At 44.8% G+C, this 61464-nt stretch overlaps 2 protein-coding genes across 2 annotated transcripts; one reads left to right on the top strand and one right to left on the bottom strand.

The window, feature by feature from the left end:
• Positions 1-763: 763 nt before the first annotated feature.
• Positions 764-4666, bottom strand: LOC146181882 (uncharacterized). The gene is made up of 2 exons (XM_084576891.1): positions 3777-4666; positions 764-1176 (listed from the first exon to the last, which is right to left on the bottom strand). Exon 1 carries the CDS (start codon positions 4562-4564, stop codon positions 3800-3802), a length of 765 nt encoding a protein of 254 aa, XP_084433017.1. The 5' UTR covers positions 4565-4666; the 3' UTR covers positions 764-1176; positions 3777-3799.
• Positions 4667-10735: 6069 nt separating this feature from the next.
• On the top strand, positions 10736-32754 carry LOC146181881 (pleckstrin homology domain-containing family J member 1-like). Its single transcript, XM_084576890.1, has 7 exons — positions 10736-10978; positions 12124-12209; positions 12687-12765; positions 14586-14676; positions 17905-17968; positions 22625-22721; positions 27485-32754. Exons 1-7 carry the CDS (start codon positions 10885-10887, stop codon positions 27514-27516), a joined length of 543 nt encoding a protein of 180 aa, XP_084433016.1. The 5' UTR covers positions 10736-10884; the 3' UTR covers positions 27517-32754.
• The last annotated feature ends 28710 nt before the right edge of the window (positions 32755-61464 follow it).

Genomic DNA, 61464 nt, shown 5'->3' with positions numbered 1-61464 from the left:
GTCTTCATTTTCGCTTAGCCGTTTAGATACGGTCTCTACCTTTATCCCTTCAAGTGGACATTGGTTTCTTTTCTCAACCTGCCTGTGGCAGGTATAGAGAGGAAAACGCCTTAAATACTACCTATTATGGTTAGCAGGCGCAATATTCCCGCAAACTTCGACACCGCTGACAGGTTTCGCCTTCGTTGCACCAACAATGCTGTAGTATTAAAAGGCTTGCACTTTATGCTGAAAGCTGATATGGATACTAAAATGGTGAGCTACAAATATGCCTATACCAGCTATCGGTATTGATTAAATCTAGCCATTATAGTTTCGTTAACCAAGTTACTACTTAACGTGATTCCCCTGTTTTGTTTTGTTTTTACGTCTGTCAATATTGGTATTTGTCGAAAACATCAAGTTGCATGACAAACCACACGTTTAAAATTAGTGGTGGATTTTCCACAAACACCTGGTATATACCCGCGTAGTCTTTCGAATATTGGCGTCCTGTGTTTTATGCGCAGGTCAAATTGAAGCCAAACTCTACTGATAAATCGAACGGAAAGTTTAATCATGCATACATTCATTATCACCAACCATCGTAAACCAAACAATATACCCTGCTATATACATTGATGCCCTCCAGTTCCTCCAAGTATAGAGGGAAGAAGGAAGAGCCAACTGTTCGAAGAAAGAGAACGGCTCCTTCAAACGAGGCGGTCGAACACCGCATTTCCCACAGGTATTAGAGAGATTTAGCACACCGTGATCCGCGCATGTCTAGATCACTTTCATGCCGATAGATGGCGCCACATACTTGATGTCAGCACATTGACCTGGCGCATCGGAACCAATCAGCTTGTGTGCCCCGCCCACGAGCGGTAGAGTGTCACGGTGACGGATCGCGGATCACGGTATGCTAAATCTCTCTATTAACGCACGTCACAACACACAGTCGACGCTGGGTATTGGAAATGTCGCTTTGGACAACACTGCACTTTGCCACAGCAAGCCAAACCAATGTGGCAGCTTGTAAGGAGAAGTATAGTACACGCAGTTGCCTCCTGGAGTGGAAACACCGCCGAGGTTTTCAGTCGCCATGCCGTTCCTCGAAAAACCTCGCGATGCTAGCCGCCGTCGACGCAGGAGTAGGTGTCATGCAATTGCTTCGGATCGGCATGAGCATAGAGCCTGGAAGAGTATTGAAACAAACAATATAATCTCTACATTGCGATCCTCTTAAGATATGAACAGAAAGTCAGTTTGTCGGTGGCAGGACAAACATATATAGTTTTCTCTTTTTCGTCTGCTGCGTTTCAATCATCGGGCGCAAAAACAGTTACAGTGTCATTGCAACAATATTCTATAATTTCTTGCTCGTGTTTTTTATGTTTAGACTAAAACTACGAATACTGCAGTCATGGTAACCGAGCGCGAAAAAGACGAACACGCAGAGAAGGCAGGCCGAGGAGATGACGGACGGAGAAGAAGAAAAAGACGGACAGAGAAGAAGAATAAAAAGAAGACGGGCAGAGACGAAGAAGAAAAAGACGGGCAGAGAAGAAGAATAAAAAGAAGACGGGCAGAGAAGAAGAAGAAGAGAAAGAAAAGGAGAGGAAAGAAGAAGAAAAAAAGAAGTCTGCTCTGCGTGTTCGTCTTTTTCGCGCACGGTTGCCACGAATATCTACCAACTAGCCCAACTTCTCGCATTATCTACAAAAACTGACATGGAGGCGCACCAGTAACTATAAAGACAGCTATCATTTTGGGAAACCAATTGGAAAGCTGCTCGAAATGCTCTAGTCATTTTGTTTAAGAATTCTTGAACGCATATAGGATCATGTGGGAGCCCATCTGTGCCCTTAAGCTAGACAGCAATGATTTAAAAAAATATTTGTAAGAGGCATGAGCACTATAATGGGCATGTGATATGACGAGAGTATATATTGGGTAACATTCCTGCGAAAAAAGAGTAACGACACGAAAGAAGCCATAATTCCGGCCCAAACAAGTATTTCTCTATTGTCGATGCATCCCCGTCCCGCCAACTTAGTACTCAAAGGCCTTCCTACGCGACTTTCAGACACCATCACACCTCGTATAGCGATGCAAGACCTTGACTCTAATACGGGATATACATTGCACTCCAAATCTGCGTGCCCCCTCCCCTCTACATGCTCCTGTACTTTGCTCGGTAAATAAATAGCACTGACACTGTTGTGTAATTAAAATGAAAAAATTCTAGGGGCACTCTACGTTACGAAATTATAGGCGAAGCTAGCACTTGTAAAAAAAAAAAAAAGGAGAGTCCCTACTTGCAGTACACAGTAGAATCATGGGTCACACAGAGCATAATTCGGCAACAGGGCTGTAAGTTGAGCTGGTTTGCATACGTTAATCTTCAAGGATACAAAGCGAATTTTGGTGCCGAACACGAGAAAACTACATGACTCAGCGCTGTGTCTTGGCTTTTCTTGTGTTCTGTCTCGAAGATAGCCGTTCTATTAATTCAGCTAGGTATAACTATATTCTTCGTTCGATTACGTGGGTTAAATGTATACGGTTTCACTTCTCAAAGCGACTAAAGGCTATGAGAGACGCCGTAGTGGAGGGCTCCGGAAATTTGAACCACCTGGGGTACTTTAACGTGCACTGAAATGCACAGCACTTGGGCGCCTTGCTTTTGGCCCCCATCGAAAAGCGGCCGCCACGGCCAGGATTCGATCACGCGTCCGAGGATTCACTTGTCAAGCGCTGTAACCACTGAGCTACCGCGACGGGGCCTTGCTTGGATCACGATTCCGTTCTTGATAAACGAAATGTAAACGAAAAGCTACGTTCTTATTCAACATTCAACCGAATTCGAGTCACGACAGCATCTGTAGCGTGTGGTTGCCTGATGCACGCACATACCTATGCGCACCATCCCGAAGTGAAACTTGCGGGTACTCAAACGTATATTTTAAGTGATTCCTTTGTAATGTAGTGGCCTTTGTTCAAGCAACAAGAAGCACTGTTCCAGCCACAGCAGGCCCCTAACGTTATATATTTTCTTCCTATAGCTCAAATTTAAACCATACAAAAAGCCAGCTCAGCTCGTGCGTGCGTTCATTCCAGTTTGTAGAGTGGTTCCAGCACCACTTCATCCAAGATGGCCCAGCTGGCAGCAGGTACGAGTCAAATGGTAACATCATTCGGCAATTTCTCTTCCGGAATCTGCACCTACGTCACAGCGGCCGCCATTTCGTGGTGCATGCAGTGCGGCTAAAGGCTGCAGGCATATCTAATCGCGTTATCACTGCTTGTTTGAGCTGGCTAAGGCTGAACTCTGGACTACAAAATGGGTTCCCATGATGATGTCAGAATTGAGTACCTCCTACTATAGTGTACTAGAATACTACTCCTACCGCCTGCAGAACGATGCCGCTGATAACGCAGTCACCAGACCGGCATGAGCTAGCGATTGCAGCACCACCGCTTCGCAGTGGCACTCCCTGTGCCCACAATTGGCATGGCCTAGGAAATTTTTACAAAGACTGTACAGGCACAAAACGACGAAAGTGGAAGCGCCAATACGCACCATTACGTGTGAACTCTTCGCCAAAGGCGCATAGAACATAACACACTGCAAGTTAGCAAAGTCAGCTAAAACGCGAGTATCAAGAAATTTGTGAATGTTGCAGGATATGCTGTCGTTTAACTCTGTTTATATGCATACTGCATACCATAACTTATTTCACACTATAAAAACCTTTTGTTGCATAGCAATTGTTATCTAAATGCGCACTCACCTGGTAAAATATACCGGGTTTTCTTATTTCCGGCGGTTCCACCGGGTCCAGGCCGCCGCGCTGAGCTCCGCAACGGCTACCAGCGCTCCCAGCAGATTTGACGCGCAAAGAAGAACGTCACCAGCGAGCGCCCCGTACGCCGTCCACAGCCCGCAAGCCGCCAGGGCCCACACCGCGAGCTCGGGCAACGGGCCCGACCTGACTCGAGCCAGCGGCGAAGCGTTGCAAGCCACCGTGTAGATCGAGGCCAGCCGTCCCAGCCAGGCGACGGTCATCATCGGCGCTGTGACTTGAAGCGCTGCCAGCGCCCCCAGCAGCATCCAGCCGGGTCCCCATTCGCTGGCGTACGCGCGGTGCACCAGAACGTTAAATAGCAACAACGGCAGTCCCCACGCGTTTACCCACACCACAGCAGGCTCGAGCACGGCGCGACCGTAGAGAAGCCAGGCATGACAGCACATGGCACCCGCGGCCAGGGGCGCGAACGCGATGCCGGCCGAGCTGGCGCGCCGGTGGACGCGCCAGGCGAGCGACAGGCCGCCGACGAAGCTGGCGAGCGTGACGACGCCAGCCACTCGGCCGACCCATTCCTGTGCGCTGCTCATCGTCGTGTGTGACGCCGTCAACTGTTGAAGCAGCGTGTCGGCGTTATCGACGATTACGACGTCAACGATGCCGGAGGCAGCGAGTGTCGTCCGCTGGCCATTAGCGGGCGCCCACAAGGTCGACCCGCCAGGAGAGAGCGAGAGCGACCGTGGAAACAGTGGGATCGCTTCGGCCAACAACATTGAAACCGGGTCCCGGGGGCTGCAGGGAAGGGGCTGCGACACCGTGTTTTTCTTTTTGCTTACGGACTCCGGCCGCTTCGCGGTGTACAGCAGTGCGCGCTGCTCGGCTAGATCGCTCGCGCAGGGAAATAAAGTTCGGTTAACCTGAAGAATGGCGAGAACCGATCAATTTACGATCGGAGCAAAGCACGGCCACCTGTTAAAGGCCCCATCATCAACAATGACGCCGTGGATTTGTAATCGTTTATAGCGTTCTGTAGCAGACGAGCTCAGCAGCGAAACCGATAAAGCCACGTGATTGGGTTTCTGCTCCGTCGTCTGCTCCAAAAACGACCTGGTCACCGCGAGCTCTCCGTTTTAACGAAAAATTCTGAGATATATTTTTATTTGGAGCGACTTCATGCAAGTTTTTGTAGCATCGGATTGCCATATCATTTTTGTTTTTGATGGTTGAGCATTTTTTGCCGACTTCCGAAACCTCGGTCTACAAGGTCTACGCACAGCGCAAGTGGTCAAGTAGGGCCATCTGGCAATCGTTTCAGAAGTCTCTAGTACCTAATTTGTAGTCATCATCATCGTGGCCAACTTGAGTGTGCTTCCGAAATTCGGTGTCACACCGTCACACGCTGTAACTTAACTGGGGTGTCATCTCAAGCCTGTCATTCTGAATTCGTCACCAATAGGGAACAGAGGCGCGAAATTCAAAAGTTTCTCAGCGGGCTCATTCAAGAATTATCTCACTCTGACCGAAATCTGTTACAGATTGACACAAAGCGTGTCATAATTTCTACGATACACCTGGATTTCTGAAAGCAGGTTTCCTACTCACGCATATTAGAAAAAAAAAAAAAGAGTTAGAGAACGTTCATCTTGGCTTGGTACAACTTGAATTCTGCAAGAATGATCATTCAGTTGGGAAACATAAAAGGGCTGTTTAAAATAAATTTCTGAATAACGCCTCTTTTTGATTAAATATGAAGTACAATAAATTAGTTTTAGCTTTCTGCTACGAGAAGCAAGAAGCTCCCATTGCAACTCTTTCTTTCGGTGCTGTACAGCTATCTTTTCTCCCGTGCCTACACAAATCGAACCTTACGGCTGTTCACGCTGCTGTTTATGAATTTTATTAATTTGTCAATTAATGGCTGCTACACAAGGTCACATATACGGGGCAGGTGTATTCCATTTTAACACAGGGTACGTAGGAGAACACTTTTCTCTAAGTCGGCCAGCATCTAAGATTTCCTTGAGCGAAATTCAACAACCTGCTAGGTTTACCAACCACGTAGTCCAAATTTGCACGCCATGAACAGTGATGAAGTAGTGTAACACATAAGCATATGTAATAACCCCCTCTGACTTTCCAAATTATTATTTACGGGATATTAGTTGAGCAGGAATCTTCTTTTTTATTTATTTATTTTTTGTAAAACACAGATATTTACGCACGCTTCACTGTTTTCAAACATTGCTGCCATCTTTAGTTTTTTTTTCTGCACGAAAAACAGACATGTACTTGAAAAAAAAAAAAGGATTATTAAATGGAATGTTATTATTATACATTAAAAACAAGAGTGGTTCCAGGGCCGATTCTTGCGGTACTCCGGATGACACTTTTCATTCATTTTGCTTTAGTTGTGTCCAAGTTAACACCTTTAGTTTATTGACAAGGAGTGGCTGTGACACGACGCGAAAAGGATAATCTGTTAAAACGAAACGGGTTCGGGATGTAGTACAAGATGAACATCTGGTAGTATCAGAGCAGCGCTTTATTAAACAGACTGATATGCCATCAAACCCGCACGCTGGATTCGTTATTTCTCCGATAGGTTTTCGGACCTTTGTTACACTTGTTTCACGTGGCTGCATCAATGGTGCATTACGTGTGCCTGCTGTTGCACTCAAGAATTATTTGAAAGTAATTACTGATACACCTTTGTCTTCTCAGTGTCATATTTCTGGCCACTAATGGTGGCGTATATTTCAGACGAATCTGATATTCATTGCGTTAATGTAGTGCAAGAAAAAATTAAGATTTATTTTTCATTTAAGGGGCAACTCTATTTTTTTTTTTATGTTCAGAGGTCGAAAAAAATTCAATTATATATTCTCCATGATGTTCCAATGTCCCACGATGAATTTCTCACCTGAAGGCGGCATAGTTCTCTCGCAATTTAATTATCAAGATAAGTACCACGTGACGTGATCCATATTTCTACAGGCCACCCTAGGCTGATGACGTCATGGACTAGTGTGCACGGGGAGCATAGTATTCGAAAGCGGTTTCGCGCCATCCGAGCGTGCTTATTACAGTTTAGTTTCCTGCCTTCAGCTTGATGTGACTTATACGCCGGAGTGATGATTGACAGGAACGTTTTGCTCTGCTGTGCGATTCATAAATTCCTCAGCGGCGACAGTGGGCGGAGATAAATTTACTAGAGGCAACAACCTTCGCGACAGGCAGTTAAAAGCCTTCCACCGCCTCAACAACTAGCAAGAATTCCACGTGCGCTAAAACATACTGAGGGCTCTTGGGGTTCCTTTAGGCGAGCATTTCTGAGAACACCGTGTTATAAGAAATACACGCGCTCGAAATGGAGTAACAGCAAGAAAAAAAAAAAAAAAAGAAAGAAACAATGGCGCAATATCAGTGCTGTGTTGGCAATGGCGAGCCCAACATAGGATTAATGCACTGCCAGTACAGTACCAATATTGGGCCGACGGTTTGTACGATTTTAACAGGTCGCCTGTACCTTGGCAGACGACGCGACCAGTCAGAGACTCCGTTGTCTCTCGAGGCAGTGGTTCGTAAATGAAAGGAAACTAAGCCGGATGAAGTCGATCCGTTCCCCGAATCGCTTTCTGAAGACCGATTGGTCTCTCGGAAGCTGATTTCTGCGCTTTCAAACGTATCGACAAAAGCTCATAGCGAGACACCGGGTTGTTCTGATATCCGAGGTACTTACCTGCTGTTTTACCCGCGCAGCTTGACGTGAACCAACCTATGACATCACAGCCGATGTTATGCCAGTCTGTGTAGTTTCGGTTTCTCACTTCAATCTTTCCCTGGCGTATACTGGTTGTTTTCTAAAAAATACATATTACACACAATAAATCGGGTTCATAGAAATATAAAATCAGCCATTAACTTTGCTGATGGCCTGATGGACTCAACATTGTTGTAATCGATGCTTAGTCACGATGACCTTAATTAAGGCATGCATAAGCAAACAAGAAAATTAGCCAAACGGAATCTTTTGTCATTAGGAGGGGCGACCGATTCTTAACCATTTAACGGCATAAAATATTGCGGTATTTTGCACTATAAGTTCGTGAACAGCTTCAGTTCCTCTATATATTTTCATTTCACCATATACTACAGGTCTATCGAGTGCCCATGTATATATAAGCAGCCATTCGATTGATTATCTAAAGAGAGCGCAGTCATTATTGACAAAGGATAATAAATTAAAAGCAGGAGTTGTGGCTTCCAATTTAAAGACAAAACACTGATAAAAGTAATCCGAATTTATATCTTCGAGCACTTTTTTTTTTTTTTGTTTCCCGAGAAGGCTCAGTATTTCTGTCGCGTAGGTCTGAACTATATAGCTGACTCTTCATTTGCAGTCACGTGCTTTGCCATAAACCAGTTTGACCCGTTAAAAATTTGGACAGAGAGCTCTCGGAGTAAAATTAAGCGTGCTTGAACGAGGAACGTGTTGAGGCAATGGTATCTTAAAAATTTAATACGCTGAACGCGAGTTTTGAGGTATCGATCGGCAGGCATCGTTGCCGATCAGGTGTCCGCACTGCGGGCGGCAATGAACTGTTCAACAACGGAAAAAGAATGCCTCGCCATTTTTGGGGCTGCGGCGAAGTTGCTCTTTCAAAATGGTCACTAACCACTACTACTCGTATTGGTTGGCCAACCTTCGTGATCCATCAGGGCGCCTTGCGCAGCCGAACCTTCGCCCGCCGGAATGAGACCTCGCTATCGTCTTTATGTCTGACGTAAGCATGAAGGCGCCAACACGCTCTCTCGTGCACAGTTCGAGCTTGATGTGTCCGGCACAGACGACGCTGGCAACTTCCTCGGTGCCGTCGATTATTATTTCTTCAATCAGCAGTGCGCCGATCCAGAGTTGCGACCCCTCATCGTCTATATGGAAGGTCAGCCAGCCACCAGACATAAATGTTTCTCTCGGGGCCACCCGTCGTTTTTCTTGAAAAACGGCGTGCTCTAACTTTATTCTCTGATCCGAGAGCTTACCTCCTCTTCTATGAGAGGAAATAATTTATATGCGTGCCACTATCCGAAACAGCTTCTGGCCACTTGAGTTACTCTCGCACGCTTGCAAGAATACGACAGATGGTCTTATACTGACCCAACCTTGCCAGTGTTGTTAAACGCTGTGTTCAGAGCGGTCGGCAAATCAGCGCCGGATTAAGGTCCAGTCATTCAAGCCTACAGGCCTTCTCAAACCCATTGCACCACACAGCGCACCGTTCAATGAAGTCGACATGGACCTTCTCGGCCCTAGATTTCCCTGTGTCCTCAGGTGGCAACCATTGGATAATCATCGCCATAGTCCATCTCATTCGCTAAGCACCTTGTGGTACAGCATCTGAGGTTTATTCCTTGCTTTATGTACCAGATCGTCCTGATCGGCACGGAGCCCGGACTCCGTTATTACAAATCGAGGGGCTGCCTTTATTTGTCAAACGATGGCCGAGATTTTTCAACAATTAATGTCCAACACAGGACTTGGGATGATATCCTACCATGTGTAACATTTGTACAATACGGTAATCCAAGAGAAGACACGTTTCACGTCGTTTTGCCTCCGTTACTTCGGGGAAGTTGAGACAAACTTACACACTATGCGTCCTTGTGAACCCAGCCTACTTTCTTCCGACGCCGCCCAGTTTGCTCAAGTTATCTAGCGAGCAAGACGGCATGTGTCCACACTGCACAGTATACAGCGCAAAGATTCGCGCCAGTTTGCCACAGGCAAGCATGCAGCTACAACCCCGGAGACTTGCTCTGGGTCTGGACTCCTGTTAAACTCAGAGGCCTGTCGAAAGAGCTCACATGTCGCTATTAAGATCCCTATAAAACCTTGTGACGCATATATATCAGTGACGTCAACTACGATGTGCTCCCGGACAGCACAGAGCAGAAATATCGTCGGCTACCGCCTCCGGGGAGGATCCGTGTGATACGCACGAAGCCGTATTTTGCGTAAATTACATCTTTGACCTTCATCATGGGCGCGATTATGATCACGTTTGCATGTGAGTGCTCCCCTTATATATGAAAGGAGGAATTTTTCAGGGTGCACTCGGACGAAGAATTTGATGTTGGCAACTACGAACCCGCAGAAGACGCTGTCAACTGTGACTGAGTATTGCTACCGGCTGCCGGATCCTGCCAATTCATTTTTGATCACTAACACTGTGAAAACATATACAGCGTCAGACATCGCTGGCTGTCGCTTGGTTAAGTTGGTTGCATATAAGGGCACGTTGAAGAACCTCAGGTGGTATAATTTGTTTTGAAATTGCCTCACTTCGGGACACAAATCGTGCAGTTTACAATTTGCTGTGCTCTAAGAATTTCCTCCTCGCGGGGATAATCAAACATAATGAGAAAATTAACCGAGTCGCACGCATTGGCTCTCAGTTGGAACGTAAGAAGAAGTATGAAAGAGACACTGAAAAAGGCACTGAAAAAAAGGGTAGAGGGGGAGCCTCAGTTCGCAAGCCGAGCCAATGTTTCGACAAGTTGACTTGTATTCGTTGACTTGTAAAAGTTGTAAAACAGCGCTAGAAACACGGACAGATAGATATAAAGACAAACACACATTGCGTTTGTATTTCTATCAGTCCGTGTTTCGCTGTTTTAACATAATGTCCAACCAACTCGCCCAACAAGCCACTTTGCTTGAGTTCAAATCAGCGCGGTAAAAATGCAGTTAACCCGTCACGATTGGCGGAGACAGTTGCTGTCTCGTAACTAAGATTTCTTCCCATCCTATTTAGTTACCAAAACTCAATAATAATAATAAGTGTATAATAATAAAATGCAAGTTTCAAATTTTTTTGTTTGTGCATAGGTGTATTATAACATGGTTGTTAGCGTCGTCATCATCGTCATCATTCGCAGCGAAAAGCAAATATGGCGATGTGCAGCAGTGAGCGAACGTCGTACAGGGAGTCCATTCCGTAGGTGGTCATGTAAGCGCTGCGCACTATGCTTTTCTTCAGTGTTGAACGGCCGTGTTTCCCGTGAGGTTCTGCCCGTGAGACACGCAGCAACCATGCGGTTCAATGAGAAAGAGATGGCAACGGTCGCCGCAGGAGCTGCCGACAAAGAAGGGCGTCTGAACCACCGGAACCTTTCCTTCCGAGAAGGTGCGATTGCACGGCTGGTAAAATTTTAAACCTGTGCTATAACACTTTAACTTTTTTTCACAGTAACAGGTAAGGTTCCTTCTCCCTCCCAAGTTCTTTGCAATTCGTTTTGACTCATTTTCGCTCGCTGGTGTATCCCAGTCTTTACTGTCATATTCAGAAAACAACGAGTGTTCTACAGCTGTGGCAGCCTGTTTTCGGCCTGACAGACAGGTCGTTGTAGTGGCGTTTTCTTATTTTTGCTTTGTAGCGTCTGACATGTGTCAGGAAAGACTAAGGCCTTTTTAGTTTTTCGTCCTGGGTTCCGTTACTAGCTCCAGGTAGCCGACGGCGGAAACTGTGTGTCGAAGCGCTGTGACGGATCGTTGTATCTTCTTTGGTTGCTTGTGAAATGCGAGAAGTCTTTGAAAACGAAAACGCGAGACCTTGAAAGTGGAGGTTTCTGTAAACAGTTTTCATAAGAACGCAAAAACCACATCACGAACGTCACAATTGAGACCGCTTTCGCGTGCTATTCATCCACTTATTCTTCATTGAAAAGGCTCGAGTGAAGGGGCTGGCTTCGACACTATTATCGCCTCCGCTTCAAAACACCGGCCCCGCGGCTGTTTTTCCACCGTCCCCGCCGCCGATCGAACAGACGCTGCGTTTCAGTGACATTTGATGCTGTTACCACAATTTCCGCCAATATGTTTCGAAAATCCGAGCCAAGTGAATTTCGTATGCGCTGGAAACATTTGCATGGTGTTGCTGTGTATACAAATCTAAGCCGAGTTTCGCGCGAAAAGTAACGGACGTATAGGGGCATCTTCCGGGACAGTTTCCTACACTAATAAATTTAGCATCAAGAAAGCGTTTATCGGAACAGTTATCTCAAGTAAACTACGTGGTCTTGAATTTTACACACGGTAGCCTCTGACCGTTTGCCGTATTTTGCTAGAATTGGGCACAGAAGTGTTTGTCGTGCCATAGATAACATTGGCTGCTACTTGGTTACTGAAAGATAGGTGTTACACGTGGAAGGGGGTCTCTGCACAAGGTAGCATTGTTTAGCTGCCTATGCTGATTTTTTACTACTGTAGTTCACTTTGTGGTGCTGCTTGTCTTTGTCCATTTTGCAATGTATGCACTTCTTTCCCCTGCAGTGTTCAAAGAACGGTGGTTCAAGTTGAAAGGGAACCTGCTATTCTACTTTCGGTTGAATGAGTATGGAGGAGTGTTTGAAAAAGAAGTAAGCATACTGCTGCTCCTCTCATTGCATGCAGAGCTTCAGAATTTGTGAATGCGTTCCACCTTTAAAGTTTTGCTTTGTATCATTCCACCTGGTATGATGGTATCCTATAAATCCTTTGCATTTGCACAGCTTCGAGTGCATACGAAGTCACAACAACACATTGTCTGTTCTGCCATCTCTAAGGCTGCATAGGTTTTGAGGAAAATTCGGTGAACCTGGCCTAATGGCACTGATTTCCAGCCCTTCTAGAACACTGTTCATTGCCTTTCATTAAATGGCTCCACTCTTGGATACTTTGGAGAGAAGGAGACTTGAAATGTCTATAAAAGCAAAAATTCTGTGTAGTGTAGTGAACAGAGTTAAATTTAAAATTACATTGCTTTTCTTTTTCTTAAAAATTCATCAGTGGCATGCACTAACCAGTGGCAGTTGCTTGCAGCATTTTGTTCACTGAATTCGGTATTCCTTTTCCAGCCTGTTGGTTTATTTGTCATCGAATGCTGCAGGGTTCAGCATGAACCAAGCGTTCACTACGCATTTGCATTTTCTATAGGTAGGTAAAGTTACGTGCTACAGTTTTGTTTTCGTGCTAATAGCGATGCTCTTGTATTGATAACATCAAAGCCTAATTTGCATGATGTGCGGTGCATAATAGATTCCAAGAAGAAACCGTTTTTGTCGGGTACTTTGGTGGCAGTGTTTTTAAACATTAGATGTCATTGATGTGCCACGCCTTGGGTTCTTTGTAACGCTTTTTAGTCTTGGAACTGTTACACATGCTACAAAAGCTTGTGTGCAAGGGAGAGGGTTACTACCGGTAGGCAGGAAGCTCAGAATTGAGCAGACATGCTCTGACGATAAGTTTTCTTTCCAATTTAATGATACATTGAAAACTATCATTGCTAAGTACTTCTCACACAGGAATATTATAGCAGGTAGACTGAGACCATACAGAGTAATTATTAGACTTTCACAGAGGCTGACTATGTTCTCTTATACAACAGGATTTGCTTTTACCACTTTGCATAGAATTATTAATCTAGAGGACAGGCATTAAAATAACTTAATTAAACAACAGCCTACAATAAGAAGTAAGATTTTGATTGCTATCGATTAGCACTGATCATTTAGTGTGCAGGCTTTTTAACATATAGGCTGAGGAACCTTTCTATATATCTTAGTTTTGGCTTGGCAAGCTTACATTTAGAGACACTTGCATTGTTTTTCACGAGTATATTCTTCTAGGAGTTTAATTTTTCAAAATAGATAGCCCTGTTAAAGTGTACAAGTTGTTGAACAGTCGAGAACTTCGAAAACAGGAAGGTTAGCTGAGGTGAAAAGGCTTAGGTCATTGTCTGTATCAGCATAAAAATGAGTAATTACCATTGTATAAGATTATTAGAATGATTTGCATCAGTGGCTTTTGAGTGTATATATTGAGAATGTGCTCATAAGGTGCTGAACCAGTTCAGTAAGGGCAAGACACTGTTCGTTTATGAACCAAACACTAAAATGACCCTTGCTTTTTTCCCTGCCTTAAAACCATATTGCTGAAGGCACCATTTTTCTCATTGCTTAGTGTTCTACAAGATTGTGGAGCAGGCCTTTTTACATTTATTGAATTTAAAGCAGTTGTTAGCAGTGTTAGGACCTTTAGTTTTGTCGGTATGGTAACTTGGTGGCAAAACTGGTAAAGTACGCAGGCACAGTTAGGAACATCCCAAAAGCTACACTTCACAAAAAGTGGCTTTTCGAAATTAAGGCCTCTTGTTCGTTTGAAAGGTATGAAAATACAGTTGCCTGTTCTCTGTTGGGTCATTATTACACTGCTTTGCACTGAAAAACTTCACAGCTTCCCTCTTTAACTTATAGCAGACATTTTTAAAGCTGAAATTTCAACCAAAATGGTCTTTAATAAAGCCCATACCGGCATCTTGTGGTTTAAATAAAATGTGTATTGGACTGGCCGTACTGATGGCAGACTGGACAGAGTGCCACAAAATACGTGACGAGCTAGGCTCATCAGAAGCCAGGAATAACAACTGCCTTGTACGAGCCTGGCTTGTCGATGTCCGCTAGGGGCCCAATAGAGCCTTGACACATTTCTAAGCAAAATTACAAAGCATGTGGAAGAAGAGAGGCTGTATCAGAACATGCAAATAATGTGTGACAGGAAAGTCATGCCGTTATTTAAATTTACATACATACAATGCTCTTTATGCTCGTAGACAGTTCTGGGTTATTGCTGACATGTTAGTAGGTTTGAGATTGGTTGAAAGTGTTGTCATGTTTAGATGCCTTTATTCTAGGAGGATATTGTGTACAATGACCTTTCTATGCCCTTTTTTTTCACTGGCCTCCTTCTCCTTCTAGCATTTTCTGATGACGCAGATCGGAAGCATCTGTTTACCTGCACGACGCAGAAACATTGCGATGAATGGGTCAGCTGTTTGCAACAGGCCAGGTGATTATTTCATGTAAATCCCAAACAAGTCGAGCCAAACTTTTCATTCTGTGGTTTCAGAATGGTATTGTTTTCCTAGTACTACAGCATGAGTAGCCAAAAAAAGAGATTTCAGAATGGTTACGAGCGTCTAAGGGAGAAGTTTTTGTGTCAGAGCACAGAACATTTATATAGTATTTCAGCCTAAATTACTAGGCTCCCGTCTGATGTCCAAGTGCATATGATGCTGCATATGTTGCCTTGTGCTCCATACCCGTCATGCACAGACTTGCTGCCTTCCTCACACATGGCTGCAGCTCGTCACAGAAGCGTCGTGGTGCACCACCAGCTTTGCTGAATGAGCCACTGCTGCTGACTCTCCTCTAAAAACGTAAATGTGCCGCGTGGTTATGAGTGTGCAGCTTCGTGGTGGGATGTTAGTCTGTGGGATGGACGGAGCTGGAACTGAGTTATGAGAAAAGGGAAGGCATTAAAAAAAATTTTGTTTGAAGAAGGTATTACTGGTGGTGAAGAGTTCAGTAAAGTAGAAAGTTGGGCTAGTTGGTGACGATCCATCTAAAAACAGCGTACATAAAACACGAAAACACAGAGAGGGAACAGGATGGACAAGAGCGCTTTTTTTTTTTACTGAAGGGCGAACGTTGTGCCTCATGAAGTCTGCCACGTTGTCAGGAGTTTGTCTGTAGTCACTCAGAGGCTTTACGGCCGAAATCCCTGGGCCACGCCACCGGAAGCACAGTATCCTTAGCTAGTCGTTAAACGACCGTACCTGCTGCCACCATTCTACTGTCTGTCGGTGCCATGTCACCCACCATCACGTCACATTCAGGAGGCAACAGCGCTTCTGTTCGCCTTGTTGTCTCTCTGTGTTTTCATGTTTGTTATGTGTGTCATTTTTAGATGGTGAGGAGACCAAACACAGGGAGCAGTTAAGGCAGATTGAGCAGGAACCGCCAGATTAGCAGTTTAAGCAACTCGTGTGTGGGTGATTGGTGGTGGCGAAGGTGTATAGCTCGCACTCCGTTTTTATAGTATACCTTAAATGTGTGCTTCAGACAGTGCCACCAATGTGAAACTGAGGAATGAATTAGGAGTGATCGTACAGTACAGTCCACCTATAACGATATCTTAAAAACCGGAAAATACAATTGTTATAACTGGGTATTGTTATGTTTTGATCGGCTAATGGCAGGAATCAACAAAAAAACACACCCACATTTTTCCATGCATGTAAGCTTGCCCACTACCGGTAATGAGGGATTCGGATGGAACGACGTGAATAATCGTAAAGAGCATTGAACTCTTATTACAGGATACATATATAGCCATAAAATAACCTAAGCATGTTTAAAAACGTGTGAAATTTGTGCATATGTTTAAAAAAGTGTGAAATTTGTGCATGCGCTCGAGTGGCAGCTGAAGCTTGAAAATCCTTTTGAGCATGTGCGATGTCAGCGCACATTAAAGATCCCCAGGTGGTCGAAATTACTCCGTAGCCCTCCACTACGGCTCCCCTTTCTCTCTTTCCACTTTCACTCCCACCTTCATCCCTTCCCTTACGGCGCGGTTCAGATGTCCACATAGCAAGTGTGACAGACACTGCGCCTTTCCCTTCCTGTGAACCAATTATTATTATTATTATTAGCATCGCTTCCATTATCGCGCACGCTGGCGGTAGTCCTTTTTATGTGCATAAAACTGACCAGTGACTGGATGAACTTCGGGACTTCCCCAGCTTTGATGATAATATCGTAGAGTGCTAATGCCGTATTTTTTTGTGAGGCTTCCTGCCTTGAAACCTTGGCGGAAATCCGGATGAATTTGCTGTTTCGTTTCGATGCTATTGCGCCGTCACACACAATTGGTACTGGCAATGATGATACGGCTACACACGTTGTGCGGTGGCAGGCAGTGATAGCAATGATGATAGTGCTCATTTTTTAACCGCGCGCAATGCCTCTCAAAGATTTCTCCATGTTAGTCCGTTTTCGCCGCTTATGTTGAGTTTTCATGTCATTCTCTTCTCAGTATTTTATTCTTTATCGATCATCCAGACAAAATTTCGTGGTGAACATCTATAGCGAGGCAATAAACCTATCATTGTATTCGATATGCCGCTGATAATTGGTCATTATATCTAGTTTATTTTTACATAGGGGCAATGGGAAAACTGATAAATGACAAGGTTTTGATTGTTATAAGCGATACGTCGTTATGTCTAGTATCGTTATAAATGGATTGCCTGTACACAGTTGTGTACAAGCAGATTTGGAGCTTTTTTGGAGGGTGGACTGCTTATAGTGTTTTTATTTTTTTTGGTTAATGTCTCGTTTTTCTTGTTACAGATGTCATTTTTCACACCATGTAAGGAGTATAGTGAATAATATTTCAGAAAACATCGAGCGGTGTCGCGCATTGTTAACAATTCCTATGCTGATATATGTTCTTAATCTCGCGCGTAGTGCGCACCTTTAAAGTAAGAATTGTCTCCATGATCCTTCATGTGTTTACTTGGTAAGCCTCAGCATTTCAGTATTACTGCATCCATCAATTATTATGAAATGTTTTACATCCCTGCAGGAAATTAACCGGTAGCATTTTGTACTACCTTAATGAAACTGGACTTCACTCCTTCTTTTAACTTTCTATCTCCTGCATCCCATTCCCTCTTTCTTAACTTATGCCTTGTGGCAAACTTTTCGAAAAAAAAAATACATTTTAAATGTAAATATACATTTTAGGGAGAAAATATTGTCCCTATTAAAGAAAAGAAAATGGTTCTGAATGAAAAATGCAGGTGTTCGAAATTGATCTGCAACACCCCGACCTCCCACTGGTATTGTGTTAGCCATAGCATACGTGCCGCTTTTGTATGTTAAACCACAATGAATACATAAATTGTAATTCGAGCACATTACTTGTTATGTAAGCACTGATTAATGCAGTGTTTTAGGATCACACTACTGACGTTTTGAAAAATAAGAGACGAAATGGAGTAGAAATATATAAATTCAACTCTGAGCATGTGTCGTGCTAAGATAGGTCGGAATTATACACTGCTCTCATCTGCATTTTAGGTGGGGACGAATTGAAGTGGAAGCTTTGGCACTGTGTGGTCAGTGTATTGCTGTTTCAAATCATCCGGTTACTGTGCTTCGTTATGTAATGCTTGCCTTAAGCTTATAGTCTGAATTCCTTGTGTTTCACTGTCCTCCTGTTCCCTTTCAGCTATGAGTACCAGCGGGGTCGCTTGGTCTACATGCAGCAAAAAATTTTGGAGTTGACTGGACGAGTGAGTTGAGGGCTCGAGTTTCTTATTCGCAATTCACGTACATTTAGAACGCTTCCAAGTTTAAAGTTCACTGTGTAATTGGTGATGAGTGTTTGTACTCGCAAGGGGTGGCTCCTAGTCACTGGTTTTCCATGTTTTTATTGAGACTCTCACATCGAGCTTCCATCTGCTTCGCCATATTACACTGAACCTGCTCAGCATTTTACACAGAAGTGGTACCTAGGCTTGCGTTGTGCGGCATTAGGGAAGGATCTTAAGCTGCATAGGTGTGGCTGTCATCTTGACCATGCCCCTTTGACTTTGTGGACGCATTAATCCATTGGCTTCCGTGGGCAGCAATATGCCGGCCGCAATGGCATAGACCAAAATAGTTTTGACCAATGATTTGCTGGCCCGTGTGAATATGATTGCTTTGTAGAAAGTTCGGTCGGTAGAAGGCAGCTCATTAAAGTGTGTTTAGTGTTTGTTTGATGTGTTTTCCACTAGATGGACATAGTTGTCCAGGGTCTAAGGTGTTTTTTTTTCTTTATTGACAAAAAGCTTTTATTCCCATTTCTTTTCAAACATGGCATCCTGGAGAAAATGTGGTTTGACAACCGAGGTAATTCTTTACCTTGTGTTTGATAGGGATGCCGAAAGTAACATCTGGGATGAAGAGAACGTTGTGTTAGATGACGAGCACGACTGGATTATGGATAGTGACATGGACGATTGCAAGAAAAATTTTGTTCAGTGCAAGATCCTTATAACTCTTCTTGTGAAAGGCTACAAGAACATCTTCTTTTACGATACTATGGAGATTGCTGTGCTGTTTATAACAGCTATGTTTTATCCGGCAAAGTAACAGGCAAGCGGCTACTTTGCACAGAGAGTCAGCGTTGCAAAGAAGTATCATATTTGACTAAAACCATCTGTTGCAGCTGCACTGTTGTGGCTTTAGGCCTCCAAGATTCCAGCAAAGTCAAGCAGAATCTTTTGAGGCTATGCTTAGTTTGTAAGGCACATGGGAAAAAGCCTGAGGGTCCAGGGGAGTGTGAAAAATGTGATTTTGCATTTCGCATGCGTATATGCTTCTAGGCTTTTTATATATGCAAATCGTTATAAGAGGTGTGATGCGGTGAAAAATTGTGAACCAAATAAGGCAGCGTTTGCCTTTCTATGACCTGTTTAGCATAATTTATCACTACTTTTAAATGGCATGTACTAGAGTACGATTGACAGAAGGCCACCGTAAAGCACAGCATCTGATGTCCAAATTTGAAGGAAGTTTTACAGGGCTAGTGCTGTCAGCCTGTGTATACAGTCGCCGACCATTTTTTCGGACTTGAAGGGACCCGAAAAATGGTCCGAATAATCGAACAGTCCGAAAAATCCGTGAAGCACAAAAAATCACTTTATTCAGAGGAAATCGGCTTAAAAATGTCGCCGATTTTACCTTGCGGCAAATTTCTTTTGCTGGCGACGATTTGCGCTTGTATTTGCGCCAAAGTTGTCGTTTCGCTGTACACGCTAGACAGCAAGTTCACAGCGTTCGTAATTTGTGCAAGCGATGGCTGTGGTAGGCCGCCCGAGTCGTCGTCGGAGTCCGACTCGTCTTCAGGTTGAAGAACCTGGCGTACAAGTTCGTCGTCTGTGAGGTCCGCACACATATCGAGGCCGTCGTCCACTTCAACAAACTCGCGGAACGTGGAGCCCGTTGGAATGTCCATTCCGTTCCCGCGGAGGTCAACGATGAGGTCTTCGCCACTGTCTGCAGTCAAATCCTCAGAATCGTTGCAGTCTTCTACGTCATCGACTTCATCGGCGGAGAATCCAGCGTGCCTGAAGCAATTAGCAATTGTTTCCGCTCTCGCTGCCTTCCACGCGTCAGCCAGCATGCTAACCGCCGCAAAAAGATCCGTGGCGTACTTTTTTCCGTTGTCAAAACAAAGGACTGTGCGCCGCAGAAGACGGGTCCGATAATGCACCTTAAGGTTTTTGATCACCCCCTGGTCCATTGGTTGGAGCACGCTGGTGGTGTTTGGTGGCAGGTATTCGAGCCGAATGGCTTTCAGGTTGTCGAAGGTGCCGTGAGCCGCGCAGTTATCAACAAAAATAATAACTTGTCGCCCCTGCCGCTCGAAACTTCGGTCGAGTCGACGCACGTAATCTTCAAACAAAGCATGAGTGATCCATGCCTTGGAGTTGCTGCAGTACCACACGGGAAGGTTCTTCGCGCCCTTAAAACACCTAGGATTTTTGGATTTGCCTATCACAAGAAGTGGCAGCTTCTCAGTGCCAGTGGCATTTGCACCTACCATTACTGTTATCCTTTCCTTGCTGTGGCGGCCCCCTGAACAGGAGTCACCCGAAAAAGAGAGGGTGCGGTCAGGCAACATCTTGAAGAAGAGGCCGGTCTCGTCACAGTTGAAGGTGTCCTCCGGGCTGTACTGGCCCAACAAGGGCTTCAACTTCGTCTGACGGTAGTCTGCTACCGTGGCTGGGTTGGCGGCTCCGCTCTCCCCGCACATCTTCTTAAAAGACACACCGTGTCTCTTCTTGAAACCGCGGAGCCATCCGTCCGTGAACTTGAATTTTTTCAATTCTCATTTTCACGGCCAGGGTCTCTGCCTTTTCCTTCAACGTGTCGCCCGACACTGGAAGGTTTTTCGCTAAAGCAGCTTTAAGCCAGAGTAGCAAGGCCTCCAATTCGGGGTGGTCGCCTTTCCTGTCGTTCTTCTGGCTGCTGCTGTGGGACGCCTCAAAGGCGGAAAAAATCTTCTCCTTATTTTTCACGTAATCCGAAATAGTTTGCTTCGACAGTGTGAACTCCTTGGCCACGTCAGCTTGCGTTCGCCCACTCAGCACTAGCTTTATGATCGCTGCCTTTTTCTCAAGGGTCATGGTAGAATAGCTCCCACGCTTCTTTGATGGACCCGGCAGCACCGGCGGGGCCATGTCCACAGCCCGAGTGCGCACCACACCGCTCGTCAAACACGCAAAAATGAGGCACTTTTCGTTCAGAGCGGTGGAACCGCCGGACGCAATCACAAAACGGCCAAAGGATTGACGGCGCGCCACTCGGTTGACGCGGTCGGAGAAACTCGTGTGACAACACGGCGGACGTATGAGACAAAGCACAAAGAGATAGCTGCCCGCGTCAGCGTTGGCGACAAAAGCAGGTTGACGGCGATGACAATCCGACTGCCACCTCGAAGTGGCAGAGATTGCAGGGGCCTCTCCTGGCAAAAATGGGGCACCGAAACCATGTCAAGCCAATCCAACTGCAGAGATAATCCACCTCAATCCAAGATGGCGCTTGTTGCGCCGGCGAAAAGCCGATAAGATGGCAGATTTTGGCCTGCAGGGGACTGAAATTAGTCCGAAAAATCGAACTTTCGGACTTTTAAAGTCCGAAATATCCGTCGCGAATATGTATGCGCTTCTATGGGGTGACTGACGGTGCCTCACTGAAGTCCGAAATATCCTACAAGTCCGAATTATTGGAGTCCGAATTACCCGTCGGCTACTGTAGTAGTGCTGCACAGCTTATCAGGCTCCGCTAGCGTAGGGTCATTCCATGAGCTGTGTAGAAAAACCATCAATCCTAAGGGTGCAGTGCACCGTTTGGTGTTTCTAGCATTTTTTCAAACTAGAACTCCTTCACTGCAGACATCGGAGCCATACTTTCGCACGATGGTTTCAGGGCAACGTTCTGACTGGTCGGTATGACCAGTAAATCAATATTGTATTGGGATCAACTGTAATGGTAGATGCACCATAAAATTGTGTTTTTTCGTGGCACTGCTTCTAATCATGTTGTTATTCTTCTTTACTGAAGGCTTTATGCTCCTGGCTATGGTGCTTCTTAGTCTGCAGTCAGGGTGCCATGCTTTTGAAGGAATGGAATCGTACCCTGGCCAGTGATTCGGAATTTGTGGGCAGATTGTTTGAGCCAAACCCACAAGTGTAGTCAGGGCCATTTAAATCTGGGCTGCTGTCTTGAGGAGCACACAGTTTTGGTATACATGTGACACCCAGCTAACTTGTGGCATTGGTAGCACTGTATATGACATGAGGTGTAACAACAGTAGAAGTTTACAGTGCACACAAATCTGGCCAAGTGCACTGTGAAATTTCCCCTGCCTCTAATTTATTTTTTTTTACTAAGTAAAACAATGCTCTGTTCTGGAAATAGACCTATATTCTCTGTCTAGTTTTTAGTGGAAAAGAGTATCTGGTTAAGAGTGACATTATAGAACTCGTACTTTTGAGAAATACTATTCAGTCCACTAGTCATTCCCATTGTCATTGTCGGGTGCAGATTATTGATATATATGGGTCAGCGGCAATTGTGCAAATTGTGTTCTTGTGATAGCACAGAAATGCATCTCAGAGCATTATGAATGACTAAAGATTTCAGTTCATCTCTCGAAGTAACTGCAGGATTTTGATTTTGGGAGCAATGGATTGGAAGGTTGCACAGAATCAAGGGAAGTGATGAAGAGTGGTTTAGAAATGTAATGCTTGTGCGAGACAGCTGAAAAATAAAAACAGCTGTGCAAGGAAGCCTTTGTTGTGCAAGATTTTTAATGTCTTTGGAGGTTGAGATGATGGTGGTGCTATTAATGACAAAAAGGAGAGCTGTATTGATGTTCTGTTTGCTCCTTTTTCCAGGATCCATTGGCAGAGTTCTTCAGCCGTCGTAACGGCACTGCGCCTGGCAGTGTACAGGCTATTCAGAAAGCACCTGAGAGTAACAACAGTTCAGCGGGCAAGTTATTTCAATTTTTGAAGTTTTGGTAGCATGCTTGAATGATGGTTTGCACGCTGTATGGCACCTACATTGCTGGCATGTTGGCTTTGCTTTCTCTGCTTGTTTTTAGCTGCTGCTTCATTTATTGAGAAAGAGTTATGTTGAAGTATATGCTTCTACTATTTCACCACTGTACTATCTTTGTTAGGGAATGGAGTGATGTGGCTAATAAACCATTGGATCACTTTTTTACACTTTTGGCTGCTTTTTCATCGCTTCTCCTAGGGTGGTGGTGGTGGTGAAAACATTATAATACATATAGGTATACACTAGATGGGATGCCTAGACAGGCACTCCATTGGCGTTTGCCGCAGCCCGGGCGCGTTGCGTTAAGACCTTTTGGGCCTCTAGGGTGCAGCAGCTGGACAGGGTCGCCTCCCAGTTCTCTCGGGTGGGGTTGGGGATAGGGGGCAAAGATGGGTTTTTCTGGCAGGCCCAGGAGATTTTCATAATGTAAGGCTTTGTTACTGCTGGCAACAATTATGCTCGGAAGGGAAGTCACTATATATTATGCTTATCACTACACTTCTGACACGCGTTTGACGTAGGAAATTGGGGAAACCTAAATTTTGCTATGTTATATTTCTCTATCATAATCGAGGATTTTTTACAAGTCTGCTACAGCAGACTTCTTTTAAGATGAACGGTATGAGACCGTTTATTTAGTTTCCCATTGGACTCAGTGTGAAAAAACATTCCACTGAAGATGAACTGGGGTGGCCCCTCACAATAGCAGCATGAACGTGATGTTCACGCGGAACTGTGAAACATGCTTCTGTACAATAAAGCATTATAAAGCCTTTACTGGCCATGCAGTGACGGATGTCTGATCTCAGCATCGCGTGTGCGTGACTTGCTGCACGTTGCCTTCATTAGGTTATAAGGCACTTATGCACGAAGCAAGCCCACTCGCTTTCTTCAGGCTTTAGAATTCCAGGGTCACATTTTCTTCTCACGTGGTGTCCTAACACATGATATCACGGTGCAGAGGTGGCAGGTATCAGTGCTACGTGCGTTGCCTGTGGCGTACGGAAAGGTGCGGGATGTGCCCGCTCATGGAGAGGGTAACGCGCATGCTGCATATGCATTGAGATAAGAGAGACTGGTCACTACGCTGTTGTCTACCTTCGGATGGCTAAGAGCAGGATGGGAAGCAAAAATCAAAAAGAAATGAAAAGCAGCTTTCGTGGGATGCAATAAGACAGATAGGACATTGAAGAAAAGAAAACCAGAACAACTTTATTTTCAGGTAGGATAATGTGAGCTGGTTACACATGTTTTGTAGGGAAAGCTACACTAGGCTAGTAGTAACGAGTTTTGCTGTGCCTGTCCGAGGCCACAACTGCACATGAGCCATAACCATGGCTATCAGCTGCGCCGTTCCACAGGTGTTCTGCCACTGCACCACGCCGGTCTCGTCCACTGTGATGTCTTATGCCTCATTATACAGCCTCACAGCACATGCACAAACCATTCGTGGGCCACTCAGTGACTTGTCAATTATGTGGTGCTCACCACAGGAGGAGGAGGATAGCGGCATCCCAGCAGTTATGTGTGCCTGCGCGAAGAGGTGGAGAAGGGTAGTCTCCGCACTGCAGATGTGCGCGCTGCCACGGAGAGCTGACCGAGTGGAGCAGGAAAGTGTCTGCCGGCGTCGCATGCGCAGACTATGAAAGTGGGTTCTGCCTAGAACGCCGGTGAACTTTTATGCGCTCAACGGAACTCTGGTTGTGTTCGATGCAGCGCTCGGCCGCCCGCAGCCAGAGCTTTCGCCGGACGTACGGTTCAGCAGGGTCGAACTCCTCTGATTTTTTCAAGCTCACTTCACGCATAGTGCAATAAATACTCTATTTGCAGTTATGTTCTCCTTGGAAGGCAGTTTTACTGATTGTTCTCATGTAGCATATATTTGAACACACCTAGCGTGCAGGCGTACCGTCATAGGGCCACTTTTGTTGAGACTGAACTTCCGACACGAAAAAATTTTGTGTCCCTTCAAGTTTGTCTTAAATGGAGCCTACTATATATATATACATATATATATATATATAAATAAATAAAATAGGAAGCATTGAGTAGCTACCATGTTTGCTCGATTCTAAGCACTCTCTTTTTTTTTTTTCATGACCACGATGCTGGAAAGGAGGGGTGTCCTTAGGTTCGAAAAGTAAAGTACCTCCTGCCCCTTCTCTGTTCTTGCGTCAATATGTAGAGGAGGCGGCCACGAGAAATAACATTTTATTTGTCAAAAAAACTTTGCAAGAATTTTGGCAGGCGCGATCACACTTCTCTTGAAGTTTACGCTATTGCAGCCCTCTTCAGACTGATTCCGACTTCTGTTACGGCTGCCAAACAGCTGACTCCAAATAAGGCAATGCAGCCTTACGGTTCCTGCAAAATCTGCCGAGACATTTAGTATTCAAAGTCATTTTTTCCCCACATTTGCATTCGATTTGTTCTTGAAATTTTCAGTGTTCGCACACCTCTACTAAATATACATGAGTGACTGAAGTTAGCGTGGGCAATTAAAAAAGAAAGAAATGAAGACCGCAAGGTGAAACTCGCGCGAAAAAAGTGAGCGAAGTGCATTTTCCGCAAATTCATGGACCCCCCCTCCACTCGCTCCATGACCTGTCTGCATCGAAGCCGCATTGGGCGATGCTCATTTTTTATTTTCAGTCCAATTGCGCGCTGTTTGTAGGCCACTGTGACAAAGAAGAGTGTACTATTATTGTTACTACCTAATACGCAACGAACAAATGTAGCGAAGATAGTTGGGTGAAATTACTCCATTTATATACAAGATGGTGCCTTGTACGGGCACGAAGCATTGGTTGGTTGCAACAATGATACCTGCTCGTGTCTGTATAAAATGGTGAAAAAAAAAAGTGACGAAAAAAGCATCTCCACTGTATTGCTGGCACCATTTTTGTTTTGAAAAATATAGCTTTTGAACTGCACACAGTCCGAAATATTGATCATGAAAACGTGCGCGTTGCTATGGGCCGCCTGATTGTTCCTGAATGAAGTCTGAAATGCAGAAAAAGTCCAGATTATTGGAATCTGAAAAATTGTCTGCAACTATAAAAATTTGTTAGCTTTGTCAACATTTATTTGTGCAGTGAAGAACTAAATGTTGAGACTGTTATCCTTAGTGTATCTAAGGGGGTTGTGAACTGCGTTTGTACTTCATGTGCAAGCTGGGGGCATATCAGAAGCTTCACGCATGAAAGAATCGTGGGCGTTTTGACTATGGTTTAAATAAAGGACTGAGCCACAAGAGGCATACTAAAGTGCAATTATACACAATTAGATGGGTGCTTCTGAATTCTGCTGTGGGCAAAACGTGGCCAGCTATCAGGCTTGCATCCTGATGCTTATTGGCAGAAAGTTTTGCCACTTGACTGCATATTCTGGTGCTTGCTGCAGTGATGTAAGGTACACTCTTTGTCGAAAGTCTAGAGCCCAAGGGGTTTGCTCCTGAGCTACACCTTGTATCTTGTGATGTGTTCGTAGCATTTGCATTCTTCTGAAGGTGTGAAAAAGTTTTGGTTCCGTCCTTTCCCGCATGCCAGCAGAGCCCCACTACACAGCCATGCTACATAGTCTGAACTTTTGACAAAGACTGTACTTCCTTGGCATTTGAAGCAGTAATTTTTTTTTTCTTAATGCACAGATCTGAGACATTGATCACGCAGATATCAAACATTCTCTTTAGTCCTTGACTCAGCTCCTGTGTTTTTTTCTGCTATTGTCTGTTTCTCGGTGCATGCTTTCAATGTGATCACAGTGTCATTGCTCAGCTGCTGTGCATTGTTTCAGTTTCTGTACCAGTGTTTTCGGTGTTGGTAAGATTTGCTGAAGTTTATTATGTTATGTTATGTTCATTTAGCCATCTGTGTATTTAATTCAAGTACAGTCTCGGTGACCTAAGTCTCAAAGGTCGCAGAAAAACGCAAATCATCTATCAATCTATACAGAAGCATGGGGTAGGCATTTGCATACATCTGTTTTCAGCCGAGATTTACCTGTGGTTGCACGACCACACTTCGCCATTTGCACTGCGTACTACAGCACGATAAACAATCGTGACAGTGGCGATGTGCGGGCTGCGTATCGCTGCAAACTACTCCTGCTGCTCCCTGTGCATACAGCGTGACTAGCGATCGCGGAGTCAACGATGTGCGGCCGTGCATGTCTGCCACGTGCACCGTCTCCAACTGCTCACAGTGTGTACAGCGGAACTGGCCATCATGATTTTGACGATTTTAGTCGGCCACATACCACCGTAAACTAGTGTAGTAGAACAGCCTATCACTATGACGATGGCATGGGGCTACTCAGTGCCTCAAACTGCTCATTGCATACGGTGTGGCTGGAGATAGTGTAGTCATATGCGGGCAGTGCATAATACTCAAAGCTGCAGTCACGGTTCCTGCGTCCATATCATCCGTAGTAGAGCGGGAGAGGGCTTGGAAGATAGAAAATTCTGCGCATTGTACAGACCGTGCTCCAGCTGGGGAATATTGCGAATCATATCGTCGAGAAATACGTATCTACTGGATTCATATCACCGGGATTTTACTGTACATAAAATGAAGGAATAAAATTGAAAGTGTTTCTCTATGTTGTACGTGCTCTTTGTCACTATGTTTGATGATGGTTGACCATCTAGCCCGAAGCAGACTTGAATGACGGAAATCGTTTGTTCACTTTTCCAGATGCTAAAAAGAGGACAACAATATGGCACTGACCTTTGGTGTCACTGGGTCACAAAACAGCCTCTGCACATAGCATCATCGTACCCAGCACAGGACAAGTCAAACTCCAAGTCAAGTAGCACCGAGCTGGTTTTCATTGATCGTCATTGACATTCTCGGGGAATATCCTGCCCTGTTACGCTTCAGCACCCCATGCCATTATACAAATGCGTGCCCATTTCATCTTTACACCACTTGTGCCTGACGATTGTTACGACATTATTCTCAAGAGTTTGAACATTTTATCACCTGATGTTGATATTGATATTGAAAAAAAAAATGTTATGAAAGCACTTTTTATACCAATTCATTGATCTTTTGGTGTTCTTCAGGTGTGCTAAATTGCTATATCCAAGCGCTTAGCTTCTCTACTCACATTGGTTTTGGTGAGTCGACCTGATAGAGTGTATCTTACTTGCCACGCTCTGATTTTGTAGTTTGCATGAAACTGCCTTCTCATCTAATGTAAGTAGAGTAAGGTACAGAAAGACCTTATTATTTAGGACTTCTAAGGAGTGAATATAAATGTCGCTTATCCAAATGTTAAAATATTGATCCCCCCTCGCCTCCTACCCGCTTCACTTTTCAAGGCTACTAAAAAGCGTTTGCGATAAAGGGGAATATATTGGTGGTAAACCTGGAAAATGTAATCTCCATTTATGACAGAGCTGAGAGATGCAGACAATTTGTAAAATACTTTAATTCATGCTCGTTATTGGAAGTGCCTGGAGCATGACTGTTCCATAATGGTGAAGGTCTCCGTAGCTTTCAGAATGCGATGGGTTCGGGCTCGGGCTTCTCTGCATGCGACGGACACGTGAGGAGGTTTCACCACATAGAGGGTGAATAGCACGGGACGAATGTGGAGTGCTGGAGTAATGGAAGTGCCACACAAAAAGAGGTGATGGAAGCACATATTGGTTTTGGGAGCGGAAAGTTGTCTCTGAAAAACAGAACTAAAAATTTAAGCACCAGTTCTCGTTCTAAATGGCATGTAGCTGTAGGCTTTGCTGACTGGCCTTTATATGGAGCTTATGGCCACTATCTCCACAGCCTGGCGATGAAGAAGCAAAACTGTTTAGCCAGACACTCTCTTGGCCTTGTGTGGTGTCTTGTCAGTCATTCTGACTTGACAGGAGCACAATCGTGATTGTAGTATGGAGGTCAGGTATGAGGACAAATATTTGGATCTCTTGTTGAGCTGGTCGTACTTTGGTACAGTGCCGTTTCACATTCAAATTGGCCGATGTTATCCCCGGATTCAATGAAAAAACGATCTTGTGATGCCGCGCACTTACATAAGGCTTTGATCCGGCTCTGGTGACTGTGCCATAATCTGTTTTGGGGGGCGGGGGTAGGGGTGTAAACCAGGTTTTACTGTGGTACGACTGAAAGCTTCTTTCATGTGCAGGAGGGTGGCTGCTCTTGGGAACATGCAGCCTCAGACCTAATATAATATTCTGCTCTGATTCCTCTTTTTCTCTTCCTTTTTTTTTCTGTTTTTCTGTTATTGGCGTAAGTGACACCATGCTTTGTGTTGACGATTATTGCTTGCTCAAATACAGCATCATTGGGGTCGTTGCATCACTTGAATTCATGGCAAAAAGTTATAAAACATAACTGGACTGGATGTGAAATAGGATGATAAGATTATGCTGGCTCAGGTTTTTGTATTTGGGCAGATCAGCGTTCGTTTGCTAAATAAAGTAGGTTATTCGTTGTCGTCCGCAAGCAGGTTCGTTGTAACGCTTGCAAACGAGGATGTAGCCCGGCTGGCTAATGCAGTGTGCACAAAAGTTTTGCAAGGTTCTACAAATCCTTACTGGTATACTCAACTAAAAAGGCATTATTGCCACTGATTAGACTACAGTTTCAGCACTTTCCAGGTCATTTACAGCATCGCTTTTATTTTGGTGAAGTGTGAATTGAGCCTAAGGTAGTAGCTGTACAAATCTGAGTGGCACCTGAATTCTCTTCTTGGATGCACGAGGATTTTGCTTGTTTGTTTGGCAACAGTAACATTCACTTTATTACTCCTTGGGCTTCGGCTGAAGGCACCTGCCGATTAAGCTGTCAGAAAAGGAGTTGAAACGTGTAGCGCTTTGCGCCTTTCGCGAAAAAAATTTCTACATTAGAATGTTGCTTTCTTTTTCTTTCTTTATGAAGAACATCAACGTGCTTTGTGCATGCTGTACCGCTTCTCCAAAAGTTGCCCTAATTAAGTCTGCCGACGAGCAGGCTTCTATTCAAACCATGATCCTGCCGTTCAAACTTTATCAGAGTTGGTAGGCGTATCATTAACCTTACCTTTCTTTTTTATCATTAAGGGCCTTGCTAATTTTGTTGTTTTCATCCACAAATCAAACGTTTTTTCTTGGCGATCCTTTTATTGATTGGGGCGTCAGCTGGAAGGCACCTTCCTATTAGCTTCAAGTTCAGGGACACGCTCAAGCACGGTTGCATATTTTATTGTTGTTGGACAAAGGACACAAAAAATGCATTCATACTGGTCCTAGATATATTGAAACACACTGCATTGGGTTGTACAAGGCAAACCATTCACTTGGCTAATCATTTGCCACTTGCAAAGTGGTTTTCTTTTACCATTAGTTTCATAATTCTACTCTAAGGCAACCACCTGCACAGTGGGTAGTGCAGCACAACATAGCACATTGATGTGCACACCGAACCATAACCACGAAGATTTCACAGCTCTTTTATTGAGTGGTTTGGTAGGGTATGATACAGTCTTTGTCAAAAGTTTAGAGCCCAGGGGTTTGCATCAGTGTTTCAAATCACCTGAAGGCAAGATTTGTTTGCCCTATTCCTTCCAACTGGCAGGGTTTCCACGATTGATAAAGGAACACCAATACAAGATTCAGTAGCAGACCCCCTGGGGTCTCAACTTCTGACAAACACTGTACGTGTGGCACATGACTATTTTGCTTACCTTAGGTTGCTATAGCATGATAAGTAGCTTCAGTGCTTTTAGAAGCAAAATTTTATGTTGTGCCCATTTAATTAAAATACCCATCTCGTCAAGCTCACTGCTCATGGCGGCAGCTTATATGGCAGTCACATTGGCTATGGTTCTTGCCAGCTCACCACTGTTCTGTTAGGCTTGAGGCAGCGTCTTCATGGACTCCATGTCCCCTTACACTGTGGTTTATCGTAGAATGCTCAGAAGGCACTTCCTTTTGAGCTGCAGAATGCGCAGCTTGTTTTGAAGGATTGCTGTGTAAGAAATGGCTGGATTAAATTTTAGGGCATACTTTTTTTCTTAGAAACTGTGTATGAGGACTATCCCTCGGACATACTTTGCTTAGTTGAAAATTTTGCAGAGGACAATTGTCTAAAATCAGTCACTGCTTTAAAGTCTGCATATTTAACCACACTTCCCAACTGGAGCCTTTTAAGAACTGCAAAGAAAACGCGATCGAACCAAAGTCTCTGAAGCACTGTTACAACTACCTATATTCTCTGCACCGTGGAGTAGTAAGACTTGTTGTGCGATCTGTCTTATCATACTGTCATTACATTCCGTTTGAGAGGACACCAGGGTGCCTGTATTGCATAAATGCAATTGGCTTGTGATGTCTGTGCAAACGAGGATCGCTCTCCACATCATCGATCTGTGAATGCGTTTTGTGCCTTTGTTTATGTGCCTCCTGGAAGCACTTGTGATGGTAGTTGGTAGGGAACCCTTTCAAGATACCTGCATTAATATACCAGCATTTACTATAGATTAACTAACTTTAAGAAGATTTATATGTGTAACATTTTAGGGGCAGGTTTGGTAGCTTCAATGGTGAAACTGTGCTGCCAGTCTTGGAAATGCATTCTGCGGGGGTTCTCTAACTTTTAGCTTTAGGGAACCTCGGTGGCTTCTAAAAGGAATTGAAGTCAACAGACGTGTTCAACGTGTAGTGAACAGATACTTTTATTAAGCCTGCAGTATACAGGGCAAAATGATTTGAGGGTTAGAGGAACACCAGAAAGCACTCCAACGAGCCCTGCAGTTCCGTATAATGCAATTTGATCACCCTATTCTAATACATTGGTGGTGCAGGTTTTTATTGAGAACTTTTTGGAAGTTAGGACATCGGTGTGCTTTAAGAACTTGCGTTAATTTTTAATGTGCTCTTCATGTCTGTTCTCATTATTAAAAATGCAAACTGAGCTTTTCACAGTCAGTGAAATTTAACATTATTTAAGGAGATTGTCGTAAGTTATTAAAAGCAGGAGGAAATTTTGGAATGGTCTGTCAGAAAATAAAATAATTTGACAGGGTTATCTTGGTTTTTGAAGTTGTTATAGTGGGAATCAAGTACCTACAGTGAAATAAATGCAGACACATTTGGTATTATGTTGTTTTTGATGAGGGCTTGTGTGAAAAGTTTATCACTTTCCACAGTTGTAAAGTTTACTTTATTACTGTGGAGACAAACTCTGTGCCATAATTTTTTTATTTTAGAGGTTCTATAGTGCCTGAGTGAAAAGCCTAACCCCTCTGAAGGTGCTGCTATTAAATAAGCATCAGTGACTGTACAGTAAAGATGTTTAGAGAAAGAACAGCAGCTTTTGTAGCAGTATTTTGAAAGTACAAATGGGACAGATGTGTATTGTGTTCTGTGACTGACATATTGCTTCAGCAGGTTACAATCTTCCAGGGAGCTGTGCTGTAGAGAGAGATGAAACATTTCAGATTCAGAACTAATATTTCATGCGCTTCTCTTCGGGTTCACACTGATATGTAAAATGTGACTAAGACAGACAATCTTTGTTATTGTATGTCCCCCTTCAGAAAGAAGGTAACAGAATACTCACAAGATTTCAACGCAGTATTTTCTTAAAGCTCGTCTTTGGAAATATTCCGATGATAAAATTTTAACCAACTGAAGATGAATTTTGACTATATGTGCCAGTGGTCACTGCTTTCAATGAGACTAGATAGTTGGAATTTTAATGTTTTAGATCATTGGAAGCCTGGCTTTTTCTGTCAGCCAATTTCTTCTTTGTGTATGTGAAACAAAGAAGGGGATTATTCTGTACAGTACTATATGTCACCCAACATTCTCAACATAGTGTTTAGATTTTAAGGTTGGGTGCTGTTGTAGCGAATGAAAAAAGAAGAGAATACCATTGTTGAATTCAGTTGCTAGATCTCAGTGTTATTAACATAGAAAGCTTTTACATGTTCTGTATTGGGACCATTAAAAGCATCAGAATTACTGGAGTTGTTTTCTTTCATCTCCCTTAATACGTATATCAAGAAAGGAGTAACTGCAGCCTGCCTCGGTCCTTTGTTTTTTTGCTAGGCTCAAGCAATAGCTCTGGAACTTGTGTTACTTGGAGGGACGTTGACTGCAAATTAAAGCTGGCATGTATCAATAGATTACTACATTGTAATAGCAGATTACTCTCTGCACCTTAAGAATCTAGCAAAGGCTCAGAAGCTTAATACTGGTGCCGCCATCACTGGCCATTTTCGCAATCAGCTGCATGCGTCCACACTAAACTTTACAGGCAAATTCTAGAGGCTGTGTTACATTTCGGTTCACTTCAGAATGGTGGAAGTTGGTTCTTGGTACAGACATCGTCATTTTTGTCAAAAGTAGGTTATTTGCTGCAGACAAATGATAACATACCCCAAAAAACAACAGAATCAAGTTTTACCTGGATCAATATTTGGATGTTGCTGTCCTGTGTCACTTTAAACAGTTAATTGGAACGAGGAGGAAGAAGAAGAGGTTTTAGGACTAGGGGCATGCGAGAGAGACTGAGCGCCATGTTGAGAACATTACAAGTGCTGTAATGTTAGATGTTAATACTAGATCACCCTCGGATGTCGTGGTCATTGTCCGCATCAGATGACATTACCACAAGGTGAGATTATCTTACCACGTGTCTTTGTTATAGCATGAAGGAGAAGCAAGTGAATTCCTTTTGAAGCCATTTTGTTCGATTCCTCGTTCTCTAGGTGTCCAGTCCTGGCCGCTTCTCAGTGGAGGCAAGAAACAAGGCGCCTGTGCACTGTATGCTGTCAGTGCACGTTAAAGAACCTTAGGTGGTCAAAATTTCTGGAGCCCTCTACTATGGTGTCCTTCCTAGCCTGAGTCGCTTTGAGACATTAACTTGCGGAAACCAACCAATCATCTGTTTCCAGGGAAGCCTATGCTGGCCCCACGTGAAAGCTGAAACCCAGCCCTGGCACACAAAACTTACCATGGGCTCACGTGGGGCCTAATATCTCTCTGAAGTGTTTGGGGAAGGAGCCTTGGCCCAAGTTGATCGTTCGCAGAATGCAATACCTGATTCCAAGAAGTAGCTCAGGCTCTAAGCGCACATGGCAGACGGCAGAGCAAGGCAAAGAATTTCAATGCGTATCCCTTTTATTTTTATGCAGCTTCCATATATAGTTTGCAGGATGGAGGATTGAGAGGGAAAAAAATTTCAGCAGAGCCATATCAAAAACTGACTCGCACAATGCGCTGCTATGACGGCCGCTTCCCATACTGGATGGGTGGACTATAAAAGTGTCCCCTTTGAAATTGGGTGGTGGCTGGATGGATGGATTGATGTCAGGAGTGTCCCATTTTTAATGGGTTAGTGATAGCCATCACCATGCTCAACCATTCTATTTTATGTTTTTTAACTTCGTTCATTCACTAACTTTAACGACTTTCCTTTTAGCCCCATCTTATCTAAATACCCTTGTTTAATTTTAATTTAGTTTCCTTGCATCCCCTCCCTGCTATTTATCCACCAATCTTCTAAATGTCTCTTGCTTACCTCTGCCAATTCGTTCACACTTCCCTTGTTACCTCTAAACCCCAGGGCCTCGTCTGGAGTGACTATTTCTGCATCGACATCTAGAGGGATACTGCCACACCGAAGTATAAGATGGTCAATTGCCTCTGGGCATCTACCGCACATAGCAAAAGTTTCATCTTTTGATTAAACTTCTATCTGTAGCTTTGGGTTCTAAGATATCCTGATCTAACTTCAAAAAGAAGGCCGCTACCTCTTGAGTTGTCATAGAAGGTTTCCATCTTAATCCGAGTTTTTCATTTTCTATATATGTCTTGGGTCAGCTTCCTTTCCAATGAATTATTCCAGGTTTTAGCCTCTGTGTTCTTTACCTGTCATTTAAGGTTTTTTATTTCTCCATCCGTCCTGCATACCTACATACTTACTGGTTAGTTTTCTGGTTCTTTTTTGCCACTTTGAATCGATTCCCTTTCGGTATAAGTATTTAAATACTTTAGCTACCCATCTATTGTCCATTTTTTTGAGGCTGCCTCCAGTAGCGTGATGCCCTCTCAAGGCCATTTTTACGGTTAATGACATTAGACCCCCCATTATCGTACCAGCAATAAAACGCTTGACAACTAGGTGAATGATGTTTAACAGAACAAGGCATTTTGTCTTTACTGCTGAACATTGACTCAAAAAATCTGGTCCTCACAATATCCCTAATCCATTTCTCAAAAGGCATGGTGAATGGATGTCGAAATATCTTCTCTACGAAAAATCGCCAACTACTGGCGACGTGAACAATGGAAATAGCCACAGCAATACCAATGCGCGTCTTGTGGGGAACAATCCCCCGTCATCCCTTTTAAAGTCTGCTTTCTCCTGAAGGTCTCCATGGTAGTTATACTTTAGCTGTCATGAGATGACAAAGCCACGGCCGGTCTCGAGGCACCCGCTGCATTCAGTCCGGCCGTGCACATTAACTATCGAGAGATGGCGCGAGCGTCGCGGCAGCACGAGCACCACCGACGGCTAAAGTCCCTTGACGGCTTCATCACTGCGCCCGCGAGCGGCGGAGTGAACTGCGGCATTGACGCGAGCCATGGAGGAACGACGTGAGCGAACGCATCCCCGGGCGGACTTCCCGTTCGTTGGCAAGGCCTCGCGCAGATTTATCTCTCCTCGTTGTCCCGTCCGGCCTAGAAGATGGTGGTGAAACTTCATTATCAGCGGACACAGAGGAGGGACCGGAATGGCCACTAACCCTTGGGCAGCGGCGGCGTGTCCTCAGGTCGAGGTTATCCAGTAGAGCCTCCAATAATCAGAAGTCGTGTATGAAGTGGCTCGCAGGTAGGTGGTGGTGGCGAAAACATTTATTATAATACATATAGGTATATACACTAGGTGGGATGCCTAGACAGGCACTCCATTGGCGTTTGCCGCAGCCCGGGCGCGCTGCGTTAAGACCTTTTGGGCCTCTAGGGTACAGCAGCCGGACAGGATCGCCTCCCAGTTCTCTCGGGTGGAGTTGGGGATAGGGGGCAAAGATAGGTTCTTCTGGCAGGCCCACACCATGTGGTAGGTGTCAGACACCTCCCCACAGTGCGAGCACAGCCCGTCGAATTGCGGATCAAAATGTTTTAGAGTAGCCGGGCACAACATTGTATTGGTGAGCAGGCGCAGGAGCACCCGCTCGTTAGCCTTCCCCAGCCCTCTGCACGGGGTGGGAGGAGTTTGGTGCGTAGATCTGTAATATTCACATATTTCTTTAAATTTGTAAACTGGGCTGAAATCAAAATCCTGGTCCGCGTCGGGTCCCGTGGGAAATACCTGGAGAGAACGCGCGCGGGTGGCGGCGTCGGCTGCCTCATTCCCTTGTAGACCTTGGTGACCTGGAGCCCAAACGAGAGATCGGTACGCGGGATCCGAATCTCGAGTGCAATTTTGGTATATGCGGTAAGCTAGGGGAGTAGTCCACCCTTGCTGGACGTTCCGACAAGCTCCTCGCGAGTCGGTTATGATGTATTTGGAGGAGTCAGTAGGGACTGTGGGCAGTTCCAGATCATATGGTTTAGATTGCCTTTGGTATCAATTTTCGCATTTGTCGGAATGGAGTCCTGAATATAATATCGTGATTTGGATAGGTGTTTGATGTTTCAGGCGTTTGATGAGCGTTTTGTCTGCAGGGAGGCATATGAGTCTGGCAAGCCTGTAATGCTGCAGGATTTCTTTAAAGAAGACAACCTGGGCTTGCTGGAGTATAGGAGTATATAGCGGGTGGGCTGCACGACCCAGCCCGGTGGAAAAGTTCTCGAGCTAGGTTATGAGCCGCATCATTACCAGCAAAGGAGGCATGAACGGGCGTCCAGATATCCTCGGAGATACCCCTGCTTTAGGGTTGGCGAAAATTCGCCTGTAATCTTACTGGTGAGTCGGATGACCTAGATTCACAGCGTGTATTATTGCTAGATGGCGTTGTTATCTACAGCAATAAATTCCTGTTTGCTGTCAGCAAGTGCTGTTCTTTGTTCTCAGGAGCATGTCCCTCCAGCGTCGGCCTGCGTTCCATAACACCCGCAATCACGGGGTGGGGTCGGTGGTTTCGACAGCCAGCCGCGACTAAGCGGGGAAAAGTATTTATCCCCTAATTATAGCCCCCCAACCTGGAGCCATTAATAACCTCGCAAACTGCCGTCCAATTTCTTTAACATGTACGGTATTGAGGATCCCAGGGCATGTTTTACTCAAATACATTGTAATCTGTATTGAACAGTGTGAATTACTGAACAAAAATCAACATGACTTCAGAAAGGCCCTATCTACAACAAATCTACTACTGGAAACCTTATATGACATGGTATCGGCGATTGAAATGCGCGGGGAAAATAATATGCTTTTTCTTGACTTTCAAGAGCCTTTGGACGCGTTCCCCATCCTAAGCTATTCTACAAAGTCAAAAATGTTCTCGGAACTAACAATATAACTGACTGGATGGAAGCCTAGTTTCTGGGCAGAGCACGCAAGTAACATCTTTAAAAATGGCATAGCTAATGGCATTGACGCTGCCTTTTCAAATGTTTGCGGATGATTATATTATATAAAAACAAATTATTGTTCAACCGGATCAAATAAAGTCAAATAATGCGCTCGAACTGATATCAAACTGGTGCGAAGAGTGCGAACTGGCACTTCGTTTAGACGAAACAGTTGCAATGAGTTTATCATTGCTAGCTAAGACGTTCTTTTGCCTCATCCGAAACCAAATTATTTGCATATGCATTCCTCGAGCAGTCAGTCATAGAGCAGAGCATAATATGCTAGTTCGCACACACAAATAATCTAATTACTAAACTGAAAGTGTTTTAGTTTCGCAGGGGTGGTGCAATGGTTATGGCGCTCGACGCGGGAAGAATCCTGGCAGCGCGGCAGCCGCTTTTCTATGGAGGCGAAAGTAAGAAGCCCGTGTGCTGTGTGATGTCAGTGCATGTTAAAAAACCCCAGGTGGTCGAAATTTTCTGGCCCTGTCTGGATGTTGTAGTGGATAAGCTCGTCCTTATGCGACTGCCCTCAAAACTCCCGTCTGGAATTCCCCTCGTGGATTCTCGTTTGCGTACTCGTACGAATCGCTACTTTTTTGTTACTAAGCATCTAATCGGGGCCTCTTTTATGTCGCGTAGATAAGTCCCGCTTTATCCAATCCACCCGAACATGCCTCCTTGATCAAGGTGTAGCGTGCATTACTCGGTATTCATCAATCAATCAATTAATCAATCAATCAATCAATCAATCAATCTTTATTTCAGTTTGTACATGCAAACTTTCCGCTTTATCCAATCCACCCGAACATGCCTCCTTGATCAAGGTGTAGTGTGCATTACTCGGTATTCATCAATCAATCAATCAATCAATCAATCAATCAATCAATCAATCAATCAATCAATCAATCAATCAATCAATCTTTATTTCAGTTTGTACATGGGTACCTTTCCAACTCAGCGGAGCTACCTGAGTTAGCAACTACTTCCAGCTTTGTCATATCGTGCGGCTTTGTGACGTCACACAACCCGCCGACCAATCAGTTTTCAGCCGTGTCACCTGCAAAATGCCAGCTGCCACAGCCATGCCTTTTATTTTCCGCTCACACGCCGACGCTGACACGGGATTCTCTGCGAAACGGGACCTTTGACGGAATCGACTTATTGATAGGAGAAAACTGCGCGACAAGAAGAGCGCCTTTGTTTTCCTAGGTGCCGTTTTGGGAAGGATAATGAGGGTGCACTGTAACCTTTTCTGAAAATTTCCTTTCCACACATTTTGTTCTGTCCTCATGTCAAGGAGACGCTTGGTGCCACCAAAATGTTCCGTCATTGCAAATTACAAAGTATTACTCAAGAATGATCGAAGTCTGAAGATCGGTATAAATGGCATGGTCATAAGTAGAGGGACGGAATGTTTCGGCTGCTTATCAGAATCATTTATTGCCGGACTACGTTTGAGCTGTAGAGACGAAGGTGATTCTTTGCCTGTGTTTTTCTTTAGCACTGCTTTTAGCGGCACGGTAAGCAACTATGATTTCCATCATGTATATCGCCCATTCCTTAATTAAGTGTAGCTTAAACGTAGGTTTTTCGTAGAAGAGGCTTAATAGAAACATCTCTTATTAAATCTGTAGCTTACATAGGGGAAGTATCGCCTAGCGCCATAGCGTGATAGGAAGTTCCAGGTCCCGTCTTAAAATGCAGTATATTTCCCCTTTCTGCTGTGAAGCTAATGAACGCGGGACATGCAATAGTGTATCTCAAGAAAAGCCGATTCTCAGTTCCTGAGAAGAGACTGTGTCGACTGGAAATCGTAGATCGTTTATCATGTATGCCATTGTTGTGTTCCTTGGTGGCATATTTGAGAGAATTGAGTCGGAAGCACAAAAATTTTATAAAGTGCCCTTTTGTAGCTCGGTAGCTCAGCAATTTAGGCTACGTCTCCTCCAAGAATGGCGTTCTCTTGAGCCAAACAAAGCATTCCGCTGTGGCAGAATTTTCGAAATCCGCTTTGCTCACGCCCATAAAAAGGTTTCGTAGCTTCATTTTTCTCTGGTCTTACTGTTGTCGGTTCGTCCTCATTATCTAAAATATAATTGCCCTCATGACCCAGATTGTCTTCGGACAAGGCAACTGGTCTGGTCACCGGCATGTCATGTAGCCTTAACGACGCTATGCAGCCTTCTGACAACTTCCTAAAAAAAAAAAAATAAATAGTAGTCCCCCTCAGTTCATTTAAGGACATCGTCTACCCGTGCGGAAAACCGTTTTGTAGAAAGGTGGTTTCACGTCTTTTTATAACATTCCTGCAGGACTCGTATCTGTAATCCAGACGGTGACAGATGTAATGACTATTATCTATTACGCATGATTATGTGACTGGTTTATGAACACGATTATTTAAACGGCGCTACGGTGGACCAATTGCCGGCACAAGCCGCAAGGCTAATCCCACTTGTCAGCAACAACCTCAAACTCAACCCATCCTGCGTCATCTAGACTTCCTTTCTCCTCCATGAATACACACCGATGCCAGGTGGCGTCCTCTTGTTACGGTTCTCTCCCGGCGAAAGCCTGGTTTGGACGAGTACTCTGCCGTTTTTGCGAGCCGGACACTGAGAAAACCTGAATCTGTACCATCTCGTTTTCGAGGAGGAGGACTTTACATTCCCTGGGCTGTCTATTTCTCCCTGGTACGGCTGCTGCCGACTTCGTAACTAAACACTATGCGCTCTTCTCGCTTTTCTTTGTGAACGATCCTTTCTGACGACTGGAGCATTGGGTTCTACGTGAGCAGGAGCACAACGTTCGCATCCAGTGCCGGTCCGGGCTTAAATAAGTAACTTTTGGTGCCCTCTAATGCTCTCCTTGGTGTCTGACGCCGTTACATCTATATCCGCCGTGGACGTCCTTATCTTCGCTTCGCGTACCCTCTTAAGATGAAGCTTAACCTAAATTTTGTTGGTTGCATATACACGTCTTTCACGGCATTCATCAGCGCACGCAACTCTCTCATGCGCTGATTTGTGCTCGCATAACACTGGATTCAGGTAGAGATGTGTTTCTCCAACTTATGTCGATTAATGGCTGATCCTGAACCTGGTAAGCGACATCCTCCTCGAAATCACTACACCTGTGTGTATGCGCTATGATGGACTGATATTTATTATTCTGTTCTCATTACGTTCGTTCTCGTTTCAGAGCTAGACCATCCAAACGACCAAAACGGCACCAGCTAGCACAATGGTAATTTCCTCTTTACGGATTGTTTTCTTCCGCCTTTGCGGCAGATTTGTTTTGGACGGCATTTAGAGCTGGTAACATGACATCTCCATAGGCGAATGAAGCGGCGGCGCTGTAGTCGCCCATTCATTTAACTTGGTGCTATGGATTGGAAAAGTATTTCAGTGCTTACTGGTCAAGAAATGTCTCCGTAACTGCATGTACCATTCCCGGCTATCAAGCCGTGCGCCCCCGCGCGCCATTGTTCACTGAAATAAGGGCATCGCTTGAGGAAATGGGCGGTGTCACGACTCATCAATAAGGATTTCAGGTGTTCATATGACGGAGATCATCGTGCCTTTTCGTGTTCAGGTATTGTAATCTTTCCGCGTGGTCCATGTCGAGAGCTTTATACGTATCGTTATTCAGTTCTGGCTGCACTAGGTGCGACCGATAAGCCTCGCTGGATCTTTGCCTAGAGAAACGTGGTTTCCTTGTCTAGGCAAACAAAGCGAATAATTACGGATCAAACCTCTGGTTATAAATATATGTGCGCGTTTGTGAAGATGATTCAATATTTTGAGATCTAAATAACCGATCTCGGCATTCTTCTGCGACGAGTAGAAATAATCGAATCCGTAAAATTTGAGAGTGTGATTCTGCCAATTGTGTGGAGCGGATTCAGAAGTTTTTGGTGATGTACATAGCGGAACAGCATGGTTATGACCACGGCAAGAAGTCGACGGTTGCGTAAATTGCAGGACGCAGGAACAACTAGCGAAATCAACATGGCGTGACGCGATCTGCAAAACAGTTGATGCTGAACGCGGCTGGGGAGCTATAGTTACAGTTACTTCACGAACACAGTTAGGCCCGTTTCAATGAATGCAGACTTTTGCCATACATTGGTTAAAGTAGATAAAATCAGCGGGAAGCGGTAGTCCTAGGCGGCGTCAGTCTGGTTCCCGGACGCTGGCAGATCTATCATGCTGTGGACAAGTGAGCCTGCTTTTTCCTCATCAGACTGGGTATACGCAACATTGGGAGAGTTCACTTGAATTTTGCGCGGTGTGCACAACTGGGGTGCAGCGGTGGCGTAGCGGTAGAACATTCGCCTCGCATGCAAGAGGACCGGGGTTCAAATCCCGGTGCCGTGCTATTCTCCACCGGATTTAAAAAAAGGAAAAAAAAGAAATCCGCGTGTCGATGGAATTGCATAAACAGGTTTGGGGTGCGACCTGATACCGGTGAACACCTCCGGCAACGCACTCCCTCACCAGAACAGTAGTTCCGGGAGGTTGCGGCAATTACTGCGCCCTGGTGCAGTAATTGGCCGCAACCTCCCATGATAGGCTCCATAAAATCCCGGCCTTCAGTCACCAGCGGCTGCGGAACAACTGACCACAGCGGCGGTCAGACCTGTGACGCAGCAGGGGGTGCTAAGAATGCCTGGCTCCGCTGGACAAGCCGCCATTGGAAATTGACCCTGGCAACGCTTAACGCTAGAACCCTGGCTGGTGAAGCTAATTTAGCGGTGCTGATGTCATAGGGCTTAGTGAGTTTAGGAGGCCGAATGAGGCATATACTGTACTGAAGGATGGGCATGTACTGTGTTATCGAGGTTTACCAGAGAGGCGACAACTCGGAGTAGGTTTCCTTCTCAATAAGTATATAGCGGGTAATATAGATGAATTCTATAGTATTAACGAGAGGGTGGCAGGAATCGTAATTAGGCTTAACAAGCGGTATAAACTGAAGGTTGTACAGGCCTATGCACCTACACGTAGTTATGATGACCAAGCAGTTGAAAGCTTCTACGAAGATGTAGAATCGGCAATGCGAAAAGTAAAGACGCAGTATACTGTACTAATGGGGGACTTCAATGCCAAGGTTGGGAAAAAGCAGGCAGGAAACCTGGCAGTAGGTGACTATGGCATTGGTTCTAGGAATAGCAGGCAGGAAACCTGGCAGTAGGTGACTATGGCATTGGTTCTAGGAATAGCAGGGGGGAGTTACTAGTTGAGTTTGTAGAGCGCAATAACTTAAGAATCATGAATACCTTCTTCAGCAAACGGAAGAACCGGAAATGGACATGGAAAAGGCCTAACGGGGAGACTAAAATTGAAATCGATTTCATAATGTGTTCAACCCCCGCCATTATGGAAGACGTAGAGGTAATCGGGAAAGTGCGATGCAGTGACCACAGGATGGTGAGGTCCCGAATTAGCCTAAATCTGAAGAAGGAATGCACCAGATTAGTAAGAAAGAAACCGATCAACGAATTAGCGGTGAAGGGGAGGGCAGAATAGTTCAGGATCTCGCTACAGAATAGATATTCAGCTCTATCCGAGGATGGCGACATTACACTAGAAGCAATTAACAATAATTTCAGAGATATCATTACTGAGTGCGCGGTAGAAGTAGGCGGTAGGACAGTTAGAGAGGATACCGGTAAGCTGTCTAAGGAGACGAAATATTTGATCAAGAAACGCCAGAGTATGAAACCTTCCAATCCAGCAGACCAGATCGAATTGGCAGAGATATCAAAGCTAATCAATAAACGCAAGGTGGCCGATATAAGGAAGTATTACATGGAGAAAATTGAGCATGCTGTAAAGAACGGGGGAAGCCTTGAAGCGGTAAAGAAGAAATTGGGCATAGGCAAAAACCAGATGTATGCGATAAGAGACAAGGCGGGCAACGTCATCACGAATATGGACAAGATAGTCAAAGTAGCCGAGGAGTTCTATATAGATCTCTACAGTAGCCAAAGTAGTCGGGAATGTAATGAGATTGGCAGTAGGGAAAAACAGTCAGACGTTCCACTAGTAACGAAGGACGAGGTCAAGAAAGCAAGAAACTATGAAAAGGGGAAATCAGCTGGAGAGGATCAGATAACCACAGATTTGCTGAAGGACGGGGGGGATATCGTGCTGGAAAAACTGGCCACCCTGTATACGCAGTGCCTGGTGTCACCGACGGTACCGGAACCATGGAAGAATGCAAACATTATCCTCATTCATAAGAAAGGGGATCCTAAAGACCTTAAAAATTACAGACCAATCAGCTTACTGTCTGTTACGTATAAGGTATTTACTAAGGTAATCGCTAATAGAATCAGGACAACCTTAGACTGCAATCAAGCAAAGGATCAAGCAGGTTTTCGGAAACGGTACTCTACTATCGATCATGTCCATACCATCAATCAGGTGATAGAAAAATGCTCGGAATATAACCAGCCCTTATACATAGCATTCATTGATTACGGAAAAGCATTTAACTCAGTTGAATCCTCGGCGGTGATGCAGGCATTGCGAAATTAGGGTGTAGACGAGCCGTACGTGAAAGTGCTGGAAGATATATATAGTGGCTGCACAGCAACCATAGTTCTGCATAAAGAAAGTAACAAAATTCCCATAAAGAAAGGTGTTAGGCAAGGAGACACAATCTCCCCAGCACTAATCACAGCTTGCTTAGAGGAAGTATTCAGACTTGGAATGGGAGCAGTTAGGGATAAGGGTAGATGGAGAATACCTCAGTAATCTGCGATTTGCTTATGACATTGCCTTGCTAAGTAACTCGGGGGATGAACTGCAAATAATGATTGATGACCTAGATAAGAAAAGTAGAAAGGTAGGCTTGAAAATCAATATGCAGAAGACTAAGGTAATGTTCAACAACCTCGGGAAGGAACAGCAGTTTACATTAGGTAGCGAAGTACTGGAAGTAGTAGGCGAATATGTCTACTTAGGACAGATAGTAACCGCAGATCCGGTCCATGAAAAGGAAATAACAAGAACAATAAGATTGGGATGGAGCGCATTTGGCAAGCACTCGCAGATTATGACTAGCAGCTTACCGGTATCACTGAAGAGGAAAGTATACAACAGTTGCATCTTACCTGTACTCACCTATGGGGCTGAAACGTGGAGGCTAACCAAGAGAGTTCTACTTAAGTTGAGGACAACCCAGAGGGTTATGGAACGAAAAATGGCAGGGATAACATTGAGATAGGAAGCGTGCAGAGTGGGTCAGAGAAATAGCTCACGTTACCGACATTATAGTGGAAAATAAGGAGAAAAAATGGGCATGGGCAGGACATGTAGTGCGAAGAGAGGATAACCGATGGTCGCTTAAGGTAGCAAACTGGATTCCAAGGGAAGGAAAGCGTAGCAGGGGGCGGCAGAAAGTTAGGCGGGCGGATGAGTTTAAGAAGTTCGCAGGGGTCAAGTGGATGCAGCTAGCACAGAACCGGGTTAAGTGGAGAAATATGGGAGAGGCCTTCGCCCTGCAGTGGGTATAGTCAGGCTGATGATGATGATGACACAACTGTTTGTACATAGCACCAGTGTGCAGTCGTTTCTATGGGCACATTCCTGAAGCCCTCTCAGTAAGCCTGCAATCCGCTTTTTTCACAAAATGCGACGCCCTCTGGGAGTGATTGAAGCTACTGTTTGGAAACGTCCTTGGGAGATGAAGCCGCCAGCGAAATGATGACGATGTGTGTGTGTGTGTTCTTACAGCTACCGCCATCTATCGCATATGCCTTTCACGAATATAAACTGCACATGGTCTCCGAGATCAGCTCCGGCTTCGCCGACTGCGCAGGCCAAGAACTGTGCATGCACAGCTAGGGTTGGTGGTTTGTTTTCAACCAGGGGAGAGGCGCGCATGCGCGGAGCGGCATTCTGAGAAAGGCGGATTGTCTGCTGTATCCAGATTGCACTCGTTTCGCGAATTCACGAGGTATTTGCCAAGCAACTCGCAGAAAGAGCTTGTAGCTGAAATGGAAATCAACGCCACGGGATCCATAGCGGACGTGCGCTGCAGCTTTGGCCTGGCCCGAGTGAAACAGCCATGGCTGGCGCTGATGGCAGGGCATATTATGCCGCTGTGCAGGCAGACTTCCGCCCGACTGCTTCAATCTCGATGTACCACCGACGTCTTCGCACGCTCACACGCCACCGACCACCGCTATATATTGCAGCAAGGGCTAAGGCAGCGCTGAAAATCCTTTTGCTGGTGGTCTACCGACCGAGAGTGGGCGGCGATCAGCGACCGAGAATTTAGCGTAGCGATAATGTGCCTACCGTAAGAAGTCGAGCTAGTTACTCAGACGACATGATGCACCACGCAGCAGAGTAGGCGACGACACACAGGAGAGGCGCACAATACACACACACATAAAAAAGGACAATGCTGCACTGACAACTGATTGAATGAACACCATGTGCCATATTTCGAACAAAGACAGAGGTGCGGTTTTCTCTAGCGGGCTGCAAATTTTGCGGTTTCTAAACTTCTGATTGTAGGCTGGATACTAGTAAATGCTTGCGGGATGCTAAGAGCAACAGGATAAGTATAAATTTCATTGACAGCCGGTTTCAGTTGTCGCTTGGAACGTCTACTCCAGTGAGGCATACGTACTACATTGTAGCGTTGTCCTAGTTCCACTCTGCTGTGGGATTGCTGCCTTGGTGAGTAAAAAAAATGGTTACTTGAATACGCCGCGTGCGTGATGCCACAGCCTCCTAGGTTTTCCATCCCCGGTCATTAGCCCTTTCTCGGCGGTTCACGATTGTTATCTACAAGTCCGGATTGCGAGCGCCGCTTCCCGAGGCGCGCCGAAAACTAAACGTTCACTGCTATGAAAGGTATAGCCCCTCACGCGTATCAAGGCATCCTGAAGACACCCACATGCATGCGCTGCGCTTGGTTGCACATGGTTTTCCGCGCCTTGCCTCATTTTTTTTTTTTTTTGAAGCAAAAGTTTCACTAGGCTAGTCAACACCGGGGTGAGCGTGGTATCGTCGTAAGAAAAAAACACAGCTCCGCATACGAGAAACTGCGTGACGTCAGAGGAGAGGCTCATGCTGGCTCTGCCGATTGACCTTTAGCTGCTGGCGCGCGCTGCTGCAGATACGCGGCTGTGGTCGGAGCGGTCGGTATATATGTAGGAGCTCTCTAAGGGGAGCGCAGGCGGCCATGGAGAAAGACGATGCTGAAGTGGTGGCGTGGAAATTGGCCGAGAAGGAGCGCAGAAATGCCAGATGTAGGGCTCAACAAGCTGCTGAAACGCCGAAAGAGCGGGAGGCTCGCCTTGTTACACGGCGACAAAGAGACGCTGAGCGTCGTTTGAGTGCGGCGAGCACGACAACTAACGAAGGTTCCGAACGCAGAAAAGAACGATATAATGAGAGGCGTCGAGACAAACGAGCAGTGGAGACCCCTAAGCAAAGAGAGGAGCACCTGGCGAAACGACGACGACACGAGGCTCAAAAACTGCTTTCAACTACCACCAGTTTTTACAGCGAGCGGAGTGAAAGTGACGAGGCAATCGACGACGAACTGAACAGTCGCCGGTGTAGAGACTACACACTGAAAGTGCGTGAAAGCGCTGGTGCTACAAAGATGCTTAAGACTGAGTTTGAGGACAATCCATTCGGTCATGTATGTGACGTCTGCGAAAGACTGTGGCATCTACGAGATTTAAGACCGGTGAGTAAGGCCGTGCGCGTAACATGACATCGCCGAAGCTTTTCACTTCTGATATCCGGGCTTAACCGAGCTAAGCCCCAGCCAATTTTTTTGAGAAGCACTTCACTCACTGATTAATCGCGATGAGGACCCAGCTGTGTTGCCAGCGCGAGCTACCTACCGGTCAGGGGAAGCAGTGGTGGTTATTAGTGTATTAGTACGAGAACACGCATGCGCTCACCACAACCGACTAACTATTTTCTCAGACCGTTCTTGTTTGTGCCGTCACTCTGATTGGCTAAGCGGTGTCGGGAGGTCACAACCACATGGACTCGCGCGGATTATTCCAACTTAGTCTGGTACAGCGGCTACAATGAACGGGCCTTTCGAACTCGCTATCTAAGAGTGTGAAAGAGCCTCTCACTGCCCAGTGATCGACCGTGACCTCTTGTAGTGCTTTGATACTACAGAAATAGAGAGTTCTGAGGACGAACAGAGTATTCTGTTGCGTGAAGTGCGTTCACTGCATTTCTAATTTGGCTAGGTTTGATGCTCTAGATTTTAGGCTTTATTTTCTTGCGTTGTATACAATCACATTCGAATATAATTGAAGTATGCTGATGACTGGCAACTTTGGGAGCTAAGGTCTCGTCAAGCTGTCACACTCGCACCTTTTTGCCCTAGCTACCTGCTTTCTTATAAATAAAGTAAGGGAAACTTCCACTTTAACGCCAGTGATAATTACCAAAATTTTGATTAGGAATATTTTCCACCAAAAATTGTTTGCCGGTTTCTTCTAAGCATGTCCGGTAAAGATATATGAAAAATGCCCTCATCAGCGCCTTGCATAAGGTTGAACGTTGAATCGCAATAACCTGCATTATTCAAAATGTTTGGCTTATATCTATTTTTATGCACAGGCTCCATTACCATAATAAAAAGAGTGGCCTTTATTGCAACCCCTGGGTGAGAATAATCAATATTTACTTATTTTATAAAGCTTTGTGAACCTTTTACTCAGCCAAATTCGAGCATCCTTCGCCGCAATGGGAAAATATTAGGGGGCATGATATGCCTTAAGGTTATGACGGGATTCAATTCAATTCAATTTTATTAAACATCGTGAATATGTTGGGTGCGCCGACAAAAAGGAGCCAGAAAAAGGCTTGACAGAGGTCGACGCACCCTACAAAGAGTTGACAGCAGTATGCACAAACAAGCATTAGTTACATAATGAAGTAACAATCTCTACAATACAATAATAGCAGCTAGGTGTATATAAATAGAGTATAAAGCAGAATGTGAAACACTCAAACTACCAATAATACACAAAAAAGAAAGTAGAAATCACAGTGATGCAACACCCTCCAGATATCTATGTGTGCCGATGACATCTACATTTTGGTCTTATCTGTTCCCCTGGGATGAGTCTTCAAGTGCGAGCAAGATATCTTTTTATCCCCAGAAGCAAGGTCTCAGTGTTTCACTGAAAAGTGCGCGCTGGTGGCATTTACACGCATATGTATGACTCTATGCGGTATTGATCGATGGTCGCATAATTTGTTACTCAAAATTGAATATTTTCTTAGGGATTATGATAGCAATCTATCATGGGCCCTACAATGAACCCCACTAAAAAAACCAATTAACATCTAAAGCTCACTCCGATTTCTTGGCGAAAAATCATGGGACTCCTCGGTCCAGTCAGTGCTGGAGTATTACAGAGCACCACTTTTGGGATTATTGCGGTCCAATACACCCGTACTTTCAAACACGTGCAAGTATAATTTGCGCGCGCTTCTCAGACAGTTCAGGTTCAAACTTTTCAACACATGCCTGAGTGTCCCTCGAAGCGCATCAACATTGAGAAGCATTGCACTCGCCAAAGCCATCGGCTTTCGACGTATATTGCCCTAGACGCGTTGCGAATGCACATAGATCATATTTCAAGGACTACACAGTATCATCTTGCATCTGTGTCTCTACAGAGACCACATTCTGCATTTGCAAAAGTCATAGCAACGCAACAGTCGTCCAACCCGAAACTGTTCACATTGGCAGCGCGACCTCCCTCTGCAGCGTGGTGTCTGCGGCTCCCACACACTAAACAATTTCTCTACCTTTAAGGGTGCAAATTAGCTTGTCCTCAGACGCTTACCCTTTCTACAGGGTGTTGCACAATTAGACCCGCGCTGTAGAATGCTTCTCCCAGCTAAACCGCGGAATCCTTGCAGTTCAGATTTCGCACAGAAATCGCATTTTGTCGCTAGTATTTTTTAATACTAAATTTGTTTGTGGTACTTGCCTGATTCGATCAGAAGAAGTAAAATATTCCCATCGCCTGCGGCGGCGGCGACGCCAGACGAACCGTTGCCCCAGCGATGGGACTGGTGGCGCCACCTCATGCTGCTAACAACAACTCTGTAGCAGGAAAAGAGGGGGCGAGCGTTTCTGGCAGAAGGTTTGAGTTGTTGTAAGCAGCATGAGGTGGCGCCACCAGTCCCATCACTGGGGCAGTGGTTCGTCTGGCGTCGCCGCCGCCGCAGGCGATGGGAATATTTTACTTCTTCTGATCGAATCAGGCAAGTACCACAAACAAATTTAGTATTAAAAAATACTAGCGACAAAATGTGATTTCTGTGCGAAATCTGAACTGCAAGGATTCCGCGGTTTAGCTGGGAGAAGCATTCTACAGCGCGGGTCTAATTGTGCAACACCCTGTACCTAAAGGGTGCAAGCAATAGAGTGCAAAAATCGGCCGCAGATACCGCGCCTTTAAGAAGGGCACCCAGCTTAAAAGTTTAGAGGGTGCGATGGTTGCATCGTTGTCTAAGGGGGCAACTTCTCTTTCGCACCCTTACGAAAATGGGTGCTCGAAGGGCCTTCAAATAGATTAGCCCTGAAGCAAAAGCCTGAGATTGATGTGCGGCAAGAAATGCATGCACAAATATAGAACTCCGTGCGCCCATATTTTTAGTTTGCATCGTTTTTACTCTCAACTGATTGGTACAAACACATGGACGCCATGTCAATGTTGACAGCAACCAAACAAACATCTCTGCAATGCTTTAACCAGTGCAGGAAAAAATTAAAATGACTCTTTGGACAGGTGAGGGACTCATGAAAACCTTGAAGTTCAATTTTCATGCAGTTTTCATGTTATTTTCACTTTCCCCTGTACTGGTTAAAGCATTGGAGAGATGTCTGTTCGGTACTATACTGCCAAATAGGGTGTTACTGCCAAAAGATACTGCAAAATAGGGTGTTTTAAGGGTGCGCGCTGTGGAGTGTAAATCCGCGGCGCATCTTTTTGCATCCTTAAGGGTGAGAAATTGTTTAGTGTGCCTGTATGCTCCTGGCTGTTCGGAAATTGCGAAGAAATATAATTGATCAATGCCGCCCTTAAGCAACTCACACTGTCCATGCTACACTTTAACTATCGCGACCGTAGTCACGTTTATACTGATGATCCGGTAATCTGAGCTACAGTTCTGTTTGCGCCGTGGCCGAGGCAGGCCGAATTTAACAAACTAATTTCACGCAGGTCTTCCTTTATGGAATATGGGGGAGGCCTTCGCCCTGCAGTGGGTATAGTCAGGCTGATGATGATGATCACCTTTACTGGGACAGAACTGACCGCACTTCGTGAGACTGTATACGGTTCATTTCTGAACAACCACCTCAAAATGGGCTGTATTCTGTTATTTTAATGCTGCCCTACAATGTCATAAACTTCCCTTGAGCCGTGGCGACCATGCTCAACTTGTAGTGGAGCTAGGGAAGGGGTCTGTACCTCGAGGCAATAGAACAGAGTAAATAAATAATTGGATACCTGGCCACAGAGACATTGCTGGCAATGACTTAGCTGACGATGTTGCTCAGCCGGCTTACTATATAATCATAATTGTCGAGAAGCCAATGCCAAGAGCTGACGCAGCCAGGAACCTTCAAATTCTTGTCATAAACGTGATTATATACAGTCATTTTGGAGCGCCTCATCGCCATTTGAATGCGTTGAAGAGAATAAGGTGAGAAAGTATGGTTTGGTTTGGTTTAGTTTGTTGGGTTTAACGTCCCAAAGCAACTCAGGCTATGAGAGACGCCGTAGTGGAGGACTTCGAAAATTTCGACCACCTGGGGTTCTTTAACGTGCACTGCCATCGCAAAGTAAGAAAGTATGATACTGAAAACTGACGTCACCAATCTTCAGCATGTCCAGAAATCGGTGCTTTGCTGCTTCTGCCAAATCTACACCACTTGTTTTAACGGCGCTTGTTAATCAGTGTTTTTCGGGTATACCACAAGCCGCACGAACCAGGCGTAACGAAAGGGTCGAACCAAGCTTTTTCTCTTCCTGCTTTTGATTCGCCGCACATCCCACGTACTGTTTTTCTTCTCAATATAATACGAAATTTTACCAACCACCGTGGTGTAGCAGTGGTTAGGGCGCTCGATATGCTGTGCCCAAGGATGCGGGATCGACTTGCCGGCCTCGATGGCCACTTCTTGACGGAGGCGAAAAGCAAGGCGCTCGTGTGCTGTGCGATGTCAGTGCACGTTGGAAAAATCCCCTGTGGTCAAAATTTCCGGATCCCTCCACTATGGCGTCATTCATGCCTGAGTCGCTTTGGGACGCAAACCCCACAAGCCAAACAAACAAATTTTGACCGATGCATTAAGGCTAAGTTTTATAGCCTTTTAAATGTAACCTAGCTCCTAACAGCACGCGCTTTGACAGCTTAATTTCGTTTCAGATATAACCTATGCACAAGCGCAATTTATTCTATGTTGCCGCGACACGACTTCGTAGGTGACCCCGGATAAATAAGGCAGAAATCCATGTAACGTCGTGGGACATACGCTGGCCGTGATTCCAATGTGCGGCTACCGGCAGTTTTAATAGTAGACCTGGGAACACAGAACATCTGCACAGAGATGTACCGATGTAGGTAATGAAATGTTCGGCAGTCCAGGTCTCCGACTGGAGCTGACGAAGGAATAATTGAAGCCAGGGATATGCCGAAATTTAGAGCAAGATGAGCAGGAAAAGGAGAATTAGGTGTTAACAAAGCAGCATATGGGCACTGGGGAGATCGCGAGAGTGGCACGATGAATAACTGCGCATAACAAGGTATAAGAACTGAAAGGAGGAGCTGAACATGCTGATAAGAAGTTTACACACTGCGCTTAACTCTGCTTCAGTGCGGTAGTGGCGAAAGCCACTCTACGGGACTGTTTTCATTAATTGCATCGCCAGTGTCATTGGTACTATCATCATCATCATCATCATCGCTATCAACTAATTGCACCGCCATTGTCATTGCTGCTGCCATCGTCATGAATATCGTTACCACTAACTGAAGCCTCATTGTCCTCGCAACTATCATCATTATCATATTCAATTAAATGAGCTTCACTGTAATTGCTACTATCATCATTATAATTATCCCCGAATGCAGCGTCATTGTCATCGCTACTATGATCATCATCATTATCGCTAACTCCAGCGCCATTGTAATCGTTACTATATTCTTTACATTCCTTATACTAAACAAGGATAATTACGTCCTGTTTCTCACCAGCCCGGCTTTGAGTAGTGGAATAAATATACAAAAAGGAACACCGGCTTGGAAGTGGAGGGATAGTGGTTCGATTGCCGTTGGAAAATAGTTTTTTCTTTTAATGCCAGTGTGAAGGACTACTTCTGATCACCCTTTCTGTACACGGCGCGCATGAGTCAAGGAAGGCTTTCATCTTAAAAGTGTGAAAAACGCAGCGAAAACATAGGACGAAGATCGGCGCTTTCAGAGGGAGGCTATACAACAACGCACTTATATGCATGGCGCTGCTTAAATTGACAAAGACATGGTTGAGGGAGACAACACGAAATGTCAGATGAATTTCCTTTTTTTTCTTTTCTCGAAATATCACCAGTACGTTCCCTTTCGTGTTGTCTTCTCTTTCAGTCCAATTTTTATTTTATGAAGCTTATATTACATGCCTTGTTTCCTTTTTGTCATTGCTATTGAATAAAACATCAATTGTAATGATTGCACCTAAACTCACGTGTTGTATTCTATAAATCTATCATTGTCATCCATGCAGTGCACTTTCTGCATTTGCATCATTAAAACCATGCATGTCTCTATTGTGGAATATCTGCGTGAAACGAATCGGTAATTAGACACCACGCGGTGAATGCCAGCGAAATTATCTTGCCACAACATCTACGCCAGGGAAACAGTCTTAAGTGCAAAGAAACCAATATATTGAGAAAAGAAATGCATTTTAAGTAGTTGAATCTATGCAAGGAGTAAAGGGCGGATGATGAGGAGCGGAGCACAGCTAAATAATGGTTTCCGAGAATAGGCCAATTAATTTGGAATTAAAGAAAATGATTGGATACGAACTGGCAGGCAGAGCAACAAACGTTGTGCAGAGCTTCATGTATCTCACAAAGTGGGAAAATAATGGGTAGAAACTGTCTTCCACAATTCCTAACGTTGTCCTTACATTGAGAGCGGCTGAGTAGTCCAAGTAGGTGCATTGAGTTGAAGCACAGAATACAGAATAGTTGCCAACGCAAAATAGAAATCGAGCTGTTAAGTATAAGCAATGAGAAATAGGGAACGAAGTCCAGGGAGCATGAAATTAATCCCCATTTCCATTCAGGTTTGTAGCATTTATATATTATTCGACGAAAACTATCGTGGGTGATACCCTTATGGGTGACTCATTGAAGAGTGCAGTCCAGAACTGAGCGGTCAGCAAAGTGGCAACGGTAAAGCAATGTAACCAGGTGTGTTTATTTTGGTGGTACGGTAAAAGGGAAATATTTATCGACAAACGAAGCCAATTTATTTATTTTCTCGTTACCTATAACGCATGATAAATGAGTTCTTATTCACTTTACTTGCCCTATCTGATATTCACAAGTTCCTTTTTCTCCTTATGTTTAGTGCAAACTTCAACAACCGGTTGGAGATCCGTGCGGCAAAGATTGCGCTTGCGTGGAAGCTCCTCCCGGAAATCCACCCCTACCGCTTCATTGCGTATGGTCCCCAGCTAGAGGATTGCTACGTTACTAGTAAACGAAGTGACCCCACAAGAAAAGTTTAATAAACAAGGAATTGAAAAAAAAAATGACGAAATTTCTTTCTCTTTTCGTATTGAAATTATACCTGAAAACATGCCTTCAACCCTACTAATAGAGGTAAGTAGAAGTTAACTGTTCAAAAAAGAAAATAATTAAGTCTCGGCGCTCTTAACTTATAAGCCCCAAGAAGATGCATATCTGTAACATTCATATATAGATGCATATCTGTAAAATTCATATATAGATGCATATCTGTAACATTCACATGATGCTCACTTGAGTTCAGACAGCAATACTTCCCGACAACTTGAGGACTAGGCCTCCTCTACTCTGACAATACATGGATCTTGGCTGGCTGTGCCCGGGAAAATGGGGTCCTGGTGACTCAACCAACGCTGTCTTATTGGACATTGAAAGCACCTCGATGGGTGGTGGGGGGGGGGGGGGGCGATATTGTTTTTCCCACTACCCATAGGTGGGAGCCCGGAGCTGTCACAATGGTCTAAGGAAATCAGCAGCCGCTTTTTTCGGTCATTGCGCGTTGCCTTTTCTGTCGGCTTTCCCACAATGTCCCTGTTTTCTCCTTTCTTCTCGGTTTTCTTCTCTTCTTGGGTAGCTACGGTTCACATTGTGTGAAGTTGCCTATTGTGATTTCTGCCTATTTGGTTATGATTGCAATATATATGACTGGATGGAGGAGGCTACGTCTCCTGTCCGGGCTTGATGGGAAGTGGCTACGATCGCTGCCAAATAACGACATATGTAGCATGCCTTTACTGTTCTTCCGAAAGTCTGACCGTCTCTCTAAGAGGACGCGCACCGCAGAAGCATTGAATTTCTATGGGACCAGAAATAAAAATTACAGTGGCACTCTGGAGTGGGGCTGCTATCCAAGTGGATCGACCACTCTTGTATTTAGATTTATTATAAACACTTTATCTAGCTTCCTTTTTCTTGTCGTACTTAGGGAGAACGAAGCGGCCGCAGCACGCATTATCACCTGTGTTAGAAGCACAATGTTAGATAGCGTTTCTCTATAACGACTACATGGTCACGTAAACGAGTAGTAGCAAACCGCTGCAAACTGACCCACAAGGACCAGCTGAACAATAACCGAGCGAAGCATTTTTCCGAATACGTGAATACAGAATGACAGTAACTGCACATCGTACGTTGAACACCCTAGGTTAGCTACTGCCGAAGGAGACTTGGGGCGCCAAAACAAAATAAAACAAACTAAATATAAATCCTTCAAAGGGAGAAAGTTGCGAGGAGGTGACTAGGAAATTTCAACTAAACAGGGATGCCTCACATTTCTTTCTGCAGCATATTTCTTCCTATATATATCCAGGCAGTTTCTTTGGAAACTGTATGCGCAAAAATTGGTGTCGGGCACTGCACGGAATCCCCGCCACATTGCAGCCTGTTGACAGACGACTTCAAACACTTGTTGCGCGTAATGTGAGGAAGAACAAGCGGCGTACCCGCTCAGGGGCATTTGTTGAAGGAGTACTGAAAGGGAGTCCACCGAGTGTGAGGAAAGAGGATGGTACTGCTATACGTGGAATCGCCTACACTTTCTTCTAAAAGTTTTCTTTCTTGCATATGTAGCACCCGAAATATTGGGAATTAGAAAACCTTCCATGTCCCCCTTCCCACTAATATAGCAGGCCGGGCACGAAACAGAAAACAGATTGATAACGCACTTCGGCTATTCAGCTCAAATTTGCACTTTATTTTCTCTGCCGCTTGCTTTCCGCCACAGTTTTAGATGAAAACAGTTGTGAGGAATGTAAAAGGTGGCCATGCGCTTTGCCTTCTCCTGCTTGGCATGTACCTTCATTCGCCATGGTCTTTGGTGAGCCAATGGGACAGCCATCCCAGTGAGGTCATGCGGGCCTTACAGTGTAAGGTTCGTGGCCAAGAACATAGTAAACATCATTTATTTTAGACCCGCGCACATAGTTTGGTAGCAGGCCACATTTTTGTCTAAACAAAGCTAAACTATATTTAATTCCAGCACAGCTCCAAGCACTAAGCACGAAGCTCAAGGACAACAATTTCCAGCCACCCTTATTATGCCCACTAACACCAAGCAATGAAGATTGCTTTTACCAAAACGTAATGCTATCCATAGAGGAGGGATGACGTGACTAAGACGCATACCAAGAGAAGTACAAATAAATCCACTGGAAACAGAACTGGAGCTAACTTGAGGATATAAAGCTAGTCTTCCACATCTTCAAACGCGTCTTCGAGGAGGAGCTCTGGCACCTTGGTGTTGTGAAGAGTCACTTGCATTGGGGCGGCATATGTCACGACTTTGGGGACCTGGCGAACTTCGATGTTTGAATTCAGAGGATTGAAGGATGGTTGTACTTCGGAGCTAGGCCTTGAGGACAGGAGCTAGCACGATATGCTATATACCATATACCGAAATCGTACCATACCATATACGATATAGCCATTCATTTATCAATTTAGTTATCCTGAACTGTACGCTCCCATAACGGAATCCGAAATGTATGCAGCAGCACGTGCATGCACTAAGAACATCGTTTCCGGCGCTGACAAGATCAACAATGCCATGATTCGTAACCTACACAAATAACAAATCAAATAAAGAACTCACTGAATACATTATCAACTCCCAATGGTTATAAAACACTATTCCACTGGAGCGGAAGCACGCAGAGATCATTGTCATTCACAAGCCGGGGAAACAACCATCGAAACACTGCGACTCATCTCTCTAAAATTGGGTCTAGGAAAACCCAAACATCGAGTGATCCAGACTAGACTCAAAAACTACATAGAAAACATCTTCCACCTATTCATGATCGGATTCAGATCACGCTTGTCTACACGAGACGGCTTTATTCTCCTGAAGGAAGAAGTCCTGACCGACATACCAAGATTCGGGGAGCACCTAGTTATGGCGCTCGACCTCAAGGGTGTCTTCGACAACGTATCGCATCAAGCAATACTAGAAGAGCTTTCCAATATCAACTGCGGACAACGTACTTATGGAAACGTCTAGACCTTCCTGCCCAGCCGAACAGCCACCATAGGAATGGGGGAACAAGATCTGATCATCAGGCCGTGCCAAACAAAGGCCCTCCACAGGGCTCGATCATCGCACGCCTCGTCTTCAACGCTGTCATGACAAGGGTCGCAAGGGCATTGCGAGCTGTTCCTAACATCGGCGTCACTCTATATGCCCATATCACAGTTTGGACATGAACAGGCTCCCTAGCCGACGAAGAACAATCTCTTCAGCATGCCGCGACCTACGTGAAAGACACCGCCCGACAATGGGGCCTGAAGGGCTCACCGGAATAATACAAAGAGATGGGCATCAAAGGGTGCAACTACCACAGTCAAGATCCAATCCAAATTCAAATTCAAGGAGAACAAATTCGAGAAGTCCCACTCATCAGAATCATAGAAATCTGGCTCCAACCCGACCGCAAGGCGACCGCCGGGACACTCGTGAACACAACCACTCAACTCTCACCCATGATAATGCCGTGTAGCCATAACGTGAAAAGGAATGACGGAAGATGATAGCATGCGGGTTGTCCAGGCACTGGTCATCAGTAGAGTCGCCTACTGATGACCAGTGCCTACCCCTACCTACCAATTCTTAACTTAGAACGCCACAAAATAGGTGCCATCATCATTTAAGCCATCAAAGATGCTCCCGGCCTCCCATCATACACTGCCAATAACAAGCTTGAAGTGCTGGCCACCCACGACAGCTTTGAAGAAATTCAAGAGACCACTGTCTTATCTCAAAGAGAGCATTTGCTGGTAACAGAAGCGGGCAGACAAATCTTACAAAGAGTTGGCTATTCAGCAGACTTACACATCATCCAATCCACAACCAACATCCCACCCAAAAGCAGAGCTCACATACGCGTAGCTTCCGTACTTAAGATTATGTCGACCTGCACACACGAACGCCGGGGAACAGCCAGGGTGGACTTCATAAAGATGCACGATAGGAAGAAAGTGGCAAGACAGTATACGTGTAGACGAAGCCTTGTAACCTTATCCTCACGGGAACTCAATGGTAGGCGCTGTAGTGGGCGGTAACCACTTATCAGCTTATCCATCCAGAACTGTATCATACTTGAAGGAAAAGTGACTGCTATAGCCCTAGGCACGAAAACGCTAGCGGCCGATTCGTCCACATCGTTACCGACTCATTAGCGGCTTTTCTGCTCCTACTTGCAGGTAGAATTTATAAACAGTTGCTGTCTCATCAGACGACCCCACGTTAAACACATATATTAAACATGAAATAACATGGATCCCTGCACACTCTGGTTTAGAAGGAAGCACCATCGCGGGTGTCCCAGTTCGAGGATACAAAAACCGAGGCGGCAGATAGACCAGACGTCATCTAACCAATCACTTATGTAATCTATGTTAGGAGTCCCATAGACTCCAACTGCAATGCCTTATGCGACAGTTGCTACCAGCACCTCACGAGCAACGAGCAGTACGGGAAACTAGGGACTGGAGAAAACTCCAGACCAACACTTTCCTATCCGTCATAAATACAGCATTATATTTCCAGATAGATAGCGTCCCCCCCTCCCTCCTGCCCATGGTGCGTTAGCCAGCCCACAGCCTGCCATGTAACACGGGGATGCACTGGGCATAATTAAACCACCTAAGAGAAAAATACATAAAATAAAGGAATAGTAGGAGGCATTTGCCTAGCTTTAGCCTGCAAGAACAACTGCTGGTTCACTAGGACCGAGCGGCGCGGCGGCAATGGCTGCAGGAGCTCCGAAATGAGTGCCCCAACAAGACTACTCCTCTGAAAATTTCTTTCCGAAGTCAATAAATGTTTATAACCGTTTGCCGTTCACCATAAGATACGGCTTTGGCGTTGTGATCGAAAAATCACGGGCTTGCCTCCAGCAGGCGACAGTTGCAGGTGTCATAGCCGGACACTGATTGACCACCAGGTTGCGTGACGTCCTGAGACCGCTTGACGGGTCCGAGTTGGCCGGAGTTGTCAACTGGGACAGCTCCTTTGATGGGAGGGTGAGATGGGAATCGAATATTCTAGGACTCACGGTAATTTGACACATAGCAATGCAACGTATGTGGGCGGACCTGGTAAGGGGAGCCCAGCTGTGACCATAGGCGCCAAGTTCACTTATCAGTAATAACTGCTAAGTTTGAAACCGTAAAATAGCAAAAACATGGATATTTTGTCATCAAATATTTGAAGAAAAGAGATGCTTTTGGTGTTTCTCATTAGAGTGGGGGATGTTTTGCAATCTATATAGGAGGGAATGTGACTGTTACACTTAAACAAAAAGGTCCTGTAATGCTATGAATGCGGAAAAGAAAATACATGCAGAAATTATGGGACAACAAATGGGTGGGCAAGAGGAAGTGGTGATTTTAATAGAACCTATAATTAGAACGGCGTTGAAAGCGGGAAGAATCTGTGGTAATTTCTAATGAAATAATTCTGTATTGGCATTAAAAAGAAATGATTAACTCATGAGCCCGTATTGTGTGATCAATATACAAAAAGCCTTATGTTTTTAACATTTCTTTCGACTGATTTGCATGCGCTGCTTACACGGTATGCATAATGTGCATACAGCGCCTGTATTTTGTACGTCCTCTTGTATAAAATGTCCAAACAGTGCTCACAGACATTTTATGAGCCGCATAATTTTCATACGAGCTGTATATGTTAGGTAGCACATAGCGACATCTTGAATTGCCTTTGGTTGGCTTGTTATGTAGATTCTAGATTGTTTCGTTGGCTATGAAATGGATTCGGGCTAAAACTAATGCGGCTGTAGTCGTTATACAATGTCATTAAGACCTTATAGCCAAGCTCTCATGAGTATATTCGAAATGTATCTTTTTGACTTGTTATGCGGAATGTGTTGGATTCGCTTTGGGCATGTCTTGCTCACGCATTCTGCGGACAGTCACTTTCTGCGCATGCCACTATTGAGCCAAGACAGCCTTTTGCCCTAAAACTGCAGATGTCTATCCTAGTAAAGCCTGGTTTTGTGAATTCTAGATTGGAATCGTGGCTATGGCTTGGGCTCGGTCTATGACTAATGAGGCTAGTCATTATGGAATGTCATTAAGGTGCTTTAGTAAACTGATCATGACTGCGCTCGGTATTGGCTTGTTATGTGGATTGAGGATGGGATATTTGGCTGTGACTTAGATTTTGGCTATGGCTAAAGAAGCTAGTCATTACTCAATGTCTTTAATGTAGTAATGGCAAGTAATCATGACTGGATTCGGCATCTGTGTTTTTTATCTTGTTATATGGATTGGTTTTTTATCTATCTTTTGATCACGCTTGGCGCGGACAGTCACTTTCTGCGCATGCCACTGAAGAGCGAAGAAACGTTTTCAGCTTAATGTGAGGCACACTTAAGCTCGGCCTTTAACGATATGATGCGACCGCGTTAAAGCTCCATTTGCAGATCCTCGTTTGAGTACACGTACGTTATTACGTTCCTTGTCCCTAAATATTTATTTGGAGCCTCGTCTGTCTCACACGCACCTTGGACTACATAGGTGAGCTACCACGTCAAGTGAAAGGCCACCCGACATCGATACATAGTCACGCTTTTAAACCGGTCCATACGAACGCACATGCTTGGTTTAGGCGTTGCGTGCGTTACTCGGCATTCAAAGGTACTAGTTTTGGTTACTATCCCTTTTATTATTCCTCTCAGAATATGACGAAAAAAAAATGTAAAAGAAAGAGAGAGGGAGCCCGGACCAGCAAAGCTTTGCCAGGCTTAATCCAATTTAAGATAAGAGAAAAGGAGCTAAACGCCCAAAATAAAAAAAATAAAAATTAGGTGAAAAAAAAGACGTAAAAATGTAAAAAATGTACATTAAAGATACAAAAGGAAACAAATATCATAACTGCCTAGTTACAATAGATAAATATATGAAATGGAAAAAGATAAAGAAAGAGAGAAAAAGCGAAAGAAAAGCACAAAAAGATAAAGAAGTCCAGGAAAGAAGGAAGCAGAGAAGAAAATGTCCGTGGGTAGCCAGAAACTGCAAAAGAAGAGAGAACAGAAATATAAAAATTCTGCATCTTTCCACCTCAGAGAAGCTACCCTAAGTTGACTGCTCTTTCCAATTTTGTCATATCGTACGGCGTCATGACGTCAAACAAGTCGCCGACCAATCAGTCCCAGCCGTTCATGCACTTGATTTTTCGCTCACATGCAGATGCAACACTGACGCCAGATTATCTGCGAAACGAGGCCTTTGACGGTATCGACTTATTATTAGAACAAATTTGCACACTAAGACGAGCGCTTTAAGATTTT

The sequence above is a fragment of the Amblyomma maculatum genome, chromosome 8 (genome assembly GCF_055883805.1).
Source record: "Amblyomma maculatum isolate TAMU_Amacu chromosome 8, ASM5588380v1, whole genome shotgun sequence".
Lineage (NCBI taxonomy): Eukaryota > Metazoa > Arthropoda > Arachnida > Ixodida > Ixodidae > Amblyomma > Amblyomma maculatum.
This window is presented reverse-complemented; position numbering and strand designations above follow the sequence as displayed.

What these genes read in the sequence shown, in the direction of transcription:
- LOC146181882 (XM_084576891.1), bottom strand. Translation starts at nt 4,564, where the DNA reads ATGTTGTTGGCCGAAGCGATCCCACTGTTTCCACGGTCGCTCTCGCTC.
- LOC146181881 (XM_084576890.1), top strand. Translation starts at nt 10,885, where the DNA reads ATGCGGTTCAATGAGAAAGAGATGGCAACGGTCGCCGCAGGAGCTGCC. An exon ending in GAACCTTTCCTTCCGAGAAG is followed by an intron (nt 10,979 to 12,123) that starts GTGCGATTGCAC and finishes TTTCCCCTGCAG; the next exon opens with TGTTCAAAGAACGGTGGTTC. An exon ending in GAGGAGTGTTTGAAAAAGAA is followed by an intron (nt 12,210 to 12,686) that starts GTAAGCATACTG and finishes TTCCTTTTCCAG; the next exon opens with CCTGTTGGTTTATTTGTCAT.